The following is a 72,089-nucleotide window of genomic DNA, read 5'->3' on the forward strand; positions in this document are numbered from 1 at the left end:
GCAATGAAATGGTTTAGAAAAAAAATTTAGGTTTTATAGTAAAAAAAAGGAAAACAACGCTGTTTTAAAGAGTTGCTACTAGTCTTAAATCGATTCAACTGAACCGGTGGTGAACTGGTAAAACTATTAAACTACGTATTTGCTCGGTAATTGAACCAGTCTAAACCAAATTAAATTGGCCTGAATTGCTCGAACTGAACCAAACCTCTATTTTTGAATCGTTGGCAAGTTTGACCATCTATTTTTTGTAATTTTTTATTTTTAGTTTATTTTTTAATTTGGTTTATTTTATTTCTACCAAATCATTTATTATTATCATTTTTTTTATTATTCATGCATGTCTAAAATTTTGAATCTTGAAATAAATATTAATCTTATAGACATCCAATTGGGTCCAGGCCCAGACCAATTGAGCCTGGCCCAAATGGGTAAGCCCAATCCAATTTTTATCTTCTGTTTTTTTTTTTTTTTGTATTTTATTATTTATTATTATTATTATTATGTATTAATATATGTATATCTTTATTTATTTATTTATTTATTTTCTGTTAATATTTTATGTATTTTATTTATATAGTTATATATTTATTATTATATTATAATTTATTTATTATTATTTTTTTCTTGTATTTTTTAAAATTTATCTTATTGTATTTCTAATTATCTGTTAATAATTTTTTTTCTTTCTCTTTCTCTTTCTCTTTCCATTTATCTGATTTGTTGTTATCTGATTATTATATTATTATTATTATTTTTTTTTATGGCTGTGATTGAAAGTTGAAGAATCCCATTGTGAATGAGAATTCAATCAGAAGAGTCCAGATTGGATTCAAAGATTGAATTCCCGTCCAAGGAGGAATTAGGATTGATCAGGAACTCCTAATCAATCCCTATAAAAGGGACTTCCTGGAACAGATGCAAGACACAAAAAAACAGTGAGCAAAGCTACTGATTTGAGAGAAAAAGGAGGCGTATAGGAAGCTAAGAAAATGTTTAGGAGTGTTCTGGGAGCTAGCAAAAATTTTTTGAAGATTTTTGGCGATTTTTTTCTGAGAATTTCTGGAAAATTCCATATTCCAGTTAAATTTTCCGACGAAGTTTGAATTTTTCGACAAAAATTCCGGCCAACCTTGAAGTTTCCGGTGACCTACCCAGTTTTCAGCGAAAAATCTCAGAAACCGGTGATTTTCCGACCTATTTCCGACGAACTTTCGATGAAATTTTTTAGATTTCGGTGACATTTTCCAGAATTCGACGAACATTCAACCGGAGTTCTTCAGCTTTTAGAGAGAAGGGAGAGAAAAAGGAAAGAAGAGAGAGAGATGAGAGGAGCTTTCTGTCAAAAAACAGAGGGAAGGACCTTATATACCCTCCCAAAACGACGTCGTTTTGGCCTTAAGTGACCTAGAGGATCCGTGCGTTTTATCGAGATTCAACTCGACCCGAGCGTTGACCCGCTTCTTGACCCGCGCGTGTCTGCCCTCTTCCGAGCCTAGCAGAGCCGAGCTTCCAAGCCGCTCCCCCGAGCCGTTTCTCTTCCTTGAGCCGAGCCGAGCCAAGCCGATAGCCGAGCCGTTCTAATTTTTTTTTTTTTGAATTTATTTATTTATTTTTATTTATTTATTTATTTATTAGATTAGATTTATTTAATATTTTTTATCTTTATCTTATTTTCATTTTTGTTTTACTTTTCTTTATTTTTTTATCTTTATTTATTTTCACTTTTATTTTGTTCTATTTTCTTTAAATAATTTTCCAAAAATATTTTTGGAGAAAAGTTGAAAGTATCAATTTTCCTTAAAAATAAATTTTCAAAAGAGGATTTTTGAGAAAAAGTTGAAAGTATCAATTTTCCTTGGAAATCAAAGTTTCAAAAAAAAATATTTTTGAGAAAAAGTTGAAAGTATCAATTTTCCTTAAAAATAAATTTTCAAAAAAATATTTTTGGGGAAAAGTTGAAAGTATCAATTTTCCTTGGAAATCAAAGTTTTCAAAAAAAATATATTTTTGAGGAAAAGTTGAAAGTATCAATTTTCCTTAAAAATAAATTTTCAAAAAAATATTTTTTGGGGAAAAGTGGAAAGTATCAATTTTCCTTGAAAATCAAAATATCTAAAAAATATTTTTAGGGAAAAGTTGAAAGTATCAATTTTCCTAAAAAATAAATTTTCAAAAAAAAAAAAGATTTTTGAGGAAAAGTTGAAAGTATCAATTTTCCTTAAAAATAAATTTCTAAAAAATATTTTTGGGGAAAAGTTAAATGTATCAATTTTTCCTACACAAGAACAATCATTCTTTCTTTCATTTTTATTTCTATTTTGATTTTGATTTTGATTTTTCTTTAACTAATCCGACGACGGAGCCTCTGTAAGTGAAACAGTAGTTTTTCTTGCATACTCCTGAGGTGAGGGAATTTTCTCAATTTTTTGCTAAAAGTATTAGAGTCAATTGAGAATAATTTCCAATATTTAACTACTTGGTAAAATTTTAAAGCTTTTGGATAACACAAATTTAAGCTGGTATCATCTTTTGATGGGCGTTGTGAGGGTGCTATAACCTTCCTCACACGTAACCGAACTCTCGAACCTTGTTCTAGTTAGCAGACCTGAACCTATTTTTTTAGGGACCTTTAAGCTTAGTTGTTCCCTGAAAGGACAGATTTTTTAGGTGGCCAATCACACCTAGATAAAAAAGATTGGTGGCGACTCCCTAAAGTCAATATCTAGCGATAGATCCCCGAATCTAGAGTTATGACAGCTTGGCGACTTCACTAGGGACTTTGAGAGTCAGGCCAGCAAATAATTTGTGCTATCCAAAAGCCTAATAAAATTGAACCTTTTTGTATATATGTGTTATTATTCATTCATGTTTATTTACTTTGTTAATTATGTCATTCATGTGCATGTGCATAACATGAGCTCTACACCCGAGCTCCGTCCCTCTAGGAGGGAGTAAAGTACCTATTGCTTTCGTGAGGTCTAATGCCTCCGTAGTGGCTAGCGAAATACTCTCACTCAAATTGAACATTTTTCGCTTGTAGCTTATAATAGGCGAGGATTAAGGTGCCTTACTAGTCTGTGATGGACAAGGATGTAAGGAACAATTTGAGGACCTTTAGACTTTGACCCTTAAAATCGCATATAGTGAACTTTAAGAGTGCCTAACCTATAGATAGAGCCATCACTTTTCCCTTTTAGAATTAACCAAAAGCATAGGATTCATCCTTTTTACTTTGTGTGATATTTAAATTTACTTAGTCATTTATTCTTTTTCTGGGTATACTAACCTTTTTTTTTTTTTTGCATTGGTTCATGTGCATATCATAAAGTTGCATAAAGAACATTTGCCTAAAAAATGATCTTCAACCAATTTTTTTCATGGACACCAATGAACGTTTAGTCTATTCTTCATCAATATTAGCACCTTGTGAGACACCTAATGAAGTAAGGGCCCTGTCAGAAAAGACTCAACTGAAGATGGAAGATTGTTTGCCAATTGGGTATGAGTCTACTCTGTCTCAAGAAACATCTATCCTCCTCAAACAAAATAATTTAAAAGATTTGATTGATATTTGGAAAAAGATGAGTCCGTCAAGACAAGAGCAATTTTGTCAAAAACATGGGCATATAGCACACCTTCAACAGTGGTTGTTGATGATCAACTAATCAGAGCTGCATCACAATTCTGTGATCCTGCATACAAATGTTTCATCTTTAACGAAGTTGATATGACTTCCACCATAGAAGAATATTCGATCTTGGTAGGTTTGCATCTCAAGACTCCTGACAAGATATATGTCAAAAAGCATAAGTCAAAATTTTGTAAAAGTCTGGCTCAACTCATGGGGATAGACAAAGAAGTTGTGGATTCTCATACAAAGAAGAAACAAGAACAGGTTTGCCTACCTTGAAAGTTTTTTCATGAGTTTCTGATGCAACACGTCAATAAAGAATGGGGGTTAGACATATTTGCCTTGGCTATATACGGACTGGTAATTTTTCCAAAGGTTTTGGGACATATTGAGATAGCTGTGGTTGATTTCTTTGAAAGTGTGATTAATGGCTGTAATCTTTCAACGGTAATATTAACAGAGACTATTAGATCTTTGAGTTATTGTCATCGAAATGGAGGGCGCTTCATAGGATGCATATAGTTATTGTACGTGTGGATGAAAAGCCATTTTGAACAAGAAAATGGTGCTTTCTCGAAGATTTACATCCGTAATCATTTTTCGATCAAAGAATTCTACGAAAGTGGGTGGTCAAAGTGAAAGTCTAAACAAGAATGGATAACTTTCTTACAAAAGTTGGAAGGTGCCAGGGTGAGATGGTTAGCCCCATGGATGAATCGTGAGCCTATGTTATACCAGTGTGGGGATAGTACAATGGTTTCGCTTCTGGGTTTATGGGGAGTGACGAATTATGCACCACTCCTAGTGAGGAGGCAATTGAGAGGAGAACAATTTATTCCTATGACTTATGGGTTTTATCAGTTAGATTTCTCTTACAGTGAGCCTAAAGCATTTCAGAGGATGAATGAGATGATTAAAGCATGAAAAAATACCCAAAGAGTGAGTCCTGGACCATTCACTAAAAAAGTCACCCCAGGGTATTTGGTTTGGAGAATGAAGAGAAGATAAGAAAAAGTATTCACTTACGAAATCTCTCAACCACCAACCGAAGAAAAACTTGAAGAGACACCATCAGAGTTAGAGATGGCAACAAAAGAATTTGAGTTTGAAAAGATCAAGTTAAAGAAAGAGATTCAGGAACTTCAAGAAAAAAAAGCCCAATGGAAAAGTAGAGCTGAAAGTTATGAAGTTAAAGTTCACAAGATTGCTAGAGAACGTGATACAGCTACTAAAGATCTAGCAAAGTTACACTAAGAGCATAAGAGGTTATGTGTGAGAGAAAGAGCCAAAAGGATAACCATTGTCGAGCTGACTGAGAAAAATACAAGATTGAAACAAGAGTATGCCGAGTTGGAAGAAGAAAGTACTAAAGCACAGGTAAAAATTAACATGCTAAACAGTTATTTGAGCAGGTTAAGTCAAAGATTGGATGAACAAGGAGACCACATCACTGCATTGGTTAGAGAACATAAAGAATTATCATACCAAGTCTGGTATGGTAAAAGGGAGAACTTAGGAAGGCAGAAATACATTGAGCATTTAACAACCCAAATTCATAAAGGGGTATATAAGGCAAGAGAGATGGTGAAAAAGGCAGAAGCATTAAGACAAGTAATGGCCCCAGTAGGAGAACATGGACAGCGTCTGTTGAACTTCATAGAAGAAGCCAAGGCCTAGTATGAACAGATCAAACAATTTTATAGCTATAATTCTAGGATGATAAACTCAATGTAGATCAAAGTTTTTTGGAATAAATGAAATTTTTTAGTTGAATACCATTTGAAGATAAATGTTCTTTGCATACATACATTTTTCATTCATTACATTCTCATTCATTAAACTTAAACCATGTGATAATCATGTAAATTTACTAATTCTAAGATATGGTACTCAAGGTTCCATGATAGCTCCATCTAGCGAAAACCCTGCCCATCGATTCAACACAAGATCCAGAGTAAGACAAATAGAACAGAAAAATTCCCTTAGATTTGAAAAGATAAAAAAAGCACAGGAGAAGATTGAAAGTGAGCTAAGCAAGATTTTGGAGGCTCTCAATAACATGAATAAAGGAAAAAGAGTTGAAGAAAGTACAAGCTAGCAAATTCCCCCATTACAAGAAGTGGCTGACCCTTTGTACCCTCCAGGTTTTGGTCCACCTCAAACCCATTCTGCTCAAGAGGTCCCGCCACAACACTTCGCATATCCAACATATCCTGGAATGCCATCAGCTTTCAACTTAGGGCAGTATAATAGCTATATAAATCCTGTCTTCATTGAAAAGGCAGCAGAACCAATTCTTGATCTAGATGATTTTAAAAAAAGAAGAAGAAAAAGATGAGAGTGAAAGCTGAAGAAAGTTCCAAGATTAGCATGCTAGAGCAAAGGTTAAGGGCTGTGGAAGGATTTAGTTTTTATGGGTCAGTTGATGCTGCTGGGCTCTGCCTAGTTCCTGATGTGGTTATCCCTCATAAGTTCAAAGTATCAAAATTTGAAAAATATAACGGTACAGAATGCCCCAAAACCCACATCACCATGTATTGCAGGAAGATGGTAGCTTATGCACATGATGAAAAACTCTTGATGCATGTTTTCCAGGATAGTCTTACTGGCTTTGCGGCCAGATGGTATGTTCAGCTGGACAGGACTCGTATTCACTCTTGGAGCGATATGGCACATGATTTTATCAGTCAATATCGACATATCATCGATTTGGCCCTTGATCATTTGTCTTTACATAATTTGGAGAAAAAGTCAAACGAATCTTTTAAAGAGTATGCCCAGAGGTAGAGGGATGTTACTTTTCAGGTACAACCTCTTCTGATCGAGAAAGAAACTACAGTGCTGTTTGTTAGCACTTTAAAATCTCCCTATTATGAAAAGATGATAGGGAATGTAACAAAAAATTTTACTGACATGGTAATCTCAAGAGAAATCATTAAAAGCACCATCAAGAATGGCAAGCTAGAAGGAAATGAAACATCTAGCAAAAGAGTTCCGAAGAAAAAAGAAACTGAAGCTCAGGCTGTGAGCTTTGATAGACAGCAACTTAGGGGTTATTCACCCTACCCGCCACCAGAATATTAGCCATATCGCCCTGTTGTAAATAACACTTCCTTTCACCCATACCAACCATTTACACAACCACCATACCCTCAAACCTATCAAACCTCTCATAGACCCCAAAATACCATGTACAGTCCTAACATTCAACCTACCTCAAGACCATAAAATCGCCCAACTAACCCTATTGTTGGCTCGTAGGAGCAACGAACCACTCGTGAGAAACCTGTTTTTGACCCTATTCCCATGACCTATTCAGAATTATATAAGGAGCTCTACAACAGTCATTTGATTACTCCGAGTAAATTGAAACCTCTCAAGCCACCTTACCCTAAGTGATATGATCCCACCGTCCACTGTGACTACCATTATGGGATTGCTGGTCACTCAACCGAAAATTGCACTACCCTGAAACACAAAGTGCAACGGTTGATTAAGGATGGGATGATCTGCTTTGATACTGGAGGGATGGCTGCACCAAATGTTAGTGGCAATCCTTTACCGAATCATAATGTGAATGCTATAGGTGAAGAACAGGAACGTCATGTGAAGAAGAAAGTGACAGATATTAAGATACCTTTCAGTCAGCTATTCGATGTTTTATGAAAAATAGACATGATACAACTGGTAAGTTCACACAGCTATCATGGAACATATATAGCTGGTACTAGTTATAAGTATCATAGTGGGGTAATGGGCCATTCCATTGAGACTTGTGAGCAATTTCACCAAGAGGTGCAAAAACTCTTGGATTCATATCAGATGGAGGTCTATGAAAAAAAAAAGACTTGAAAAATGCTGAGGTGTGCATGACTGATAGGCCTGAAAAGTTGTTTCCTAAACTAGTGACAATTTAGTATGGGACCAAACCAAAGTCAGTCATAGACAAACTCCTCCCTAGGCCAGTAATGTTTAAAGTCCCAGCTATTTTTTCATATAAAAATGATAAAGCTATACCTTAGAGATATGGCTGTGACACTATAGTTTAGAGATAGAATGAAGAGGTCTCCAAAGTCGATGCTTCCAACATTACTGGTGTAGGAGGCATTACTCGAAGTGGGAGATGTTACACCTCAGAAATGCTAGAGAAGGCTAGAAGAGAGAAGGCTAAAAAAAGAGAAAGATGAAATAATCCAGAGATAGAGCCTGAAGAAGATCAGCCAAAGCCAGTATCAAAAAGGGAGGTTTGTGAATTCTTGAAGCTGGTAAAACATAACGAATATTCAATTGTGGAACAATTGAATAAAATGCCAGCTCGAATCTCATTGTTATCACTGTTGTTGAACTCAAAACCACATCGAAATGCCCTGCTAAAAGTGTTAAATCAGGCATATGTGACGCATAACGTATCTGTTGAATATATGAATCACCTGGCTAGAAATCTAGTTATGCCAAATCACATTTCATTCAGTGATGATGAGATCCCTTTGGAGGGAAAAAGAAATGCCAAGGCTCTGCATATCACAGTCAAGTGCAAGAGCCATATCATAGCCAAAGTCCTTATCGATAATGGTTCTGCCATCAATGTCATGCCTATGTCAACTTTGGCAAGGTTACCCATTGATTATTCTCATATGAAAGATAGTCAGATGATTGTGAGAGCCTTTGATGGGATCAAAAAAGAAGTCCTGGGGGATATTGAGATGCCCTTACAAATTAGGCCATGCACTTTCAATATAAAATTTCAAGTGATGGATATCTCTCCATCTTACAGCTGTCTGTTAGGAAGGCCATGGATTCACATGGCAGGAGCTGTGCCCTCTACTTTGCATCAGAAGATCAAGTTCAATGCAGAAGGTCAATTAGTAGCGGTAGTTGGGGAAAAAGATATGCTAGTGACCCAACCATTGAACACTCCATATGTAGAGGCTGTCGAAGAAGCATTGGAATGCTCCTATTGATCTTTTGAGTTGGTCAATTCTGTAGGAGAAGGATCTCAAAGTCAGTCTTTTTCAAAGATAGTGGTGAGCCAAGTCATCAACAAAGGCTGGTGTCCAGGACTTGGGCTAGGCAAAAATTTACAGGGAATTAAAGAACCTCCGACAATAGTGGACAATAGTGACAGGGTAGGCCTAGGTTATGAGATGGCAGAGTGAGAAGTCAAAAGAAGGCCATCAAGAAAGATAGCAAGACTGATGTTTATCCCACACTTGTATGAAACCTTCAGACCTGGAGGATTCATGTACCCAAATGTAAGAAAAAAATGTGGAAGACGATTTTGCCCAGTTAGCCATTAATGCTATTGAAGATGAAGTAGGGGTTAATCAAGAGGAGTGGGTTCGCCTTTGTCCGCCAGATTTTGAGCTCAATAATTGGAGTGCCATCGAGATGCCTTTGACTTTTGATTTAGATGCAATGTAATTGTAACATCCCAATAGCCATTGCCCAAGGCATTGGGGTGATCTTTTTTTTTTTTCGGGCCATTCATCATTTATTATTTTTAATAAAAATTAGGAAGTATGCATTTTCATTCATTTCTTCTTGTGTCTTCATTATTTCCATCTCTCCAAGCACATCTTGCCAACATATCCCATTTCATTCAATTGTAGGTCTTTAAATAAACATGAAGATAATCATGATAACAATCGAGAGGTTAGCTTTAAGAATTCAATTAACACGATGAACTTGACAATGAACAAAATTCTGAAGAATATGTTATGCTTCCAGACATAATGAGGATGATTGAACAATAGAATAAGCCAATTGAGCCTCATCAGGAGGTAGTGGACTTAGTGAATCTGGGAAATGAAGAGAATAAGAAAGATATCAGAATGGGCACTTCACTTTCATTAAAAAATAGGCAACGATTGGTAGACCTACTTCGAGAATTTGTAGATATATTTGCTTGGTTTTACGAAGATATGCCAGGGCTAAGCATAGAGATAGTGGAGCATAGATTACCCCTAAAGCAGAATGTAAGCCAGTTCAACAGAAACTGAGACAGATGAAGCAGAAATACTGCTAAAGATTAAAGAAAATGTGAAGAAACAATTTGATGCAGGTTTTCTACAAGTGGCTAAGTATCCAGAATGGGTAGCCAATATAGTCACAATTCTTAAGAAAGATGGAAAGGTACGAATATGTGTAGACTATCGAGACTTGAATAAGGCCAGCCCAAAGGATAACTTTTCTTTGCCTCATATTGACACACTGGTAGATAACACGGCTAAGCATTCGATTTTCTCCTTTATGAATGGTTTCTCAGGGTATAATCAGATAACAATGGCTACAGAGGATATGGAAAAGATTACTTTTGTGACCATATGAGGAACCTTCTGCTATAAAGTCATGCCTTTTGGGTTGAAAAATACTGGGGCAACATATCAAAGAGCCATGGTAACACTCTTCCATGACATGATGCACAAAGAGATTGAGGTGTATGTAGATGATATGATTGCAAAGTCTTGTGAGAATAAAGATCATGTCACCAGCCTCAGAAAGTTATTTGAGAGGTTGAGAAAGTTTCAGCTCAAATTAAATCCAGCCAAATGCACCTTTGGGGTAAAGTCAAGATAGTTGCTAGGCTTTGTGGTCAGTAAAAGAGGAATTGAAGTCGATCCCGATAAGATACAGGTCATCTAGAATTTGTCACCTCTCAGCACACCAAAAGAAGTTTAAGGTTTTCTGGGGAGATTGAACTACATTTCTTGGTTCATCTCTTAACTTACTTACAAATGTGATCCCATATTTAAGCTCCTCCGTAAAGATAATCCTGGAAAATGGAATGAAGAATGTCAAGAGACATTTGATAAAATTAAGCAATATTTATCGAACCCTCTAGTATTGGTGCCACTTGTTCTAGGGAAATCTTTAATCTTATACTTAACCGTATGTGAAAATTTAATGAGATGTGTGTTGGGCAGCAAGATGAGGCTAGCCGAAAGGAGAGAGCTATTTACTATCTGAGTAAAAAGTTCACGGAATATAAATCCAGGTATTCTTCATTAGAGAAAATGTGTTGTGCATTAGCGTGGACTGCCAAAAGACTCAGACAGTATATGCTCTATCATACTACGTGGCTCATAGCAAAACTAGATCCAATTAAGTATATCTTCGAGAAACCTTCTTTGTCTGGAAGAATTTCTAGATGGCAAGTAATGCTCTCGAAATATGATATTATATATGTGAGCCAAAAAGCAATAAAAGAGGGCGCTATAGCAGAATTTCTTACAGATCGTGCTACTGAAGACTATGAGCCGATGAAGCTGGAATTCTCTGACAAAGACTTAATACTATTTCCCAACCAGAGGAAGGGGAGCATGTAGAAAATGTTAGAGAATGTACTTTGATGGAGCTGCTAATGCCTTGGGGCATGGAATTGGAGTAATTTTGATTTCTCCTGAAGAACAATATTGTCCTGTAACAGTGAGGTTAAATTTCAATTGCATAAACAACATCGTTGAATATGAGGCATGTGTCATGGGCCTGCAAGCTATTATAGATAGAAGAGTGAAAGTACTGAAAGTGTTTGGAGACTCAGCTCTAGTTATATATCAGTTGAAAGGAGAATGGGAGACGAGAGATTCAAAACTCATTCCGTATCATAAGTATATTCTAGAGTTGACGAAACAATTTGAAGATATCCAGTTTGATCACTTACCTCAAGAAGAGAATTTGATTGCTGACGCATTGGCTACTCTGGCTGCGATGGTTTGAATTAATGATAATACCGACATTCAGCCCATCAAGTTAGATGTTAAAGATATACCAACTTATTGTTCTAATATAGAGGGAGAAGAAGATGGAAAGCCTTGGTATATTGACATCTTACAGTATGTCAAGGATCAGCTGTATCCAGTTCAAGCAACAAAAAATAATAAAAGGGTCATCCAAAGATTGGCTATGAGCTTTTTCCTAGATGAGGATGTCCTTTACAAAAGAAGCAAGGATCAAGTATTATTGAGGTGTGTAAATGAGACTGAAGTGAAAAAAATCATTAAAGAGGTGCATGATAGAATATGTGAGGCACATACTAGTGGACATATGATGACAAGACAGATCATGAGAGTGGGATATTACTGGTTGACTATGGAGAATAATTGCATTGATTATGTTTGTAAATATCATAAATGCCAGATATATGCTGATAAGATTCATGCTTCGCCGTTTGCTTTACATGTTATGGCACCACCATGGCCATTTTCAATGTGGGGCATGGATGTCATTGGTCCAATCACCTCAAAGGCTTCTAACCGGCACAGATTCATTTTCGTGATGATAGATTACTTCACAAAATGGATAGAAGCAGTATCATATGCGAACGTAACACGCTCTGTGGTTTACAAGTTCATAAAAAAAAAGATCATCTGTCGATATGAACTTCCAGAGAGAATTATTTCAGACAATACCAAGAATCTAAATAGTAAGATGATGCAAGAAATATGTGCTCAATACAATATCAAGCATCATAACTTGGCACCATACCGTCCGAAAATGAATGGGGCAGTTGAGGCAGCCAATAAGAACATAAAAAAGATTTTGGAGAGGATGACCGAGACTTACAAAGATTGGCATGAGAAGTTGCCATTTGCATTGCATGCATATCGAACGTCAGTTCGCACCTCCACTGGGGTAACCCCATTTTCTTTGGTTTATGGTATGGAAGCTGTACTACCAGTGGAAGTAAAGATCCCCTCTTTGAGAGTTTTAAAAGAAGTTGAGTTAGAAGAAGCCGAATGAATTCATGAACGTTATGAGCAGTTAAATTTCATAGAAGAAAAGAGATTGACTGCACTGTGCCATGGTCAACTGTATCAAAAAAGAATGATGAGGGCTCATGATAAGAAGATTCAACCCCATTGTTTTCGAGAAGGAGAGTTGGTTTTGAAAAGAATTCTCTCAATCCAGCATGATAGTAGAAGAAAATGGACTCCGAATTGGAAAGGGTCGTATGTGGTGAAACGAGCTTTTTCGGGTGAAGCGTTGATACTGACTGAGATGGATGGAAATGATTTACCCCATCCTATAAATTCTGATGCTGTGAAAAAGTACTATGCTTGAAAAAAAAATAAAAATAAAAAATAAAAAACAAAAAGAGAAAAAAAATAAAAAATAAAAAATAAAAAACAAAAAATAAAAAATAAAAAAATGAAAAAGTGATTGAAAAAAGAGGACTCAAGGCGAAAATCCAAAAAGGATAGTTTGAGTCATAGGGGGTTTTGTCTAAGTTGAAAACCTAAAAAGGCGACTTAGATAAAGAGAATACAGCATCGAATTTGAAAGTCTATTGATATGGAGGTTAGCAAATTCGGAAGAGTTTCAAGTTATTAAATACATCAGAGGGTTGAGTTTTTAAAAAAAATTTTGAGATGTGTTATCATGATTATCTGATTGTTCATTTTAGGCTTTGTCCCCATACCTATCCTTGTAATTTTTTCTTGGCCAAAGTTTGCCAACATTTTGCTAATAAGAAATGTTTTATTTCATTCTTTGTGCCTTTTCTTGATAACTGTTTCCCAACCGTTCATATTCTTTTCTTCTCAATACCTCACCATGAAAGAAATGTGCAAATGCATTCTCACTTTTTGAGTTTGAAATAATGATTGATGAATGAATAATAACATAAAAAGATCTTTACATTACATTGAATAAGTCAAAAGTGAAAAAAGCAGAATCGAGATGTTCAGCTCCTGATTAGGACATTGAATTTGGGAAGAGATCTTTTGTTACAGGAAGAATATGAGTGGAAGAAATAATTAAGAGCTACACTGGTTCGATCTTAGAAGAGTAGTGCAATTGGATCTTTGAAGAATCAAAGGGCTTGACACCCAAGAAAGGAAAAAGAGCTTGAGAAACTTGAGTACCATACATTGAATAGGAATTATTTGGCCAATATTTGCATAGCATGCATTGAAATTCATATGCATTTGCATAGCATACACTACTTTCAGGAAAGTATAATGTATAAATTTAAAAAGCAAAGGTGTTCCAACATCCCACATGGAGAAGATAGATATGAAGATATTTTGCAAAATTGTAAAAGAAAAAGCTTGTTAGGTAAGTCCCTAATCCTTGAAATAGGATGTCTTCTGGTGTCAGGGTTGATTTATAAGACCTTTGGGCATAATCTCCTGAAATTCCTTCAAACACAACTTTCAACTCCTTTGGACATGATTGTCAACGAGCAATTTACTTCCCAAAGTCGTGGTGCCTCTGTTTAGAGGAGCAATTTATTTTTTAAAGTTCTGTTGCCTCTGTTTAGAGGAGCAATTTACTTTTCGAAGTCGTGTTGCCTCTGTTTAGAGGAGCAATTTATTTTCCAAAGTCGTGGTGCCTTTGTTTAGAGGAGCAATTTATTTTTCATAGTTCCGTTGCCTCTGTTTAGAGGAGCAATTTACTTTCCAAAGTCATGGTGCCTCTGTTTAGAGGAGCAATTTATGTTTCTCAAAGTCGTTGAGCCTCTGTTTAGAGGAACTTTGGTAAAAAAAAACAAAAAAACAAAAAAACAAAAAAAAACAAAAAAAACACAAAAAAATAAAAAAAAAACAAAAAAATGACAATGTTGAGTTGAGTCTTGATTGGGTGTCTACGTCTTTACGCAATTTCTATTTCACAAAAAATGTGCAAAGAGGGGCAGCTGTAGACACCCAATTGGGTCCAGGCCCAGACCAATTGGGCTTGGCCCAAATCAGTAAGCCCAATCCAATTTTTATCTTGTGTTATTATTTTTTTTTCTTTTTCTTTTTTTGTATTTTATGTATTTTATTATTTATTATTATTATTATTATGTATTAATATATGTATATCTTTATTTATTTATTTATTTATTTCTGTTAATATTTATATGTATTTTATTTATATAGTTACATATTTATTATTATATTATAATTTATTTATTATTTTTTTTTCTTGTATTTTTTTTATTTATCTTATTGTATTTCTAATTATCTGTTAATAATTTTTTTTCTTTCTCTTTCTCTTTCCGTTTATCTGATTTGTTGTTATCTGATTATTATATTATTATTATTATTATTTATTTTCTTTTTTTGATGGCTGTGATTGAAAGTTGAAGAATTCCATTGTGAATGGGAATTCAATCAAAAGAGTTCAGATTGGATTCAAAGATTGAATTCTTGTCCAAAGAGGAATTGGGATTGATCAGGAGCTATAAAAGGGACCTCCTAGAACAGAAGCAAGACACAAAAAAAACAGTGAGTAAAGCTACTGATTTAAGAGAAAAAGAGGCGTATAGGAAGCTAAGAAAAGGTTTAGGAGTGTTCTGGGAGCTAGCAAAAATTTTTTGAAGATTTTTGGTGATTTTTTTCTGGGAATTTATGGAAAATTCTAGATTCCGGTTGAATTTTCCGGTGAAGTTTGAATTTTTTGGCAAAAATTCCTGCCAACCTTGAAGTTTTCGGTGACCAGACCAGTTTCCGACGAAGAATCCCAGAAATCGGTGATCTTCTGGCCTACTTTCGATGAACTTTCGATAAAATTTTCCAGATTCTGATGATATTTTTCAGAATCCGACGAACATTCAACCGGAGTTCTTCAGCTTTTAGAGAGAAGAGAGAGAAAAAAAAAAGAAGAGAGAGAGAGGGGAGGAGCTTTCTGTCGAAAAACAGAGGGAAAGACCTTATATACCCTCCCAAAATGACGTCGTTTTGGCCTTAAGTGACCCAAAGGATCCGCGCGTTTTGTCGAGATCCGACCCAACCCGATCGTCGACCCGCTTCCTGACCCACGCGTGTCTGCCCCCTTTCGAGCCGAGCCAAGCCAATAGTCGAGCCGCTCCAGGTTTTTTTTTTTTAATTTTTTTATTTATTTGTTTTATTTATTTATTTATTTATATTTATTTATTTATTAGATTAGATTTATTTAATAATTTTTATCTTTATCTTATTTTCATTTTTGTTTTACTTTTCTTTAATTTTTTTTATCTTTATTTATTTTCACTTTTATTTTGTTCTATTTTTTTTAAATAATTTTCAAAAAAATATTTTTGGGAAAAAGTTGAAAGTATCAATTTTCTTTAAAAATAAATTTTCAAAAAAGGATTTTTGAGGAAAAGTTGAAAGTATCAATTTTCCTTGGAAATCAAAGTTTAAAAAATATATATTTTTGAGAAAAAGTTGAAAGTATTAATTTTCCTTAAAAATAAATTTTCAAAAAAATATTTTTGGGGAAAAGTTGAAAGTATCAATTTTCCTTAAAAATAAATTTTCAAAAAAGGATTTTTGAGGAAAAGTTGAAAAGTTGAAAGTATCAATTTTCCTTGGAAATCAAAGTTTTCAAAAAAAAATATTTTTGAGGAAAAGTTGAAAGTATCAATTTTCCTTAAAAATAAATTTTCAAAAAAATATTTTTTGGGGAAAAGTGGAAAGTATCAATTTTCCTTGAAAATCAAAATTTCTGAAAAATATTTTTAGGGAAAAGTTGAAAGTATCAATTTTCCTTAAAAATAAATTTGCAAAAAATATTTTTGGGGAAAAATTGAAAGTATCAATTTTCCCTACACAAGAACAATCATTCTTTCCTTCCTTTTTATTTTTATTTTGATTTTGATTTTGATTTTTCTTTAACTAATCCGACGATGGAGCCTCTGCAAGTGAAACAATAGTTTTTCTTGCATACTCCTGAGGTGAGGGAATTTTCTCAATTTTTTGCTAAAAGTATTAGAGTCAATTGAGAATAATTTCCAATAATTAACTACTTGATAAAATTTTAAAGCTTTTGGATAACACAAATTTAAGCTGGTACTATCTTTTGATGGCCGTTGTGAGGGTGCTATAACCTTCCTCACACGTAACCGAACTCCCGAACCCTGTTCTGGTTAGCAGACCTGAACCTATTTTTTTAGGGACCCTTAAGCTTAGGTGTTCCCTGAAAGGACAAATTCTTTAGGTGGCTAATCACACCTAGATAAAAAAGATTGGTGGCGACTCTCTAAAGTCAATATCTAGCGATAGATCCCCGGATCTAAACGTTATGACAAATCTTGTTAACAAAATGAACAATAAAAAATTTCATAATGAATATATATATATATTTATATATAAAGGTAATGTTTTCCAATGATGGAATTCTAAAGAAGTTTGAGTAGTGATTCTAAAAAAATTCCTAAATGAGAAAATTTTTCTATGTTATCATTTAAGTATTGAGATATTTAGGATAATTTTCAATAAAAAATCCTCATTTACTTTTCCTTATTAAAAGTAAAATGAAATAAACTTTTATATAATGTAATAGTGTTACAAATTAATCCATGTGCATCACATTTCATTTATTCATCATATTATAAAAATAAATAAAATCTCCAAGGATAAAATCTTCAAGAAGTTTGAGTAGTGATTATTTAGTAATTTTTAGGTAAAAGAATTTATCTAAAATGCCGCCAATGTACTAGAGAATTTAGAATAATTTTTGATGAAGATTTCTCATCTTTCTTTAATAAATAAAATAAAAAATAAATTTTTAGAAAATATTATTTGGATTAAATTATAGACGTTATACTTTACTATATGCATGGTAAAATCTTGAAGATAAATATAAACCGTTGATGATGATATTATTAAGAAATTCGAGTAATAATTCTTAAGAAATCTTTAGGTGAAAAACTCGTCTTAATATTGCCAAAGTATTAGAATATTTTTAAGAATTTTTTCAATATGCAAGGTTTGTATTTATTTTTCAAGAAAACAACTAAAAAAATATGTTTTTTATTAAAATAAATAAAATAAAGAAAATTAATTTTTAAATACCAAAATTAAGATTTTTTTGTTAAAATTAAAAGATAACACATAATTAATTGATACTTTTTTTAACAGGCGTTATGGGGTTACTAATCTTTTCTCATGCGTAATTGATTTTTGAACTCAAACTATTTTCACAGACCAAAAAATTATATTTTTAATAAATTTTAATTAATTTTAAGATTTTATTAAAAAAATAAGTTTTAATATATTATCAATCGCAGCTAACCAAAAACGATTGATAGCGATTTTTCCTTTTATTTTTTTAAAATTTGTTAAGCGAGTCCCAAAATCATTATTGGATCTTAGATTTCAAGTTAGAAGGGGCCATATAAATATAAAATTTGTAACTTGAAAATTTTTTTTTAGCTTATAATATGATATTATTTTGTCAAAAGTTATGAAAACATATGTGAAATATATAACATTTCATATTGTAATCATAAACAACATATATAAAATTTCAAATATTGAAACAAAAAATATAACTATTAAAAATAAAGGAAGCTAAAATATTTTTATTTAAAATAGAACAATAATATGTAACTAGTTAAAAATTTCAAAAACTTATATGTAGATGGTACATTCAACAAGCTCTTAAATAAATTGTAGTTTTAATTTTGACTTTTAGCCGTAGTTCTCGTTATGTATAAATCATTTTTACTTGCAAATTTCATAAATTTTACTTAAAAATTTATATACCTTGTCATTTATTTAGTATTAAAGTGTTTATCCTATTTAACTAATTACACTATAATAAATAAATTATTTTATAAAAAAAATTATACTTTACAATATATTCAATTATATTAAATTTTTTGTTTTAGTGAAAATGTTTAAATTTTTATTAAACTTGAAAAATAAATAATACTGTTAAGGTTTTAAAAAAAGTAATAAGTTAAAAATTTACAAATAAAAATTAAAATAATTATATTATCTTGAGGAGGCTATGCATTTATTTTGAGAAATATATTTAAAAAAATTAATTGATAAGGTCATATAGTTAAAGTACTTTTAAAATTCGTGGGGGGCCATGGCCCCTCATTCCCCTCTGTGACACCACCACTGGTTACGACAATTATTATATGTATATTTTTAATATTTTATTTTTATTTTTATAATATACTTTATAAATCTTGTCAAGTTTTGGCAATGTTCAATGCAATTTTTTTTTTGTTGGTTATAGTATTATTACGTGGCAATCATTAATTAAGTAGCTAAAACCGTGACGCATTTCTAATTATTTTATCATTTTTTAATAGACTAAAATTGGGACCACAAACAAAAGATTAGAATTGGGAATCAGAAATGCTCAACTATCGATCAACGTATTATATTAAAAAAATGAGAGAGAATCGTATCCACAATACTATCCATCAAAAAAAAATTTAAAATATTAAAATGTCAACAACCCAGATTCGATCTAACGTTAAGTTATCGTTTTTAAAAAATGTTGAAGTTATAAAATTGAAGTCACCCAAAAGTTAAACAAAATTAATACTGAAAAAGACTAAAAGAAATAATAAATGTGATTGGCGTGATTGAGCTTGAGAAAATGCAGAGATTGGGATGCAAAAGAAGCCATAAATTATAATGGGTTTATTTGTTTACGTCAAGCGATAACAGCCGTGTCATTGTTTTCTTCATACAATATCGATTTATTAAAATAAGTTAGGCTAATGGTTAGACGTTGATGACTTTTTTTATTCAATGCGAAATTAATATATCTTACCTATTTCATGCTTGACCTGACATTTTTTTCTTATTTGATCTTGTGACATTTTTCATACAATTGTCATCTTGCCTACTCCTATTTAATAATGTCCTCATCATGATTGTCACTTTGCCTATTCTCATTTGAAGGATTTGGCGTAGTTTGCTACCTTGGCTATTCCATTTTCGTGACATATTCATCAAGGCTGCTATCTTATTTACTCCAATTTTGAGGATTTGCCATGGTCAAATTTTGTTATCATGCCTACTTTGACATTTATTTATATGGCAAGCGCCATCCTACCTACCTTTTTTTTTTTTTTGGAGGTTTTAGTATAGTGCAACTTCAATACTTATTACATGACTATTAATATCTCTACAAACTTGACTTATTGTAAGTGTGCAACGTCAACGCTTATAAACTCATCGACTTTTTTTTTCCTATTCAATGCAAGAGTGAAACACTTTGTTTACTTTCTTAAAACCATGACAAATGCATGCCATACACATTGGGGTTGGAACAGCGTTTCAAGTAGTTGGTTTTTGAATATGGTTTAGTATTCTAAATGAAGACAAGTTTTCCACGAAAATTATTCCAAACATCAAAAGTTATGATCAACGTGCGATCAGTATTGCCATTGAGGACAAGTTTTCCAACGGAAATTATTCTAAGCATCAAAAGTCATGGTCAACGCGTGATCCGCATTGCCATCGAAGGCAAGTTTTCCAACGAAATATAACAACGTGTGATCAATTTTTCCCTTGGCAACTTAAAAGAAGAAATGTAGGGTAATCTACATGAATAGATAGGTTATACCCTACACGTTTAGTAATGACTTTCTCAAGTTTAAACTGAACAAGCGGTGTATTCCTCGTCCACATGATTAAGCTTACTTTGACTTTGAACCTCAATTATAAAAAAAAAAAAAAAAGACAAAACAAACAAAATGATCAAGTGTATAATTTTGAAAGGAGAGTCATTTGACTTGAGAGTAAGGGGATACATGGGTGCACACATAAGCCATGACCATTGAGTCTCATAAACAACTTGAGAGAGAGGGAAAAAGGATAACTGGTGCAACTACTCTAATTTTCTTTCAACTAGCAATAATCAAAGAGCCACCTACTTCATTAAATTAAGTGATTAATAAGATTAAGATATCTTTTATATATATATATATATATAAGATCACAAGATTTACTGTTTTAATAACTTAACTTGATGAAGCATTATTTAGATCAGATAATTTGTGTATTTGTATGGTGTATATTTACAATAAAAAATTATCTTGTTATAATTCATGTCAACAAACAAAATGCAATTTTTTTTATTTTGCTAAATCCATATATCATTTTTGTCAATTGTCAATTTTAAACCATATTTTTTTTAAATATTTTTTCTTTTCATTTGTATATCCTGTTATTATATTTTGTTTAAAATTACAAAGTCTAGCATTAACTTTTAGCTAATGTAATTCATAGTAAAATAATGACTTTTAAGGGCAAGCCACTACGATTTTCACTTTTACTCGGATTTTATCTGCCATGTTCTTTTAAGCATGAGCTCCTAGCAAGCTAGTGTAATTTTTAGCAAAATAATGATTTTTAGGAGCGCGCGATTGCTATTTTCACTTTTACACATTTTTTTTTCTATCTTATTCTTCTTTAGATCCAATTTACTGATCTCTTTTCCTTACTTTATACGACATAAAACGCTTACAATTTCTTTTTTTTTTTTTCTTGTACTTCGTGACCTTTATGTTGCTTCTCTTAATTGTTTGGACTAATTTTTTTTAATTGAAATTATCAAATTTTAAATTGTAATTATTAAAATTAAAAATTCAGCATTCTACCATTAAAACCACGCATTTGTTGGTATCTCACATTCATTTTTCATTTCTTTTTTAGTTTTTTATCATGTTGTAGACTCACTACATAAAAATAGAGATTTAGTGACTATTTTTTAGTGGTGTTTTTAAATAAATGCTACAAGATTTTGTATTTTTATAAGGTTAGCGGTATTTTTTTATAACACATCACTAAATTCTTATATAGCAATGTTTGGATTTAAAAACATCACTAAAAATATATTCTCATGGCATTTGTTAAGCTAAACGCCGCTATATACTTTGACTTTTATAAATTTTGTGGAGTTTATAACGTAAACGCCGCTAAATATAAATCTACAAACTAAAAAATACTTAGGGGGCGTTTGGTTCGAGAGAATCTACACATTTTTCTCCAGAATCTTATTATTGGGTATTTGATTCCAACATTTGGTTCAGAGTAATCTAATTCCAAAGAAAATTGACAGATTTCTAACAATACCCTAAGTGCTAAAATTAAAAACTCACCTTTCCTTGTGGTATTCTAGGATTCTAGGGAAAAAAAGTAGCGTCATTTCTAAATTTGACCTGACTAAAAAATTATGAAATAGTCGTTATCATTTTAAAAAGCATGTCTGAAAATAAATACAAGTCAGTTGTAAGTATCTACTGATAAAAATTTAGTTTATATATGGTGTTTGGCATGAAAAATGTCTTGAATAATCCCTTAAAATTGAATGAGATTATTCAAGGTGTTTCTAGCAGAAAACACCTTGAATAGTTCCCTCTAATTTTTTATTAGAAATTATTAAGGCATTTTTGCCTAGAAAATGCCTTGAATAATCCTTCACAAAAAATTGAATGGGGTTATTCAAGGCGTTTCTGATCAAAAACAGCTTGAATAATCCCCTTCAATTTTTATGAGGAGATTATTCAAAGCATTTGTGGTAAAAAATGCTTTAAATAATCTCTTACTAAAAACATTGGAGTAGTTTTGTCGATTAGAGCATATAGCTATTAACAATAAGTTCATAGTTTGATCCCTCCTTTTAGTATTTTGAGGGTTTTACAATAGATTATTTAAGGCATTTTTGGATAAAAAAGGCTTAAAAAAACCCTCAAAACTTTAGAAAAAATGATTAAACCTATGACCTTATGGTTAATAGCTGTATACTCTAATCTACTAAGCTATTCCAGTGTTTTTAGTAAAGGATTATTCAAGGTGTTTTTGGCAAAAAACACCCAAAAACACCTTGAATAATCCTCAATAAAAAATTGTAAGGAATTATTCAAGGTGTTTTTGGGTGTTTTTTGCCATAAAAAATTGTAAGGAATTATTCAAGGTATTTTTAGATTTTTCAAGGCGTTTTTGGTAAAAAATGCCTTGAATAATCCCCTTTAATTTTTACAAAAGGATTATTTAAGGTATTTTTTGGCTAAAAATATTGGAACAGCTCAGTCAATTGAAGTATACAATTATTAACTATAAGATTGTAAGTTTGATCACTTCTTCTAATGTTTTGAGGGTTTTACAAAGGATTATTTAAGGTATTTTTTGGACAAAAAATGCCTTAAAAAACTTTTAAAATGCTAGAAGGGGGGATCAAACCTATGACCTTATGATTAATAGCAGTATGCTTTAACCAATTTAGCTACTTTAATGTTTTTAGCAATGGATTATTCAAGGTATTTTTGGTCAAAAACACCATAAATAATCCTCAATAAAAAATTAGAGGGGATTATTCAAAGCATTTTTGGCAATCCCCTTATAAAAATTGATAGGGATTATTCCAAAACCGCCTTGAATAATCCCCTCATAAAAATTGAAAGGGATTATTCATGATATTTTTTTATTAGAAATGCCTTGAAGAACCCCATTCAATTTTTTGTAAAGGATTATTCAAGGCATTTCTAGCCAAAAACACCTTGAATAATCCAAAAAAAATGGCAGGAGATTATTCAAAAAGATTATAATAATTATTCATGATTTAATATATGTGAATTCCCCCCAATCAAATGAATGAATCTAAACACGAGATACTCTAAAAATGAAAAAAAACCCTAGGTATCGCACTTTTTCAAGAATCACACTTTTCTTTGGAATATATGATTTCATGAACCAAATACCCCCTTATTGTTTTGTTTCTAAATAGTGGCATTTTTAAATTAAACACTGCTAAGGGTAAGAAAGTTAGTGGTGATTATATAAGAAAATGCTATTAAATTTCCCTTAAATTTCAAACCCACAAAACCCCATTTCTGTTTTTCTTTCCCCTACTCATTTTTTTCATTTTTGCTCATTTTGGGTCACTTTCTTCTCATTTTTTGCCTAAGTTTCAATCATTTTATGGTCAATTTTCATCTTCTTTCTTTTCATTTTTGCAAATTTCAAATTAGCTTTTTTATATTTTGGGTCAAATCCCTAAACTTCTTGTCTAATTTGTTAAGTCAAATCCCTAAACTTCCTATCTAATTTGTTACGTTTTTGCCATAATTCAAGCTCCATTGGTAAGCTTCATTTCAACATTAGCAATTTTCAGTGTTTGGCCGTTCTTTTTCTTTTCTTTACCAATTTATTTTGTTATTGCAGTTCTGAATTTGATTTTGTTTGGTTGGTAAGAAAAATTCAAGATAGAATAGAAAGTGAAAGAAGTAGGGTTTTCTTCGAAAAACTTGAAATTGAACGTTGAATTTTGTTATGAAAACAAATGAAATTTTAGGTTTAGTTTTTTTTTTCAACAAAATATTTTTGAAATTACTAAAAAATTGTTTCTTGTTAACATTAATTTATTGATTTATTCAAGATATCCTTAGGAAACCATTTTAAAACAGTCTATTATGTTTTAAATGTATTTTGAGTATTAGATAGGCTTTTATGGGACCTTTTTTTGGATCCGTATCACTTTCTTATCAATTACAATGTACAAATATTTTTAGCTCGATTTTGCTTCTTTTATTATTTTCTTTTTATCATTATTTGCTGGTAATTTAATGAGATTGTTATTGAGTTATGTAAATTAGAACATGTGTCAGATATTTACTTGGACTTATGGATCCTAGACTAGTAAATGTTCATATAAAGGATGTTGTTGAGTGCTTTTAAGATTTATCTCTCGTTAAAGGACAAAGGGGTGTTTATGTTGTTTACAGTTTTACAGGTTTTGTGCATTGTTTGTTTGTCATTGCTGTCGTTTCTCGATAAAAGCTTGTTCTTTTACTAAAGTTATTGATATAGGATTTTTTTTTCCTTGTGTAACTAGTGCTGCTGATTGCCAAACTAGCAATCATGTTTACAAATAGACATGTGTAGAGACTAGCATGCATATGCATGTTTAGTGGTGTGTGTGTGCTTATCTTCTTGATTTCATGTTAATGATACATGTTACCATATTCAATTAGATTGTTTAGTATTTTCTTTCAATTTTCAAACCATTCTAATATCTGCTATTTTTCATCTAATGTATGTCATATACCTGAACTTTACATCTTCAATTTAAAAGGAAATAGGTAAAACTTTGAAGGATTCTTGTAAAGTAATTTGCATTTCTACTTACGGAGTGGAAGGGATGGCGAAAAAAGATTAGGAAGAGACATTTTTGCATTTCAAAATGTTGGTATGCTTCATATTAAAAAATGTAAGTATGCTATTGATGTGGGACGGATAGTTAAGAGTCATTTGATAAATTGATTTTGAAGCATAGAAAGTATGATGGGATATGTATATTGCATTTTTTCAAAAAATGGATAATGGATAATGTATAAAGATAATGTATTTTAGATTTATTGTCAAAGGTAATAAAATATTACAACCATTTTACCTTTATTGGCGCTAATTGTTGGTTTCTCTTAATTAATTTTAGTGAAAATGCTTTTATTATTTATTTGGAGTTGCAGGTGCCTTACTTGACCATACAATCTTATGTCTCTTGTAAGGATGTAATAACGTTTTGAGCAAATGGAAGCAGAAAAATAACATGAGCGTGCTAGAATTGAATAGGAGTGTGCTAAAATTGAAGAAGAACATGTTCGAATGGACCAAAAGCATGCAAGATTTCAGCAATTATATGATCGATTTGACACTTTTATGAATTTTGTACAACAACAATTTTCAAGAACTAATCTAGGTGGTCCACCAACTCAGGTATTATATTTAGTAACTATTTATATTTTTTAATATAAAAAAAAACTTATTATTAAGTGTTAAAACTTGTATTACTTTATTCAATAAGTTCTTGAGCATGCTAGAGACCAAGGTGGAAAAAATCTTTTATCAAATGATAGTGTTCCAAATCTATGCAATCATCAATTTTATACATTTTAAATTTTTGGTTAATGTACTAAAATAATTTAAATATTATTGTATGTATTAAACTTTGTGTTCCATCCATATTGCAACAAATTATGTATATATAATATTAAGTTTATAAATTTAACTTCGTCTTTATTTATTTTAATATTTTTTATTTAATGATAATAATCAATATTAAAAAAATTTTTTTAAAAATTAAATTTTTTAATTTAGAGACGTTTGTGCCTAAACATACTGCTAAATGCCAAAATGTAGCAACGTTTTTTACAATAAATACCGCTAAATTAACAACATTTTATACTATAAATGCCGTTAAATTTAGCATTTAGCAACATTTTAAAAAACAAATTAGTGGCATTTTCTATTAAAAATGCTGCTAAATTTAGTGGCATTTTTAAGAACAAATGTCGCTAAATTTAGTGGCGTTTGTTCTTAAAAACACTACTAAATTAATGGCATTTTTCTAAAAATGCCGTTATTTTTTTCGATGCAGATATACATGACACTTTTGACAAACACTGCTAATTTTTTAACAGCGTTTATAAATGCTACTAAACATGAAAAAAAAAAAACCACAAAAATCTAATCCCCTATAGTGACTAGATCACTCTTATCGTAGTGTTTATTTACAAATGTAAGCTACATGGCTTATTTTAGTACTTTTCATTTGCTTACGCTTTATTTAGATGGCCGGTTAGTCATCCAAATGAAGATTTAGTCTTCAATTGGTTTAAAACCAATACTATTTTTTACTTATCTTTTTATATATCATGTCCTTGAAATATCATTGATGATGGCATTTTAAATAACTTTTATCCACTTATATCTTCTTAATTTTTCATTTTCACCTATTTATTGTTTTAATAAGTATTCATCCTAATTGTTTGCATCTCGTCCAATCCCATCTAAGATTATTAATTAAATGATGATAGTAGGTTTGACTAGTTTTCGTTTGACTAGTTAAATGTATGCCTTTTTTCAATTCTCTTTATTTTTTTCGAGTACTCATGAGATATAAACTTTTATCTTATCTTTCACATTTTAATGATTTAATTTAGAGGTTTTTTTTATATTTTAGTTTGGTTAAAATAAAATGCATATTATATTTGTTTGGTTAAAATAAAAATCCATATTATGATTGTTTTGTCATTTTATCTTGTAGTTCGAAAATGAAATAATGCTTTTTCCAATCAACATATTTGAACTACATGAAGCAGGATACTTAGAATTTTAAGAAGTCTTCAATTTTATCAAACTTTAATTTTTTTTATCAATAATTGTATTAGTTCTTGTGCTATTGTGTAAATTATGTATAATAAGATGTAAAATGTTATGTATGATTCAATTTTCTATTTATTATTTATCAATGAAATAGAAAATCATATTTATTTTATTTGAAATATTTTGTTTTTAAGTATTCTTGTGGTAACAGAAATTGTGTAGGGATCAACTCAAATCTCATAAAAGATTTGGATAAAAATATATTTGAGATGGGATTGGCTAGATATTACTTAATGGATTGCAAAATAAGAATTCTAAAAGCAAATGGATTTTTGATAAACAAGCTAGTATGTTTATAAATAGGTGGAGTAGATATGAAAAAAAAAATGTGAGAAAGCTATGAAGCTTTATTGGATAGTCACCCTATAAGACTATAAGAAATTAAGATGGTTTTTATGGCCTGTATATTTGAATGGACCAGAGAAGAATGAGAGGGTTCACTTAGATATGGTAAGCCATATGGATATGTATTTGTTAGGGTTGATAATATTTCATAGGATTAGTGGAGAATGAGAGGATCCATGAGTATTGTTTAGGATTAAATGTTTGATTTAATATGTTTATAATTCTCTATAACTAGTGAATCTTTTTTATTATCTATACACGTAGGCCAATTGGACTGAATCACGTTAAATTGCTAAAAAGGTTTCTTATGGGTATGTATGTCTGAGTGGACTAGAAAATAATTATAGGGTTTACATAAATATGGTAAGCCATACTGATATATGTTTGTTTGAGTTGAGAATACTCTATAGGATAGAGGAGAATGAGAGGGTCTATGAGTATTGATTACAAGTGTTGATTGATATTATTGTATGTTTATAATTCTCTACAGGTAATGACTTTTTTTCTTATCTATGGACATAGGCCGGTTGAGCTGAACTATGTTAAATTGCTATCTCTTATGTGATTGATTAATTGTTTGATTAAGCTTCTGCTTGCTTGGATGTATAAGTGATTGGTTTTTTTTTTTTATCTAAAGATTGAAATCAAAACTGTTATTATCCTAATAATTGGTATTATAGTGAAAGTTCAAGATGTGAAAAAAGGCAAACTCAGAGAATCTCGATTCAATAGAGGAATTCGAGTTCATATGTTGAGAGATCGGTTTGTGTGATGTATGAAGAAACAAGATAATATTATTATAAGACTTTCATTATAGATGGAGCCAAGCATATCTAGCATAAAAATTGATGATTGATAGAATTTAACTTAAGGTGGAGATTGTTTGGATTGACTCAGGTCCTATAAAAGATATGGATATAAATTTATTCAAGATAGGATTGACTAGATATTACTTTATGGATAAGAAGATTTGTAATGGAAGAATTTTAAGATGAAAAAGATTCTTGATAGGCAAGTTAGCATATTTATAAATAGTGAGAATCTTTATAAGGTCAGGAATGAAAAAATACGTAAGAAAGTTATAGGATTTTTTTAGATAAGCATCTTATAAGACTAGATAAGATTGAGAAGATCCTTATAGATGTTATATTTGAGTGGGCTAGAGGACATTAAGAGGGTCTATATAGATATATTAATCCATATGAGTATATATTAGTTTGGATTGAGAATACTTCATAAGACTAGAAGAGAATGAAAGGGTTCATGGTATTGATTGTGAGAATTGATTGATATTATTGTGTGTTTGTAATTCTCTATAATTAGTGCATCTTTTTTCTCTTTTGTAGACATATGCTGATTAGGTTGAGCTACGTTAAATTACCGTCTATTGTGTGATTGATTAATTATTTAATTATGCTTTCACTTATTTGGATGTTTAATTGATTGAGAGTTTTTTAGTCTAATAACTGAAATTAAAGTTGTTGTAATCCTAACAAATTGGACAAACATTATGATGAACATAATTAGTTGTGATGAAATTTGTGCAGAATTTTTAATTGGGGATAATTTTGTAAAGGATTAAATAAATTATAATCTAAAATATTGAAATAATTATTTGTGGCAGAAAATTATGATAGAATTAGCAATAAGAATTTCACTTGTTGGAGTTGACAAAGAATTGCGATTGAAAAAAGCGTCACTAATTTGTGATGGAAATGAACAAAATTATGATATTATTATCAAAGGAGTATGGATAACACAAAAATTCCATCACAATTCTCTCACTGTTACTTGTTTGTGACAGATTGGGCTTTTTGTGACGAATTTTTCTATCTCAGCGACTGCAATTTCATGTAGCGATTTCGCATAAAAGTAAAAAGATGCATCTTGTTATTAATTGTGAAGGTTATTTTTTTTATTCTTCAAAATCATTATTTTTTTTATATCCAAATATACTTTAACATGTTAGCTTCACATAAAATTAATTTTAATAAAATCTTAATAAAAAATTTTAAAAATAATATTGATAAGAGTTTTTACATAATATAATATTCCTGTTAAAAATGATAACAGTTCAAATAAATTTGGTTCAGTTTTTTAAATAATGTATAATATTATTAAATTTTAAAATTCAATTCAAATCCGAAACGATAATTTTTTGAAACCGATCTGATTTAAATTAAATTTTACCATTTTATTTGGTTTGATTTTTTTATACAATTGTCATCTTGTCTACTCCTATTTAATAATGTCCTCATCATGATTGTCACTTTGCCTATTCTCTTGCGAAGGATTTGGCGTAGTTTGCTACCTTGTCTATTCCATTTTCGTGACATATTCATCAAGGCTGCTATCTTATTTACTCCATTTTTGAGGATTTGCCATGGTCAAATTTTGTTATCATGCCTACTTTGACATTTATTTATGTGGCAAGCGCCATCCTACCTACCTTTTTTTTTTTTTGGAGGTTTTAGTATAGTGCAACTTCAATACTTACGGACCTTGTGTTTGATCTGACATTTTTCCATATCTAATCTTGTGATGTTATAGTCACGAATATCATCTTGTCTAATCTCCTTTCGTGACGTCTTCATCACGATTGTCACTTTATCTACTCCCTTTTAAAGGATTTGGCATGGTTAGACTTTGATATTATGTCTATCTCGGCACTTATTTACCTGGTTAGATTGGCTCCTCCTGCCTACCCCTGTTGGGGCACTTGACATGGAGTTGGATTTATTAAAGATTAATTCTGATACCATTTATCACATGATTATTAATATCTCTACAAACTTGACTTATTGTAAGTGTGCAACGTCAACGCTTATAAACTCGTCGACTTTTTTTTTTTTTGTTTCTATTCAATGCAAGATTGAAACACTTTGTTTGCTTTCTTAAAACCATGACAAATGCATGCCATACACATTGGGGTTGGAACAGCGTTTCAAGTAGTTGGTTTTTGAATATGGTTTAGCTTTCTAAATGAAGACAAGTTTTCTACGAAAATTATTCCATACATCAAAAGTCATGATCAACGTGCGATCAACATTGCCATTGAGGACAAGTTTTCCAACGAAATATAACAACGTGTGATCAATTTTTCCCTTGGCAACTTAAAGAAGAAATGTAGGGTAATCTGCATGAATAGATAGGTTATACCCTAAACGTTTAGTAATGACTTTCTCAAGTTTAAACTGAAAAAGCAGTGTATTCCTCGTCCACATGATTAACCTTACTTTGACTTTGAACCTCAATTACAAAAAAAAAAAAAAAAGACAAAACAAACAAAATGATCAAGTATATAATTTTGAAAGGAGAGTCATTTGACTTGAGAGTAAGGGGATACATGGGTGCACACATAAGCCATGACCATTGAGTCTCATAAACAACTTGAGAGAGAGGGAAAAAGGATAACTGGTGCAACTACTCTAATTTTCTTTCAACTAGCAATAATCAAAGAGCCACCTACTTCATTAAATTAAGTGATTAATAAGATTAAGATATCTTTTATATATATATATATATAAGATCACAAGATTTACTGTTTTAATAACTTAACTTGATGAAGCATTATTTAGATTGGATAATTTGTGTATATTTACAATAAAAAATTATCTTGTTATAATTCATGTCAACAAACAAAATGCAATTTTTTTTATTTTGCTAAATCCATATATCATTTTTGTCAATTGTCAATTTTAAACCATATTTTTTTTAAATATTTTTTCTTTTCATTTGTATATCCTGTTATTATATTTTGTTTAAAATTACAAAGTCTAGCATTAACTTTTAGCTAATGTAATTCCTAGTAAAATAATGACTTTTAAGGGCAAGCTACTACGATTTTCACTTTTACACGGATTTTATCTGCCATGTTCTTTTAAGCATGAGCTCCCAGCAAGCTAGTGTAATTTTTAGTAAAATAATGATTTTTTGTTTTTGTATATTATTATAATATAATTTTTAATATATTTAAATAGATTTAGATATAAAATAATTATTTTATCTTATAAATGTTTAAAATATATAAAAAACTAATAAAAATATATAATTCAATTCGGTTCGATTTTTTCAAACTTTCAATTTTTGATTCGAAATCTGATCTCAGTTTAATATATACATTTAATATATGCACTTAATTTGAACAAAATAAAAAAAAAAAAAACTGAACACTACAATTTTAAAACGATTTTCAAATTTTCAATTTATTTTCTCACCCATAATTCCTTCTCCTTGTCCTCTCTCTCTCTCTCTCTCTCTCTCTCTCTCTATATATATATATATATATATATATATATATACATACATACATTTTAGATGTCCATAACTATAACTCTTTATCTTTTTTTTTTCCTTTTTAGGTGTTCAAAATAATTTCTTTTAACACCTAAAACTCTTACTTTTTTATATCCCATGTTAATTTATTGTAATTTTCTTTGGTTTTCCAGATTAAAAGTCATTAAACCTCAAAGTATTGTACAAAAAATTAAAATTCTATCATAAATTAAATATACTAAAATCAAAACATTTTTTTTTAACTTTTATAGAAAAATTTAAAAAATGAAACATATCACTCACCTTCAAAATATTTTGTAAAGTGCACACATAAAGTTCACACTTATAAATGATAGATTTTAGTACAATTTTTTTATTATAATTGAATAATTATAAGATTGTAATAAAAATATTAAAATTTACTCATTAATAATATGATAGCTTATGGTAATGATAGTGTATAGAGTTTATGCACCATTCTCGTTGGACTCATAATTCTAATTACTTGGGTTCAAATTCTAATAGCCTTAAGTATGTATAAAAGATATATGGTGTAATATTAAGAGTTAATATTTGATGCATTAATAGTATATAAATGTTATACATTATCAATCAATTATAAGGTGATGCCTTAGTAATGAAAAAAACTAAAAGTATTCAAATACTTAAAAGTAAGGGTTTATATTTGATGTACTGTTAGTATATAAATTTTATATACTGTCAGTGATCAGATGATATCACTTTATTAATAAATAAATTTTTAAAAAATATATTAATTTTTTATATATTTATTTTAAAGACTAATAGTTACTCATTAATAAAGTAGTATCATCTTATTTACTGATAATATATAATTTTTATATACTGATAATATATTTAATATAAACTGTAAAAATAAAGTCCAATAAATTTATTTAAGTTTAATTAATTACTAAAATTAATTATATTTAAAAAGCTGACTAGTTTTAGGTTTACTCATTAACGACGTATTACTTTTACACTATCAATGCATTAAATATTAACTCTAAAATTAAACTACTTAAATATTTGATAAAAATTTATATTTGATACATAATCAATACAGCATAATGAAGCATTGATACACCATAAATTCTCACATTATCGTTAACAATTTTAAAATTTTAGAATTTTTAAAAGTAAATATTTAATTATATTAAAACAAAATAATGGTGTGATGATTTATGATGTAATAATAATACATAAGACCTAAACACTAACCGTACATCTACTGTGGATCATTCTTAGTTGCTTTATATTCTTTATAAGTACAAGTACAATAAAAAAAACAGTACAGGCACAACCACGCGCCCCAATCACTTCCTCCGGCGCTTTTATAAAGGGCATCCTTGCTCACATAATTTTGCACCTCACGCCCACAATAAGTCCTTTCTACAGTCCTAACTGAGTTCTCAATCCTTTTTCGTTTATAATAGTACGTCTGCTTTGTTTTGTTTCATCTTATATTCGCTTATTATGTGGAAAAAACAGATTGAATGATAAGAAATATATTCATGCGAATTCTTCTCATAACCAGTTTTCCTTTTTCCTTCTGTGTTTTTTAACTGTCTAGACTACATGCATGTAGTGTTTTTCATTGCAGTTTAAATTTTCCAAGTCATGATAAACTTGTTTTAATCCTTTCCTCTGGCTTTCTTATTAGTTTGAATAACTGTAGATTTGTGAGCATGCATTCATGCATGCCTTGTCTCATTATTTGTTATCTAATATCTATCTCTTAAATTGAAGAAGCAAAACAAAAAAAAAAAAGAAAAAAAAATGTGGAAACTGAAGATAGCAGAAGATGGTCCATGGCTGAGGACAGTTAACAATCACATTGGAAGACAGCATTGGGAATTCGATCCAAACGCAGGAACTCCAGAAGAACGAGCCCAAGTGGAGAGGCTTCGTCTTGAATTTAACAAGAATCGATTTCGACTCAAACAAAGTTCTGATCTCTTCATGAGAATGCAGGTAACTAATGCTTCTTTCATCTAAACCTCTATTCTCTTTGGAATAACCAAGGCAACAAAGTAAAATGATTCTGGTTAACTTTATCATTCCTATACTTCTGTATTATTTGTTTTATTTTTATTTTTTATTTTTTTCGTTTATTAGACGGCACGGTCGGACATCAAAGGTTAGGTATAATTAGCATAGCTGTTTGTTTCTTTGATTTTCTTGTCAAAATAAAAAAATATTATCTAACTTCACGTGCATTTATTATCTAATTATAATCAGATACATACATACATACATATATATATATATGATAGAGTACATATAGTAGAAATGAAAATCAAATAAACAAACAAACCAAAGAAAATAAATATATAATTAAATAAACTCTGTACAACGTTAGACTCTAGTTTGGAACCTTAAAATTGTAAGGTTTCCTTCTGACCATTCAAACAAATTAAGGCTCTTTGACAAATTCAATTTTTGTGTTAGGGATACAAAATCGCTTTCATTTTGAATAGTCTTTCATTAGTTTGCTATAAATTCTTGTTCCAAAAATTAAAAATTTTATGCATTCTTGGGCTGACCATTGTGAGTTTAAGAGGGATGAAAAAAAAATTACTTTGGAAACTGGTTATATGCAAACAAGAATAACCAAGCTCTTCGAGTCATGACAACCTAAGATACCTTGAATAAGTGAAATTTCAATTTAAGGCCCCTGGCCGGTTTCCTTGTTGACCACAATCCACAAGTGTCTAAAACAGGCTCTGACCAGTTCGGTACATTTAAAATGTTTTTGAGTATAATTTTTTTTCTCAGCCAATAGTAGAATTTTATTAAATTGAAGAAGTCAATACATAAACAGAGGAAAAAGTTTTAAGTACAAAATAGAGTACTTAAAATTATTCACTTATAGCCAAGCATGAAGAAAAACAGAACAATCATCTGAATTTACGAAAGAGTTAGTCTCCCTTTAAATGTGAACATACTCCACCACCCCCAATAACTTCTGTTAGTCAACCTATCTCATCAAAGATCGTTCATTGTTTCCATGAAAGAAAGATGCAAGATATCCTTGAAAGACACAATCTGCTTCATCCAGTGTTTTTATTCCTCTCAGGTCCCACACTAGATTGTTCTTTGTTTGTCCTCACTGCACTTTTGATCGCAATGTCCAGCAACTTCTTCGATACTTCATTTTCCATTCAAAAACTATCACCTATAGAAAATTCCATTCCCTTTAATAGATATTTTACTAACTCGGCAACTATACATTCCTTGTCTACTGCCACAAAGAAAGGTCTAGGAATAAGTCCACAAACTCTTCCATTTGAATGAACTCATTTAAATCAGCAATGCCAATGCCATCAAAAGTGGACCGCCTCCTCTCATCTAAACACCTAACGGTAATAAAATCGCCAGCCACACACTTATTTCCTCCCATTTCATGTTTCAGCACAATCAGTTCCAAGGAGAACAGAATGTCTTTTTATGGAAGTTTGTCTTTGAAAAGTGTAGTATGTTGCAATTGAAATACCAAATCTTCGTTGGAAATTAAGCGTTCTCCTATGCACGACTGAATAAAAATTTGGGGATAATGGAGAGCATAATGATAGAAAATATATACAAATAGGCTAATTGTCATAAGAGCTGTCCACAAGGGAAATGGCATTATTTGCAATAGAGGATCCAGAGAGGCTGCAAATACCAGCACAAAATGCATTAGTTTGTAGTTATATTCTAAGAATTCCTGCTATTATTACCAAACAATATTTTTTTTCTCTGCATTCACTTCTTTTCTCACAACTTATCTCAATCCAAACACAATGGAAATTTGTTTTTTTCTTCAATTTATGCATGATTTAATTTTAAAGTTGATTATCAAAATTTACCATTCTACTATATATATTAGGAGTTTCAAATTTACTACTCTTATCTTTTTTGTGAACAAAACACTTTCTGCTTTTAGTGTTGGTTACAAATTAACCAGTAGCCTGAGATGTATAGAATAGAAAAAAAAAAAAAAAAAAAAAAAAAAAAAAGGGAAAAAATTTGAGAAAGAAAATAATTTTTGATATTTTTCTTTACAAAAACGATTTAAAATGTTTGTGCAAGTATTAAAAATGGTTTAAAATGTTTAAAAACTCTATTTGATGACATTTGGGTTTTAATATATTTATACCATTAATTTATCTTGTTGCCATCTTTAAAAAACCATTTAAAAAAAAAATTCTCCTGATCAATAAGAGCTAACGTAATCAATTTTTAATGCATATCCTATTTTCTTTCAAGTGCTGATAAAATTGCATTAAAAATAGGGTAGAGTAACTAGGTTTCGCCAAAGAATTAAAAGTAGCCTAGTGAATTTAGAGCTTCCTTTTTTTTTTTTTTTTGAAATTAAAAATTTAGAGTTTTTTGATATAATAAAATAGTAAATTTGACCATTATACTTAATTTTATTATAAGCAGCTATGAAGCAAATTAAGAATAAGATCCAGCATTTGATCCCCAATTCTCCCACAAGCACCAACAATAATAAGCTTGCTCAAACAATAATTTTTGTATTCTCTAAAAAAAAAAACGCAAGAATTTTAATAAAGCCCTTTGTCTTTCTTGACTGAAAAAACAAAGGCCCTTTATATCTTCACCTCCAATAACGGCAAGTTGGGAATCTCGGCATCAAAGTAATTCACCTATGACGACCTTTCTTCGGTACGATTTTTTTTCTTTTTAAAGATTCAGAAAAGAAAAGGAATAAATAATAAGATATGCAAATGCAGGCGTAGTGAAAGAATAATCAGAAGTAGATAAACGAGACGTAGTCATTTATGCTTTGGTCTCTTAAATAATATTTTTTGTTCTCTTTTGTTTGACTTTAGTGCTCAATATGAGAGTCGAATCTTTGACTATTACTGATGTGAGATCCTTTCCCCCAAAATTCAAATTAAGTGTATCAACAACAACGAAAAATATTTCATAGTGGACACGGTTTGATAATTTTTTATCAATAGATGACACTATTTGTGTAATATTATACCGATCCCAAAGAAAGAATGACATCCACTCCGTTAACTAAATTTTGTTATTGAGGAGAAAGAGCCCCTAATGTTAATAATCAAATATTGAATTAGAGATTTTTTTTTTCTTTTTTAAAATGTTTTTTCAAACGACAAATTATAAGGACAAATGGCTAAATCAATAAAGCAAATAATATCTCATGGTTGGTATAGCCCAATAAAGTAGATAAAAAGATTAAGAAAATTCATTAAACTAAATTTAATAATCATTTATATTTTTTTGTAATTAATTAAATTCTCAAATATCTACTTTATTAATTTAATTCTTATTAGAAGAAAATTGTTTAATTATTTTTTTCAATCGAATGCTTATTGAATAAAAATAAATGTTTAAGAGTTTAATTGAATGAAAATAAATATTTAAAGATTTAATTTATTCAAAATAGAGAATTCAAGACTTCATTAATTATAATAAAATATTAGAAATTTAATGATTATTAATTTTTTATTTTAGGATTTTTTTTATCCTTTTGTAGTAAAAGTAATATGAAAAAATAATTGTTAAATTAAACTTGCGGGTTTTCATGATCAGTTTGAAATTTTCACGCATTATTATTTCTCAAGCATACGCTGCATTGCATGTAAAATTTGTGAATTGTGTTTGCAGCTTACCAAAGAAAATCCATGCGGGCCACTTCCTCCACCGGTGCAAGTCGACGATAAACAAGTCGTGACAGAGGAAGCAATAACAATTACTCTGAGAAGGGCTATCATTTTCTATTCATCTCTTCAGGCCCATGATGGTCACTGGCCTGCTGAAACTGCTGGGCCTTTGTTTTTCCTTCCTCCTTTGGTATTTGCAGCTACTAGGACTCTAGCAGTTCTTTTAGTCCTTTTTGCTTTCACTAGTATTTGTTGTTTAATTTTGTGGTATGGAAAACATGTAGGTAATGGCTCTATATGTTACTGGGGACCTCAATGCAGTATTATCTCCTGAACATCAAAAGGAAATCATTCGCTATATCAATAATCATCAGGTACAGTATTCCGAATAATATGAAACTTATAAACCAATTGCTTATAGCATGGGAATAACCATGATTCTCAACTAGGTACAGTAAACACGCACATCCTTTTTTTTTCTTCGTCTTTTTCTTGAACAAAGTAATAAAAGAGCAGATCATGGACTTCATGTAGAGGTTGGGTGTTTTTGCATTGCAGAATGAAGATGGAGGTTGGGGACTACACATTGAAGGTCACAGCACAATGTTTGGAACAGCATTAAGCTATATTGCTTTGAGGCTGCTGGGAGAGGGGCCTGAAGACGGTGAGAACATGGCCGTGGCTAGAGGTAGAAAGTGGATACTTGACCATGGTGGTCTGGTTGGAATTCCATCTTGGGGAAAGTTCTGGGTCACGGTATGTTTGGCCATCATAACTCGTTAATCAGTCTATCAGAAATATTAATTCGACTTAAATTTCAACTGAAGTTTACCACGAAGTAATTTACAAGATTACAGGTTTCAAATGCATGATTAAATACTCTATTCAAAGGTATACATGCGTGGAATGCAGGTACTTGGAGTGTACGAGTGGGCTGGTTGCAATCCTTTGCCTCCAGAATTCTGGCTTCTACCTAAATTCTTACCTATCCATCCAGGTTTTCAAGTCACACTTATTTAATTCTTGATTTAATAACACCAGTATGCTATTGACCCGGGAAATGAAAAGCCATATTGATGAAACGCAGGCAAAATGTTATGCTACTGTCGATTAGTTTACATGCCAATGTCATACTTGTATGGGAAGAGGTTTGTTGGTCCAATCACTGGTTTGATTAAACAACTGAGGCAAGAGCTATACAATCAACCTTACCATGAAATAAACTGGAATACAGCTCGAAACACTGTTGCCAAGGTTCTTTACATTCAAGGAATATGATAACTTTTACTAAATGTTATTGATATCAATCCACAGATGTAGCTAAATGATAAACTCATCAAGGTTTTGTTTCAGGAGGACCTTTACTATCCACATCCTCTTGTTCAAGATCTAACATGGGGAATTCTCTACCATGTTGCCGAGCCATTATTAACGCGCTGGCCCTTCTCTATGCTAAGAGATAAGGCAGTAAAAGTTGCGATTCAACATGTACATTATGAAGACGAGAACAGCAGATACTTCTGCATTGGATGTGTAGAAAAGGTAGGAATGGAATCCAAGTAATGTTTTGCTTTCTCCTATCTTAATTAAACTACTTATAAGTGCCCACTTCAAATTCAGGTATTATGTCTAATAGCCTGTTGGGTTGAAGATCCTAACTCCAAAGCATATAAATATCACTTAGCAAGATTGCCAGATTACTATTGGATTGCAGAAGATGGCTTGAAAATGCAGGTTAGAGATCAATCCATGTTTTTTATTCAATGTGTGCATCAATCAGTCCAAGCAGGACGGATCTTGTTATTGACATTCTAGAAACTTGTGATATATGTTAAGAATCTTTTGTTGATTAAACGTTTCTTACTTGCAAGCAATTCAAAAGATACCTATGTTAAAACAATATTAATACCAGTTCGCTTTACATTACAATGTGTAGACTTTTGGTTGTCAAATGTGGGATGCAGCTTTTGCTATTCAGGCAATCATGTCAGGTAATCTAAGTGATGAATACGGCCCAACTCTTCGTAAGGCACATGACTTCGTAAAAGCTTCACAGGTTAACTCTTTAGTTGGCAATGTTAGTGACCATCTGAACCCTGAAATGTAGATTAATCAACTAAATGATGTTATCTTGAAAGGTACGAGAAAACCCTTCTGGCAACTTCTCGGCTATGTACAGACACATATCAAAAGGTGCGTGGACTTTCTCCACCCAAGATCATGGATGGCAAGTCTCTGATTGCACTGCAGAAGGGTTAAAGGTATAATACTCAAACTCCATCAGATACACTAGTAATTCCACGTTTTCTGGATTTTTTCAAAGATGAATTTATAAGTATTGGCAATTTCTTATCTTCTACAGTGTGCACTATTGTTTTCACAAATGTCAAATGACCTTGTTGGACAAAAAATGGAAACAGAGCGGTTCTATGATGCTGTCAATGTCATTCTTTCCCTACAAGTAAGAACCCACTGTTAAGGGCGTTTCACTTAAGATACAAATCATGAACAGAAAACTCGGAACATAGATAATGCCTTTCTTTGTTAGAATCCAGTCCTAATAATGCACATTTTTTAATCTCTAATACAGAGCAACAATGGTGGTTTCCCAGCCTGGGAGCCTCAAAGAGCATATAGTTGGCTGGAGGTAATTCATTAGACACCATTTACCCCGGCCCCTTCATTTTGCGCATCTTTGAAAATCATACCATATAGTAATAAATTTCTGACAAGAACTTTTCTTCTTTTAATAGAAGTTCAATCCTACTGAGTTCTTTGAAGACACCCTAATAGAAAGAGAGTAAGCATTCTCCAATGCAATTTTTTGGCCATAGTATTAGTATTTTACTCTAACATCCATACTTTCTTCATTCTAGGTATGTAGAATGTACTTCTTCAGCAATTCAAGCCCTTGCACTCTTTAGAAAACTGCATCCTAAGCATCGGAGGGTTGACATAGATCATTCCATTGCAAGGGGAGCTCAGTACATTGAAGAGATACAAAATCAAGATGGTTCATGGTAAAGTATATCTTATATTGTTGGTTTTATCTATAATCAATTATTTTGGAGTGCAGAATTATTTCTCTATTTTCATTTTTAGCTACAGATTAAATTGACTATTACACTGCATCAGTATCATTCAAAAGGGAACAATCATATATATGATAGTCTGATCACACAGGTATGGTTGCTGGGGAATTTGCTACACCTATGGTACATGGTTTGCCGTGGAAGGGCTGGCAGCCTGTGGCAGAAACTACCACAACAGTCGCGTTTTGCGCAAAGCTTGTGAATTTTTATTATCAAAACAGCTGCCAAATGGTGGATGGGGGGAGAGTTACCTTTCTAGCCAAAACAAGGCATGAACAATCTTTGCTCTTTTTTATATATAAAATCTTCAACAGAACAAAATGGGTGCCTAAATGAATACTATGATTTTTGTGATACATATATTGAACATATCATTATTGATTGATTAGCACATTACTTCTAGTTCTCACTTCTCACCTCATTTTTGTACATTTTTCATGGTAGCAGGTATATACCAATTTGCAAGGCAACCGTGCAAATTTGGTCCAGACAGCGTGGGCTTTGTTATCCCTCATTGATGCTGGACAGGTAAGTCTAAAGTTCCCTCTTCAGTTGGAATTTTAACCATTCAAACATTCATTATTCAATTTAAAATTAGGATGAAGTCTCTTCATCTCTTGCACACAACAAATTAAATGATTAGATCTGCAACCAGAATCTGTAATCTTACAATAGAGTTTTTCTTGCCGAATTCTCATACTTTCACTGGAAGCCCATGCACGAATCTATATCCTGAGTATTGTTCTGTTGCTTGTAGGGTGATGTTGATCCTACACCCATTCATCGTGGAATAAAAGTCCTGATTAATTCACAGATGGAAGATGGTGACTTCCCTCAACAGGTAATAATCCAGAAAGAAAAATCTCGTTATATAGCTATATTCTCTAGTCTCAAATACAAATGTCTAAGGAATAATGATTATTTTACTACAGGAAATTACAGGAGTATTTATGAGGAACTGTACGCTGAATTACTCCTCATTCCGAAACATCTTCCCCATTTGGGCGCTTGGAGAATATCGCAGGCGCATTCTATCTGCATAAATCCCTGCATCCTGAGCAATAGGATGATAATCCAAGATTATCAATAAAATTGAGGACAACTGGGCCACGCTGTTTGTTCCTCTGTTGCAAGTATGTCAATCACTATATATATATATATATATATATATATATATATAGGTTTTATTCTTCTCTTTTAAATTGTAAAATGTTTCATGTGAAGCAGTTTCTTGGAATAAGTCAAGTCTATCCCTCGGTGTGAAAAGTGTCCAAAATGTCTATAAACCATACTGTAATATAGATACGTAAAAATTATATGTGCCAGAGTGAGTATAAAGAAATATATGGTGTTGTTTGCAAAGTTTTCCTTTTGTGTGTATCAGTCTTCTGTTTTTTCTTTTCAGCACATTAAGCATTTTAAGTCTCAGTGGAATTCAGATTATGCCACAACTCAAAAGAAACGTAGAATCCCAAAACCAGAAGCATCATTCATCTTAAACAAAAAGTATTACATTTAGCACTTTCTTCCCTGTTTCAGAAGGTCTCAAAAGTCATTCACAGCTTTCCTTTATTTGTTTCAAACAGAGCCTAAACCTCTATACTATGCTTCTATATCACACATTCCAAGGTTTCATTCTCCCTCTTCTTTCTACTTTCGTCTATTGCTTCATATTTTATGGTGATGTAATCATTTGTCTCTTAAGTGCTACTGAAAATCAACAAGTTATAACTTCAAACTAAAAATTGAATGACTAATAGAATGCCAAAAAAAAAAAAAAAATGATAAATGATTATATCAAACTATGACACACAAATAATGGTTTATTAGTTTTAGTTAGATTGACTCAGTAAAAGAGAAACGGTAACATTTTACAGGTTTCTCACAATACAATATAACAGGACATGTTTGTCTGCAATATGGAGACTTCCGAAACTGCTGACACTTCTCTGATCGAATTCCGAGAACTCAAAGCTTTCAAGTGTATATTGAAATATTGCATGTTTTACTAGCATTTTCTTTTCTGAATGATGGTGGCTGAGTCAAATCAGTTTGAATAATACTCGGTCTCTCTTTCTTAACCCGACTTCTTTTCCATTACTTAATAACTACATTGAGAAAAGATGTGACGAGTGATACACAAGAGAGAGCACAAAAAACGAAGATTGAAAGATTGGCCTAACGTTACCGGGTATTCAATGATTGACCATAGGGTCTCCATCTTTCTTCCTGGTACTGCTCCAATTCGGGTGGTGCTTGAAAATCCACCGCCATCCGTTGAAACTTTTTCTACTCTTTTTGATTCCTCTTTCATTCACTGTAATCCTACATGAACCACCATTGCTAAAGGCCCCATCTCCAACCAAGGCATTCTGAATAGAACCACCAGATTCATGTGGCACGAAATCACCACCTCTCATGCTGCCAAAAAAAGAGCGCGGATCTGACAAAACACCCTTCTTCAGAGAAGGGATATCTCCTTTAGATTCTGATTGAAAGTCAAACTTTAAGTCAATGAAGCCTGAATCATCCCCGCCAGTAAAATAACTCTCTTTAAGAGAAAACACACGCCTGCTTGCGGTACTAAAACCAGTATCAAGATCCAAGAGACACCCACCCTTTCTCGTAGCCTTAATATCAGCAATATCAGACTCCACGAAAGTACTGTCTCTTCTATCACTGTCAAAAGACTCAAGACCACTTTTTCTTGGTTCTGCTTCGCTGAATCCACTTTTCCTTTCAGGATCGAAACAGAGACCACCATTTGCACTAGAACTCCTGGCAGCTGAAATAGAACTCCTAGCCCCTGAAAAGTTCATCAAGTCACCTCCATCTTCTGATCCAAAAACCCCACCTCCCCTGAAACTACAAAGAGACCTGGACCTAGACACACCCATGTAATCAACAACCCACATATCGCTTTTCTCATCAATTCCACCAACACTCTTCCCACAATTGTCTTTGTCTCTCTTCTTCCTAAACAACCTTCCGATTCTCCAAAATCCATTCTTTCTTTTGATCTCAACGCAGCTACTGTTACTTCTCTTGAGAAAGAAAACTTCTTCAGATTTGTCTTCACTACTATTGCTTTTGGACTTAGAACTTGGATTCAGAACATGATCCTTGTTTTCATTCTCTATCAAGAATGAGACCCGACCAACGCTGCCTACTTCAATAGTGCATGAAGTTCGAGGGTTGGAGGAGATCTCAGAGCAGGAGCAGGAAGATAGACGCTGTTCTCCACAATCTGAGCAAACCAACTTCACCAAACGATCCTTGAGACAATAAGCACATATTCCAACCGAAGATGATTGTGGATGTTTCTTACAGGGAAGATCTGATGAAGTGCTATAGTCTTTGAAAAAATCGTCGCTATATACTTCCACAGTTTTGCCTCTATCTTTCATGGCTTATAATTCCTTGAATTTACTATATGGGAACTCCAAACTTGGAAGATGGCTTATCAGAAAGTGTTACAAAGAATTCATAAAAACTGAAGCCACCAAAAACAAAACAGAGAAAGTGGGATTTTATGGGAAAAATAATAATAATAACATACTATAAGGATCAAATGCTAGCTTCAACAGGCTTACATACCAAGGCTGATAAACGAAGAAAAGAATCAAAATTTTGGGTCATTCAGTGAATGAAGAAAATCAAAAGTGAAAGTTGAAGTTGAAGAGAGATATAGAAAGAGTCCGGAAAGGTAAAGAGTCTAGGATTTTCATGTATGCAAGGTACAATGACAGTAAGGTACGTAGGTGGAATAGAAAGGCAAAGGCATTACAGAAAGCGTTACCTTTACGTTTTGTTTGCAAGAAAACAGTGACAAGCTGAAAAGCAGTGATGTAGAAAGCTGTATTTCCTGCAGGTATGATTGTGTAGGGAAAGTGAATGCAACACCAAAATTGAGTAAAGCAGTGAAACAGGTCAAATAGCAAAAGCTAGCTGCCTGCTTCCACAAATATTTCTGTTTCTGCATGCCAGTTGCACCCTCCACTGCCACTTCTATTTCACCCTGTGCTACATTACACAAATGCCCTTCAATCATATGGTCCAAACCCATCAATCTGCCATGTGTTTTTGTCAACCTTTTTCCCTAGATTTTCTTTACTTTCCCTCTTCAGTATTGACTTTTTCTCCTTGCTAAATACTAAATGTCACAATTTCTCTTATCAATTCCAACTGGGTATTATAGTGTATTTTCCTCATTTTCTTATGTTGTTGGATTCATGGGAGTTACCCGTTGTTTTCCTTTTAAATTGACCCATCAGATTTAATCAAACAAAGAGAAAGGAAAACAAAGCCATCAGGGTTGGTTTTCCTTTGAGCTAAACTTTTTTGTACATCAAATTTTGGAGAAAAATTTCACTTCGACTCCTAAGACAAGCTAGGCCAGATAATACTAACGGAAAATATTATGAAAATGACAATTTTACTAATTTAACCAGTCCTATCATCATGGGTTGTATTGTGCCAAACTCGAAATTATTTTTCATATTGAGATGAATTAAGTAAAATTTATTAATAATTTTTTAAAACTTTAATTTTTTTAAAAAAAATTATCTATTATTATTAAAAATAGCATGTATGAGATAAATAAAAGTAAAATGAAATAAAAAAAAAAAAAACATAATTTACATTATTGACAAAATGCTTATATCCACTTGAGGGATAATAGAATTTACTAAATAAAAATATTAAAATTATAATCCTAATATTTAAAAAATGCACACATAGACACATCAATATAAAATATATTATAAAACTCAATATTATTATTTTATTTTTTATTCTCGTCATATGATAATTCACTTATATAATGAGTTTTATCTTATATAATATGTTTTATCTTATGCATTTATTTTATATCTTTCATTTTATAGTAATTTAGTTAATTGAATTTGTATTTAATTGGAAATCTTAATTTATTTTTATCATTTTATTTTTACTAATCACTAGTTAAATGTAATTTATCTATCAATAATTTAAATATTTAATAAAAAAATTCATTTAATATAATTTTATGTTATAAATTACCAATAAAATATCAAAAGTAATTATAATTTAATCACAATATAAAAATAACATAAATACACTCAAAAGCTATGAGTCCACTAATAACATTATAAGTCAACATGGTGCGACTAATCTTGTGTGCAGTACCAAGGTAGCCTATGTATCACATATTGGCACTAACCTTTAACGGGTCGTGCCATATTGACCCATAAACTTGAAATCTTTAAGCTTAGCATAGCACATATATATGTATCGTACTTGGTCTAATCCAACTACTTAACAATGTATCGTGCCAAGCATGGCCTATACCATGTCGAATCGTGTCATGTCATGAGCCCTTAACCCATTTGACACCTCTAATCACTTGTTTCAAGACTCGAGAATCAATAACACTAGCTTCATCTTTTATTTTTAATTTTGATTTTGCACAAATCAAGTTTAAGAAATTGAGATGGATTTTAATTTTCATTGACTATATCTCTTTTCCTTAAATTACCCTTACTTTAACAAAATTGTAGATATAATTAAAAATAATAAAAAATATATGTCAAATGAAATGTTATTTTGAAACAACTAAAACTAAGCAAATAAGATACTGTATATTAATCGAAGAAGATATGAAGTAGGGTATAATCTAATTGACTTAAGCAATATAGCATAAAGAAACTCGATTGAACTGTATGGTTTTATACTTCAACTTGGCTTAAAAAATAATGAAGCTTTTTGATGCAATCTCCATAATCCAAACAAAACAGAGTATAGAACACATAATAGGTAGAAAAAGAATAGAAAAAAAAAAAAAGAAGAAGAACAGAAAAAGGATAGATAGAGAAATAAATTCTTTACTCAATTCCATGCATGACGTTACAATTGCCGCTCACCACTATGTAATCTCTTCTCCACCCAAGAAACTTTGAAAGCACTAATTTCCAAACTAACAAACTTGCAACAAGCATAACAGCATTAACAGCTACTACGGGCTTACATACTTAAAGCCTCTATGGACTCACTTAGGCCTAGAACATAAAATTCTTATTTAATAGACTACCATAACTTTAACACCTATATCAATACCCTCTTGTTGAACCTAAGTAGGATGGTTACCAACATGTTGTTTAAGTTGGGACACATGAAAAATGGGAAGAACAGTAGATCCTAGTGGTAGTTTCAGCATGTATGCCACCCACCAACCTTCTCTAGCACTTGAAAGGGCCCAAACTATCTGGCAACCAATTTAAGACAACTCTTATTGCTAACACATTGTTGCTTGTATAGTTATATTTTGAAATAAACCCAGTCATCCACCATGAATTATCTTTCTCACTCTTCCCTTTGTCAGCCATTGTCTTCATTCTTCCTTGAGCTCATTGCAAATAAAACTTAATCAACTTAATTGCAACTCTTCTAGCTTGAAAACTCTTCCAATATAGCAACCAATGACTTTCTTACCAGATAAGGAAGATGCATTAAAGGTGATTGCCCATATACGACTTCAAAAGGAGAAGTGTGAATAGTTAAGTGATATGTGGTGCTACACCATTATTTGGTAAAGGCCAACCATTGGTTCCATTCTTTAGGTCTCTCACCAGTCGTACATTTATTGGTTTATTGATTGTAAGGCTAACCATTAGCTCCATTCTTTAAGTCTCTCACCAATCACACATCTGTTGGTTTATTATGCCATAGATCACATATTAACACAATCATATATCACATTGATCATATAACGTAGTAGAATAATTAAACACAAAATCAAGAGTAACTACAAGATCATACTTGTGTTTTATATGTAATTTTAAAACTTTAAAACACGAATTTGTTTAAAATCATACCTAAACTCAAGATATCATAAACAAGAGTTGAATAGCTTTTGATTATGTCTAAAAATTGAAAAGCAGACAAAACTCTAGCCACATAATCATTTGGCCTCCAATGGCAACCCAACAACAATAACAATTGCCAAAACCTTCACAATGAGGGATTCTAAACCCGTGCTAGTAGGTGTTTCAAAATGAAACCAATCCTATCTTGGTTGTATGCCTAAAGGTTATAAGATGGAGAGGAAAAAGATAATTTTTCTTGTACAACAAAAGAAGTCATATGGCTATAGAACTTGTGTTTTTGCAATTCTCAATTGCAATAGACTCTTTTCAAATGTCATGGGAAGTGCAGCTAGGGCTTGAAAGATACCTATTTATAATTTCTTTTCAATTCTCATTTTTATTTTTAAAGATGTAACATTTACATCTCTTGCAATTTAGTCCTTATAGACTTAATTCCTTTATTTCAATTTCTTTTAATTAAGTCTAACTTAATTGATTAATTCCATTTTAATTTGATAATGTTACTTTGTATGGGAACACTTGAATGAGATGTCAAATGAAGTTTTCATAACGAATTATGTTCAGTAAACTTGTTCCATAACAAGCACCCACATGTTATCCTCAAGCATCCCCATACTTTAACTTATAAGATCGATTACTTACTTTATAAATAAAGTGGCTTAACATGTACTCGTTTCTAAGTATTGTTGATGCCTGTCTCAATAATACATTGACTAGGAATAATTTAAATTCATGGCTTTTAGGCATAAAGATCTCATAATTATAACGTTTTACAATTCTTTTGCAAAGCCATTCTATCCAATGGGTTTCATCTAATTAGTACCTTGATAACTCTTTATCCATATGTATATTGATGAAGGAAAACCTTTTAATCACTAAAACATAGTGATTAATGTAACATACATATATGTCCTTTGGCTAACTAATTGGCTATAAGGCACATACATTAACAACATCCCAAGTTGGTTTTTGAAAAGCAATTCACTACCTCAGTTTGTCTATTAGTTTGATGGCAATAGGCTGTGGAGAATTATAAGGAAGTTCTAAAAATTTTGTCTCTGTGAGAAGCTATATCGGTATACCACGTAACTTAAAGACATGATCCATGAAAATTTGAACCAGTGTCAAAGTAGTAAAGGGATGAGCAATGGTGAGAAAATGAACATACTTACTTAACTTGTAAACTACTATCAGTATAACATCTTTCTCTCTAGACTTTGGCAAACCTTCAATCAAGTCTGTAATGATGTTAATCCAAATTCTATTAGGAATTGTGAGAGGTTAAAGTAGCCCTGACTTGCAAAGTTATCATACTTATTTTGCTGGCAAGTAATACACTCTTTAACCATCATTCTAACACATTTCCTCAATCCTTTCTAGTATAGCACGTTAGAGATCCTGTCTATGGTGGCATGTGTCTTAGAGTGACCACCAATTGGACTGTTGTATTTTTACATGCTCGGGTTAACCACATTTTAAGATTTCTAAAATTGTTAAGTGATGTATTGTGGTCATTTTCTGCCTATGCCTTATTGCTACCAATTTGACTGATTAGATGTTTGACCACGTCTTTTGGCGAAGGTAGTTTATTTATGTCAAGATATTTTTGTGCTTCATTCTTAATGACAAGGTCTAGTAGGTCGGCTAAAGCTTGCTTTTGGTTTTTTATTTCCTCCAGCATTTGCTCATACACTACTATTCGATTATGGGTACATTGAGATCAAAAGAAGGTTACTTTAAAGTTAGCACCATTTCGATCATCTCCGATGAAAAAAGGAATTCTATCTATGGCAGAAAGAATAAAATTGAGCAATCCAATAAGAAACGGAGCAAAGAAAGTGGCTTAAAAAGAAAAGCCCCAGTTAGAGTCCAAAAGGATACAGCCAAAAGTATGATGTTACTGATAACCACTTGTTTCAAAAAAAAGAAAAACAAAATGCCAAAAAAGGTTCGATTCATCTTATGTGATGGAAATTTGTATTCTTCACAGTAGGTTCTAAACGCCATCTACTGTGGACTATTTAGATGTCTTTCATTATCAACAGGGGAACGACCCCTATTATTAAATACGAATGACCTTTTATCCTTTTGTCTAGGTCTACTTCAATGAGCCTCTCTAGTCATTGAGTGAAAAAGACCTCCAAGTAAAGGCGGCTGGGGAACCAACTGCCTAACAACATCTTTTTTCGGTAATTGACCATTTTTTTAAAGAAAGAAAAAAAAAAAGCCCTTATTCGGATTCGAACCGGCTAATATCATTTCTTAAGGCTTTGAAAGGGTGATTTTTATTTATATTTATATACAAAATTTTCAATGTCTAGTTTGCCATATGACACGCAAGCGATGAGGGCTAGCCTATATAGAGTCAAGCCGTAAGCACCCGACAACAACAAAAGAAAGGCCGATCACAGAACACAAACCCAATCCAACTGGAGAACCCATGCATTTAACTAAAAAAACCTTCCTAGTTCAAAGTCATGTAGGTGGGGTTTAGCGAAAAAAGCCCAAGAACTCCCTGTGTAGGCATACATCTCTGCACCAGATGTGACAAAAAGCACTTGTACACAACATAACAAAGCTTAACCTCCATCTCAATAAATGGTTTAATGTTAATAGTCTTCTTCTTAGCAGATAATCTAACTTCGTTGTCAGCTTGGATCGTAATGATGCTTCCTTTGTAACAGAACTTCAAACATTGACAATATGTAGAAGAGATTACCTTAGCTTGATGAGTCTCCCCAACAATATATTGAAAGTTGCCTTGATATCTAGGACATGGAACTCGATCATAAGGCTGAGTGGACTCATTTAAAGATCAAGGGTAAACTTGCCCTTTGCAGATCTTTTTGAAAGAGAGTATGCTCTTCTTGATGTAAACGATAGAGAAATGACAGATTTTTTCAAGCCAAGAGTTTGGACGGTTTAAAAAAAGGGCATTTTTTTAGAAAAGTTTGATCTCCAAAGAGGTTTTTTCAATTATTCATTGAAAGTAGGAGCTTTACTAGTTAAAGAGTTAGAATTCTAGGGGAAACGAATGCCAAGATGAAGGCTAGTCTTACGAATCAAACTCGAAAAGAATAGGATTTTTTTTCTTAGGACTTTGCCACCTATAACATAAATAGAAGAGGAAGCTTCTACCATTTTTCCTTCTTTTGAGTTTATATACTTTTGCTTAGTATGCTATTTATATGCTTGTTAATTTAGTTTAATTGATGTCACCAGCTCTAGCTTTAATTCAAGTTGATTGCCAACCACTTGTTTCCAATTCTTTCTTAGTTAACTCCCATTTCAATTGTATTTAGAGTCTTATCTTGGTTTGTCTTGCAACTCATTGATAATTTATTGTAATCTTGCATCTAACTTTCACGATTATTGAATCTTTTGCAACATAGTAGTGTTCACAATACACACAGCCATCAAATAAGAATTTTGCATGTCGAGGTGCCTAGATATCACATCTGCCACTTCATTTAATGATCCTTTCTCATAAGAAACTTTAAAGTCCTATCCCCTCATCTTTGTAACCCACATTTGTTGAGTAAGAGAAATGGCTTGCTTGTTCAAAAGAAACTTCAAGCTTTGATGATTTATTTTTATCTTAAAGTGTTTGCCAACCAAATAGGCATTCCACTTTTTAATAGCCATGAGCACAACAATCATCTTTTTTATCATAGATAAATAAAACTTCATGTCTAGATGCTAAAGTTTGCTAAAGTAAGCCAAGGGTCTCACATTTTAAGTCAAAACAACCCCATTCACAGACCAAATGCATTAATCTCTATTATAAATTTAGCTAAAAAATCTAGTAAGCCTAACACTTGTGTAGCAGTGATGATTATCTTCAACTGTTCCTAAGCTTGACTCCTACCTTCAATCCATTCTTAAGCGCCTTTCTTAAGTAATTCAATTAATAGTTTGGCAATGATTTTATATCATTTGATAAATCTCCTGTAATAGCTAGTGAGTCCCAAAAACCCCCTTAACTCTTTAATTAACTTGGGTAAAGGCCAATGTATAATATATTAAGCCTTGCTTTTATCCATAGTTATACCTTTTCCATTGATGACATGTCCCTAATAATCCACTTTCTTAACCCCAAATTGACATTTACTCTTTTTTCAAAAAAGCTAGTTTGTCTTTAATACCTCGAACACTTGTTTCAAACAGACCGAATGAGTTTACTAGTCATAAGAATACACTAGGATATCATTAAAAAAGACCAATACAAACTTTCTCAAGTATGGCTTAAAGAGTGTGTTCATCAGACCTTAGAAAGTAAAAGAGGTATTAGTGAGTCCCAATGGCATAACTAGGAATTCAAAACTTCCTTCATGTGTTTTAAATGTTGTTTTATGGATATCACCCTCATACATCTTAATTTAGTGCTAACCAATCCAACTCAGAAAACCATGAAGCATCCATTAGTTCATCCAATAACTCATCTACAAAAGGGATGGCAAATTTATCTTTAATTGTTAACTGATTAAGCTATCTATAGTTCACACATAACCTCCATAAGCTATCCCTTTTTTAACCATCACTTTAGATGATGCAATGGAATTATTACTATTCCTAATAATGCCATCCTTCAGCATGTCCTTCACTATCCTCTAAATTTTTTTTTCTATATAATAGGGTATCTATAGGGCTTCTTTTTGATAGTTTGTAACTTATCTTTTAAGGAAATTTTGTGGTCTTGCAACCTATAAGGTGGTAACCCTTTAGGCATGTCAAATAGAACTTGATACTCTTGTAAAAGTTTCTCCAATGCCATGCTTCGAATAAAACCTTAGTTCCCTTAATAACAGCAAAAAACAATTATGGTTATAACTAAGTTGTCATAACATAAACTTAAAGATAATGATTGGATCCCTTTAACAATGGAGATAGTATCTTAGAAGTATGTTTTTCACTCATGACTTGAATTAATCCAAGTTACAAGCCTTGTAACACACTTTCTGGAATCATAGTGAAATTGCATAGTTAATGCATTAAAATCCCTAATGTTATCAACCACTGTACCCCAAAAACCATATCACACCCTTTCACAGGTAATCCTATGAAATTAATAAAGAACTTAGCTCCTTGCATTGATCATGGAACTCCTGTATAGATGCCAGTTGTAGACAAGTTGGCCCATTAGCTATTGTCACAATCAGTTTGTAGCCCTGCCATACAAATAAGCTCGAGGTCTTACCAATAGAAGTGTCAACAAAGTTGTGTGTACTGCCTCAGGCCAATCACTGTATGTTTATTAATCAAATCATACACTTTCATAGTTTGATAGCCAGCAATACCAAGCATAGCATGAATTGAGAGGACATGTGAATTGTCCTCTACGTTTTCTACTACAACAATCCTAGTGTTGGCAATATAAGGATCATAAAAAGGCCATTCAAGTTTTGTATCAACATCAATATCATCTATCAACATTAAGTAAAGCTGAGATTTCATACACTTATGATCTAAGGAATATTTTTCTCCACACTAGTAACAAAATCCCTTTTTTCCTTCTCTCTTCCATTTTAGCAAGTGAGAGTTTTTTTTGTATGTCTCAATGTTTAAGGTTGATTATAAGTATTAGGTTTTGTGGCTTGATAACGTTGTTTATAGTTTTGGACAGGTAAGAGATTATGGTTAAGAGGAATTTTTAGTGTTGTAAGTAAATGCGGAAAGTTATAAGTTTTGTGGACAAGATTGCCTGTATTAAGTTAACTAGTGGGCTGGAAGATTGAAGGAGTCTTATTAAAGGTATAGTGAATAACGGATTCGATTTGTTGAGTTAAGTGAAGAGCTTGATTCAAGGTTTTTGGCTTAAAGAATTTAAGGGATTGAGCAATATCATGTTTTAGGTTGCTAACAAAAATATGAAAGCATAACTATCATAAAGTCGTAGTAAATTGAGAAGACTAATAAACCCATCATGATATTGTTCAATAATACTTGTTTTCTTCAATTCCACCAAATCAGCCATGGGGTCATCAAATTCTCCAAAGGTAAAACTTTCTTGCATGTTAGCTAGATTTAGCTATTTAAAACACAACATAATGACCCAACAAAAAAATTATATGAAGAAAAACATGAAAATGACACGGTTCAAAATTTTAGCAAAAATCATATATAAATTTAACAAAATCAAAAATATATATTTCATGTTTTCATATTGACATGAATTTTAACACGTAATTTTCGTGTAAAATATAACATGATTACATGAATTTTAATATTTTATACAATACGAATGCACGAATCGTTGGATCTAATCTCAACAATATACATGTTTTAGTTTAACTTATAGAAACCTCTTTGTGTTCGAACATGGTGCTGGTGCCATTTTAACTTTACCTTTAAGGCTTAGCAAGACGACCTTTACTCTAGAACTTTTTCACCCCCCAAAATATTGTTCAAACTTCATGAACTATCCCCTAAAGTTATCCCCACCAAACTTAGGACATTCTAATTTAAATGGCCAATATGGTTCACAGAGAGAATTCATTACCAATATTGAAAAGCTCCCAAGTGATGAGTCTTGGACTATTGCAGATGGATTACTATTCTTCTCTGCAGATCTATTTTCCTTTAAAGATACCAAACGATCCAAGAGTTTCCTAAACTCTTTCATCTCTACCTTAATACTTTCAAATCGAGTATCCATGTTCTTGCTCATTTGCTACATCCCGGCCTACAACGGATTCACCTCCTTTTGCAATCAAGTCAAAATACCTTCCATTATTTAAAGCACGAAAGAGTTCCGCTATCAATTTGATGTAGCTTAAATTTTCAGAATCCAAACAGAGCAAAGTATAGAGCACAAAATAAGATAGAAGAAGAGAAGAAGAAGAGAAAAAAGATAGAGAGAAATCAATTCTTCACTCTATTCTCATGCATGCCGTTACAATCACAGCCAACCACTATGTAATCTCCCTCCCTCCCAAAAAACTCAAAATGCATTGATTTTCAAAATAAGAAACTCGTAACAAGCCCTCTATGGACTCCCTTGGGCCTAGAACATAAAATTCTTATTTAAGGGACTATCGTAACTTTAAGACCTATATCACTATTCAAGCTCTATTTGATTAGGTTAAATTATTAATAATTTATATAAGAAGCTCAAATATTAATTTGCGTTCAACTATAAAATATAAACTTAAATTAACTTTTAAAATAAGTAAATAAGTATATATTTTAATTTATTTTTATATTTATTATATTAAAAATTAAAAAATTTGATAACATTTGCGAGCCACATTCCATCTAAATATAATAAAATTCAATTACGATTTAACTCGAGAACTTAAGTAACTTAAAACTGAACATGACATTGAATGAACCGAATTGAAGTTTTCATCAAGTTACCATGGAATGAATCCAAATAACTCAGGAGTCGCTGGACTTGTTTATGATTGTTAGATAGGTTAAAGGAATATTCAAACCAAAAACTATTGTCTACACAAATGATTTCGTTGATTTAACCAAAACTGTCGTTAGTTTTGAATAACTAGCTAACGAATGCATATATAGTACCGATCAATTGTCCACATTCATTTGCATTATAGCATGTTTCATGAGACACATCTAATATTATGTCATTTTTTTGAAAATCTTACAAATATGTTTTAAATTTGATAATTTGCTTACTTATATTATATAAAATATTAATAATTTAGATATTTATATTAAATTTTATATAAAAATTATGCATCACAGAATATATTCATTTGATTTTATTAAATTTATATATAATTTTTATTATAATTTTAAATTATATATTTGTATTTTATATAATTTTATCGTGTTTCATAATTTAAATGATAAGTACCACCGACAGATCGACCTGATGGTCTAGCGTGGAGGCCTAACTTGTTTGGCATTTACTTTTAAAACTATCTGTTGGGAGATGAACGGTTGTAATGTGCTTAGGTTACATCGGTAATCATGGTGATAAGATGTATAAATAGATCAATAAATAATAAAAATAAATGTGAAGTGAGGCAATAGGCATGCCCTATGCAATCTAAGGTCCAAAGGCCTCCAAAGTCTAAAAACTAGAATGATGTTGTTAGACTTTCGAAATGTCACGTTTCATCAGTTGCAGCCTACACGGGTCCTTTTTAACGTGTCGTGCTTAACCACCCGCACCATTGCCTATCTTTTTTTTCTTTTTTTTTCCTTTGAAGTATCTCGTTTAGTCATTTCATCACTCTTATCTATAAAAATGTGGGAAATGTAGCCACTCTTTAATTTTGGTGTCTAATGCAGCAGAGCTCCCCCTTTGTCCCTGGAATCAAATGCCTTTGAAGTTTCAAGCAATACCATTTAGATACGATTAAACCAGCTCAGCTCATGAATCAGGCGGAGTTAGATCCGGCTGGCCTTTTAAATATTTTGCTCAAAATTTGATTCTGCCAATTTTTTTTTGACCAAGGTCTGCCGGATTAATTTTTTTAAAAAAATTTAAATTTTAAAAATATTAAAATCTTAATACTTTGATATTTTTAGAAATAAAATAAATAAAATATATTTTTTATTAGTTAAATATAACTGAAACCTAGTTTAAAGCTAGTAACTAAGGCACAGAAAGTGAAATAAGACAAATTTTTAAAAAAAAAAAATCAATAACGGTGCTAATGAGCTATAAGTGCCTCCAAACCTTTTTTTTTTTTTTTAAACAATAGCTCCCAAACTTACTACAATCAGTTGAACTCTTTTTTTTAATAGGAGTAATCCCTTTCTTTTTAACTAAAAATAGGAATGATCATATGAACTCTTTAAGATTTTTTTTTTAATATAAAAAATATCACAACTTAAAAATTAAAAAATTACAGATATTGTTGAGGTAGGCTGCATCTGTTAACCATCAATTATACAAAGGTACAACTTTTTTACAAATATTACAAACTTTAATATAAGAAAGAAGGTCATTCTACGAAATAAGAAATAGACAAAGTGACTTCATTCAATATGGTTGCTTTTGGCCGAATAAAAAATATAAATGGGTAGAATTAGGTTTCTTATAATTCAAAATTTTTGATCAATTGATCTTGTATTTTTGTTTTGATGTGTTTTTCACTTGGTTTTCATAGAAAAAAGATTTACTCGAGTTTTTGAGACTTTAGTTTTATGAAAAAAAAAAAAAAGCAAGAAAATGCATAAAAATAGTTAAAAAGCGAACATACCCAAATAGGTTTAGAACTACTATAATCAGGTTAGGTCAATTTAGTTAGAGGATGAAGCATAAGACCTTCCATGCCAAACGATGCTATGCACAAAAAATAGTGCATGTGATATGCATAGGTTTATCTGGTGGTCGATTTTGCTTCGATTTCTTCCAACGTACTTGAAATTTTATTTTTTATTTTTTTCATTATTTTTTTGAAATTTTTGAATAGAATGAAATATTTATTATTTTCTATTAATGCATTATTCGAAAAAATACTATATGTTATGCACATGTTTTGGATTATTTTATTTTATAATAAAATATTTTAGTATGCTATGAGTCTAATGATAAAAAGGACTTATTATTTATGTACTCGCAAGTTGAATCTGTGTGCATAATTAATTTAGTGATTAAAATTAGTTTTAATGAATTTCAAAACCAAAGTTTAAATGCAATAGATATTGATTAAATGACCTAATAAGATACATATATGTTTACTATCTAAGCTAAAGTGGTTCATTGCATACATTATGATTTAAGTATATTGTATGCAAATTGAGAAATTTGGACAATTAATTAAATTTCTCAATTTGAAAAATTTTCATTAATTAGTGTATGTGCTCAGTTGCCAAAGTAGCTAATTTATTGAAATTAATGCAATATTTTAAAATCCAAAGGTTACGATGTAGTTATTAAGTCATCTTATACAATTGATTGCTTAAAAGGGATTAATGTGTAAGGTAATTTGTTTTAATACATAAAATATCATGGTTAAAAGTGTATCGATCTAGAAAATTTATATACCCAAAAGAGATAGGTTTTTTGAAAACTAAAATGTTCTCATATTAGTTTCATATGGAAAGTTCCTACTAGCATGTTATATTTTCTACCCAAAAGAGAGTTTGTAGTAATGCACCAAGATCTTTCACTTATTGTTAGCACATTATGAATCGTTGCTACATATTTTATATTATTGCCCATTAACTAATGTTGCATTTTTGTCTTAAATAGCGACTTTTACTCTCAATAACAATCAAGCCATTATTGAGGTTCATCATGAATCTAACTATAATAGATGGAATGAAGATTTGAATTTTGCTTTAATTATGAGTGAGATAACTATAGCCTTGCATTTTCAAAATCTTACTGCGATTATTAAAGCAATTATTGTTGAACAAAAAGACATTTTTGCTAAATGGGAAAGTGCAAATTGCATGTGTTTGTATGCCATTAAGAGGTTTGCTTCTGAACATCTTTTGAGTGGGTTGGATATCATTAAAATTGTTAAAGACCTTTACAATGCTATAGGCAATAGATACAAAAAAATCTAGTAAGTTTGATGTTGATCTTAAAAAATAAGTTGATGAGGTACCTATTTTAAGCATAACATCTATTAGGAAAGAAGACCATCATAATACAATGAAAGTAGAATCGACCCTAGGATTTAACATTTTTTTAAGAGTCTAATAGTAGTCCCATTGAAGGAAAATCTAAGCCTTATATTTCATTCCTGCCAATTCCCAATTTGAAGCAAATCAAATACATGATTTGGAATTGAATAAGTTGGAGAAGTCTGTTGTTAAGGGTTGTTTTGTTGAAAACTCACTTAAACCTTCAAAGACAACCCACGTTAAGTCCAAGGAAAATGAAGACACTTTACTGATTACACCCACTTTGATTATACCAACCATGGAGGAATCTTTAGATTTAGAGACTAACCCTATAATTTCTATGATTGTACCTCTCTCACTAGTACTGAAGCTAGTACCTACCATCGTAGTCCATCTATACTGAAGACATTGCTAGAGGTGGGAAATCTAGCCATAATAATTGAACACCATTGCCCTTAGAGCCTAATGTTGATAATGTGGTAAGTAGATAAACCATTAAATTGATGGATGCTAGTGTCAAGTATGGAGTAATCATGTAACCCATGGATCTGATCAAGCTTGATCAAAACTAACGCTGCTTAAGAGGTAACCTAAATTTTATATTAATTGTTAAGTTTATATTTATATGTTTTTTTAGGACAGCATGCTTTGATTTTGTTTGTTTTTGTTTTGTTAAGAATGAAAATGATTCAAAAAATGCCTAAAGAAGTTTACAAGGTTTAACTTAAAAAAAAAAAAAGGGACAAAGAAAGGGGAGTTTTCATTTTTTCCCTAAATTCCTAATTTGTTTCATATGAAAACATAATGTAATTCAACTGTGGATGAGGGAAATCTTTTGTTTTAAAAATGTTTTTCTCAAAAAGTTTTAAGTAGTCCCTAAAATCTTTGTTTTCAAACCAAATTGATATGCCTTCAATCATTATATTACAATGTTAGTTAAAGTTTTAATGATTATGTATGATCTTGAGACAAATATGAATGTGGTGAAAACATGGAATAAAATCTTAAGTAGGCCCTTTGTTGGATTGTTAATTTTCATGTCATGTGCATTTTAATCTTAATCTTTAACATGCATGAATCTTTATGAAAAGTAATGTGATTGTAAAATTGCATAAAGAATAAGGTCTAAGCATAATTTTAGAATTTACCTACTCACACTTGAGCTGAAATCTTGGTGGTACTTGACATAAAAAATGATTTAGGTATTTTTTGGACCGTTTAAGCCTTTTCAAACCCACAAATGAATAAATTATCCTTAGTACTTTTACTTTAAGCCTAATAATCCTTTTTCTTGTTTATTTACCCACATTAAATAAGCCCAAGCATTTTCTTATGAAATATCTCTCTTGTTCTTACCCAACCCATATTGCTTATGTACGTTAAGGATAAGAAAAGAGAACAAGTCAAATTAAAGAAGTAAAAGTTACAAAAAAAAATAGAAAGAAGTAAAAAAAAAAAAAAAGCAAAATAAAAACAAATGGCAAGATGGATATCCTCAATAAAAATGCCTCAAGCTTTGTAAAAGTTCTCAATGTCCAAGTTTATGTGAACAAAGAGTTCTAAGCCTAAAACTTTTCTTTTTCCTACCTTAACCCAAGCTTTACATTACAACCCAATAAAGACTTATTGATTTTGAGTTAACTATATACGTTTACATTAGTGGAGAGGGAATGAGAAAAGTAAACTTATAAAGTACGCTTTATCTTTAATTCAATATGTGATGGAATAATTTACATACATTTTTGCTTAGGTTGCATGCATAGATTAGATATAGATTAATTTCACATATATAAAAGTTGCATGAAAATGAAAGTTTACTTATGATTATGTTTTAAGTCTAACTATGTTCACAACTATCTCAACATTATGTCGTAGTACATGGTTGATAACTTGTGAAATTTTGGTTATAACCGCATTTATGTGATGTTGGCATTAAAAACTTAAAGATTTTGCTTGAAGACAAACAAAAAGTTAAGTGTGAGGGTGTAATGATCTCATAATTTATAGTCATTAGTCATTTAAGAGTTGAAATTTCAAAAATTTTCATGAATTTATCTTAATAGTGATATAAATTTGTGATTTTCAAGTTTTCATGAAGAAACAAATCACTTTGAACATAAAAACTAAATTCCATGCAAACTATGTAAAAGTGATAAGAAAAAGCCATACATGAACCATGCACTCCATGTAAAGTTGGTAAGATACATTTGGCCAAGACTTAGCATAGTCCATTAATAGCCCATTTAGTCATGCATGCAAAGATGAGTGATCCACACAAAAGATGGTAGCCATATCCAGCCCAACATGAAGTCAAGATCAAGAAGCCAAAATCAAAATGCCCATAGTATCTAAAGTCATACTCGATCAAAGCTAGAAATGGAATGCAAAGACTTTTTTAAATTTAAAAGAATCCTAAGATGAGTAAAGAAATAAAGAGATTTAATTTTAAATATAGATTGGTTGAATCTCCCTCTTGAAATTCAAATCATGTTGACTTAGGTAAATGTGGCATAAATGGATTAAAAGTAAGACCCATATTCGACTATACATGAGAAAATTCATTCATGAAGGTTTCCTAATCAATGAGACTCTAGTTAAATTCAAGATCACCTTTCAATTTAAAAGTGTTTTAGTTTGAACAATGCTATCTAAGTTCATCCCTTCTTGGCCAAATCTTGTACCATAAATTGGCCATGCATTTCACTTGTAAATCATCCATTTATTCATTCATCTTTCTTTAGTTTAGGTTGTCTTTAGTTTTCTTAGTTTGTTTTTTTCATTTACATTTGGCCAAGGTGATAGCTTAGCCTATATTATTATTTTTTCAACTCTATTGCAATACAAAGTCTATTTTATGTTTATGCAAGCTATCTTTCTTTAGTTCACTCAAAGTAAATTATTTTTCTTATTTCATTCTTTCTCAATCAATCTCAAGCAATCTAGTTTTCTTTAAAAAGCTTTCATGTTTTATTACTCTTATTGTACTCAATCTTGTTTTTGCCTACTTACAATTCTATTGAATGTATTCGATTTTTACTTGTTAATCTTACAATCACTATTTCTTTTTTAAGCATAATTTTTCCAAGTTTTTTTGTTTCAATTTAATGCTTTCAGTTCCATTAAGTTTCAAGTTTATTCTATATTGCATATCTATTTTCTTTTTCTTTATTCCATTCGACCTATACCATTGTTAACAAGATTCTTATTTCGATTAGTTAGGTTTTTCAACCTTTACATTACCAAGCTACTTTGTGTTCATTCCAATCTATAACAATTTTGGCTACTTAGATATAGAGTTCAGAGGCATCACATCAGTACTTAGCTTGGAACCATTATATAGACCTTGAGGGAATAACAAACCATATTCTCATTCTTATTACATGGTAGCGACTTGTGCATTTGCAACCTCACAAAAAAAAGCAATTAGTTTTCAAGTCAATCCCTTACACCTTTTTTGTTTACTTTTATGTCCATTTTAAGGTTTTAGGCTTACTTTTCATGTTTCACAAGTGCATTTTTTTTCCTAGCATTTAGTCCATTAGGTTTTCACTTTAGTCCATTTTTAGGTCTAATTTAAGATATTTCATTTAGTTTTTCCAATTACATTAGGTCTTAGGTCATTTTCTCAGCGTTTCAATTCATTAATTTTAGTTTCATGACATTTAAATGTTTTGATTTATCTTGCATTTTTCTGGTTACGTGGTTTAGCTTTTTCATTTAGTGTCTACTAGGATTTTAGTCTTATTTTGAGTCTATTTGAGGTTGTATCAGCCAATTTTAGTGTTTGCACTCAATTTGGTCACATTTCCATTTGGCCAAGTAGTTTAGGTTGCATTTGCACTTCATTTAGATGTTTTAGCATTTTGCCTTAGTTTGGATTGTCCAACCCCTTTTTCATATTATTTTTATTTAGATTAGCTTAGATTTAGCTTTTGTTGCATGCATAAGTATTTAGATTATGCATTTTTAGAGTTTACTTTTTGTATACTAGGTGGTCGATAAAATGCCCTAATGAACATATGCATAAATTCTACTTGGTTTTGTGGGTAAATTTTTTAAGTAGTCTTTAAATTTCATTTTTAGATCATTATTTTATGCATTCCCATGTCATTTTCATCTTTAATTTTTGTTTTATACATTTCATGCATTTTAGGGTAGGTTAGGATTTTAATTAGGTTAATTTTCAATTAAAAATGCTAACTTTCTTTTTTGGATTTTGTTAGGTTATTTTTTGTTTTAATTTGCTACTCCAAGTTCTATTTCCATTCCTCTTCTCTTTAATTTCTATTTTTATTTATGCTTTTAAATTTGCTTATTTAATTGTAGGATTTACATCTTTCGATTTTTAGTAACCTGCTATTTTAGGTAAATGCCATTTTTAGTAACTTTCTATTTAGGACTTTGCTTTCCATAATTTTTAGTTAATTTAGGTTTAATTATCTAGTAATTTTATTAGATTAAGATTAATTAGATATATTGAAAATCTTTTGTAGGACTAAATATACTTGAAATGTTGAAATTAGTATTTACCTTTGGGCTTATAACTCTCAATCCTTAAGGTGATAATATTTAGAATATTTTCAATCTTTATTACTTTTGTGACTTACATACTTACAGTACTCTCGAAGGATTAGTAAGAAATTTTTGGTGCCGTTGCTGAAAACTATAAGTGTAGTTTAATGCTAATACTAATACCAAGCATACCTAGGTGTAGTTCAAATTATTTCTTTTTTGAGCTTTTGTACATATCTTTTTAGCTTTTAGTTTATTTTCAATGAATTGGGGTAACTTATCAAGTTTGTCTAAGCCTAGGTTTTGGAGTGATTATATCGTATCTCATGTTGATAGATTTTAAACATCGAATATTGAAACCAATGGTCATATGAGAGTCTAGTGTTTATGAGTGCTACTAATGAGTGTGAATTAGATAACATTAAAGCCTTGACCTTTTAGATAGCAACTCTAGCTAATAAAATAGATATTATTGGAGCTTAGTGTAATGGACCTAAAAAAGAGTCCTGAATCTCACATCGAGTATAATAAGAGGGTCACTAGGGTATATAAGGGTTCACATCACCTCTGCCTTGTGAGACGTCTTTTGTAGGATAAAATCGTGAGGCCAGGGGGGTCAGAGCGGATAATATCTCATAAGAGTGTGAATCATGGAAGGAAGGCTGATCTGAAACTTCGGATGAGTGGATGCCCGGGTCTCGAAGCCGCGCGAATTTGAAGCTTAAGTCTCGACCCGTGACAAGTGATATCAAAGTCAGCCCTAAACCGTTCGATCCACGCCAAGCACCTCGATGGAAGTAAGTAGGGTGGCCAGCCTCCATGACGAAGGCGTCACGAGGTTAGGTGGAAAAAAATATCACGGACCTAAGGAAGAGTCTTGAATCCCACATTGAACATAATAGCAGGGTCACTGGGGTATATAAGGGTTCACACCACTTCTGGCTTGTGAGGTGTCTTTTGTAGGATAAAATCATAAAGTTAGGGGGACCAGAACGGACAATACCTCACAAGAGTGTGAACTATAGCAGGAAAGTTGATCTGAGACATCGGATGAGTGGATGTCCGGATCTCGAAGTCACGCGGGTTCGGAGCTTAAGTCTCGACCCGTGACATTAGTATGACCTTAGTTTTGTTCATCCATTCTTGAGCCCAATTCAGTGTTGTAATATTTGTGATAGAGGTCACTTTAGTGATAGGTGTTTAATTAGCATTGAACTTGTTTAGTTTGTGGGCTACCCAGATAATTGACAAATTGAATTTTGTACAAACACCTACATTCAGGGTCAAAAAATCATCATAGCCCCTCATGGGATATGAGCTAAAAGCAGTCATTTAATTCTCTACCTATGTATTTCTCGACTTATCCAGCTAAACTTCTCCCTCTTTACAGTAAAAGAAACTTTTCTATTTATAGTAGTTTTCTAGGGTTTTTTTATGGCCAAATGGTCTTACATTATAGAGCCAAATCAACAATAGAACTAGCAACTCATTATAGTAGCAAACTTTGGCAGTATACAACAATGTTCCAACAAGAAAACAACTGGCTTTCTTTTTTCTTCATACAAAAAAATGTGCAACTTCTTTGACTCTCTTAAGTCAACCAATCCCCATACATTTAATAGCCAGCTTAGCAGCTTTTCCTTAAAGAGATGTCAGGTTGCAACCATTTCATGACACCCATGCATTTTGGTAGCACATTACATTGGTGACTCATTTTGTCATTTCTTAAGCCTTTAGGGAATGACATGTGTGTATGATGTTTTCTTCGTGCAGCAACCAAAGCCAAATGAATAACTTATTTGTTCCTTCAAGCAAATTAGGCTAACTTACTTGATTTATCTAACTCAATTGTAAATGCCATTTCCTCTCAGCAACATGTTGTGCACTAATTTCAAGGGAAAGTTATTGTTTGCAACAAATCAACAACAACAAATCTTTTTCACTTATCATACAACAAAGGTGGGATTTTTTGCTCTTCCTTTAACATTGCATTATATGGCCAACTCATAATATACCTCTTTTAGTCATGTTAATTTTCAACTGTAATAAGAAAGTCTTTATTGGCAGCCAGGATGCTCTTTTAATCATTTTGGTAGCAATTAATGGCAGGTTAGCAACTCTCATCACTATGCAATCCATTTAAGTCTTAGCAACATCTTTCATGGATACTACACTCATGCAACACTTTGGCATGGCATCCATCACATTCTTTACATGCTTTTTTCTTCTAACTCATAGTCATGCTACATGGAGGTAACTCAATTTTGTAGCCTCCTTATATCATACATACCATTATATTGTGTAAGTATCTTAGCCTTTAATCTTTTAATTTACTTACACAATAGACAATGAAAACAGATTGAGTTACATTTGCTAGGGATCAAGCAAAATTAGTCAAGTAAGTGACATAATTAATCAATGATAATTCTATAAATATAAAACTATCAGAAGACCACACGGGGCTTTAAATAATTTTTAGATATAGATCCATCAACTTTTGATTTATTAAAAGTCTTTTCTTTAAGCATTATAACTGTAAAATATAACATATATGGTTGATAACTAAATTAGATTAAACAAAATATAACATATATCAATAATAATGTAAACATATTTAACAATATATTTAAGAACATATGTCAACAACAATATAAATTAACATATAAAAGAATGTTTTATAATAGCATATTGTGTTGTATGTCAAAAAATGTAACAAGTAATACAATTAAGTACATATAAATTTCTATATATATCGAATGTTATCTTAATTATCTTTTTTGTCAAAATTTTCCTTATATTCATCATCTTCTTATCAGTCTTCATTTTTTTCTTCTTTTCCCCCATAATCATCATTTTTAAATTCTTTTTTTTCTTTCATTTTCATTTTTGCTTGTTCTTCTTCATCCAGCTGTTATCGTACATTAACCTTTTCATAATTACCATGAACAAAAATTTTTGAATTATCAAGTTCCTCTAAACATGTAACAACTTTCATATTAGACACTCCTTTTTCTTGATTATTAGAGTTAAATCTACTCATAGCCTTTGTTTTAAACATAGCTCACCAATCTTATCTAGCTTTTTTTTTAGATGGATAGGCACTATAATACATCTGTTGAGTTCACTTAGCTAACACAATTAGTTCACTACTTGCAAGTACTGAATTGTATTTAACTTCAATAAGGCTGTGATGGAAATTTACATGAACACTTTTTTTTGTATCGAACTAGTGACATTTAAAAAATACAAGCTTAACACTAATCCCAAAATATTCAAACTCGATGATATTTACCAAGATGCCATAAAAGTCACATTCGAAATCATTCTAACAACTTCTTTTCATGCATGCACCGTAATTCATTATTTTTCAAGTTTGTCCATAATCTAATGTATAAAGGATCCTTGATAACACCTTGTCATATGTCATATTCAATGGAAGAGCTTAATGATACAATGATTGGTTTCATTAGCATATTCTTAAACCTAAAAGAATTTACATAATAAATCAATTTATTTCTTTTATAGAAATGTAGTGTAACAATTAATAGTTTTAAGTTGAACCTTAAACATACAAATTGTTTAAACCATTTCTTAAATCCGTTTCATGTACTTTCTTCAATTCTTCATCATTTATTAGTGATGCATTATATTTTACAATCTCATCAAATATCCTATCATTTAAGTATAAGGTTAGATCAATGATAATGTTTAACCCAAATATTATCATAATGCTAATATTAGCATGCATCCCTTACTCAATAAATGGGAGCATCTCATTGCAATTCATTAAAACATATATTTCCATTGTATTATGCTTAGCTTCGCCTAGTTATTGAGCATGATTTGTTGGTGGACCAAAGTATTTTATGAGATATCTAAAAATTGAAATATGTCTCATAAGATCCACCTCTCCTTCATCATCATTACATGGCACTCTATTGAACCTTATTTGTACATTGGGTTGAAAATACAAGACGTAAAATGATACAATTTCTCCATAATATATGCCTCACATATTGACCTTTCAACACAAGTTGGATTTTTTACTTTTTTTCTTGAGATAATGTAAAAACCTAATCATCATAAGAGAAATAAAAGTGAAATACAACAATTGAATTTAGAGTTAATTATCTTAAATAATATTTTTTTTATAAAATTTACTATCTCTTAAATAGATACATCTATCGATACTATAGTGGTTCACCAACTTTTGCCTCATATGATAAGTGTATTGGTAGATGCTTCATACATTTAAAGAATTTGGAGGAAAAATCTTTTTTGATTTGCAAATTGTTTCCATAATATCACCTTGCAATAATAACATTTGATTTATATGTAATTTAGTTGAGCATAAATTTTTAAAGAAATGAGAGAACTCGATTATTACATCCCAAATTGAGTTTGGCAACAAGTTATGAAAAACAATTGAAAGTAATCAATGTATAAAAATATACCAATCATGACTTTTCATCCTAAGACACTTGCCTTTATTAACATTTATACACTGAGCTATGTTCATGCAAACCCATTAGGAGTTCTCAACTATTTCATGATAACTCTATGAAATAGAGTTATTTTCATTACTTAAATGAGCTATTTTTTCTTTGATTTTGGTAAATTGATCGTTTTTTTACTCTTAATATGCTTAATTTACCCTTTTGTAGGAAATCTTAAAGAAAAATCAAATCTTGAAGTTTCTTAATCAATCTTGGATGATTCTTGGTACATTTGAAGTAATCTTAGACTGTTCTTGATGTGTTTTTGTTGATTCTTAGAATATTAAAGTTAGATTGATGAATTTTTGCAAGATTTGCTTTGCCAAACCCATTGGAGTTAAAATTGATGAATCATGTTGAAAATTTTAGAAAATTATGCAAGAATTGTGTGAGGGATGTTTGGCAATGATTAGGGATACAAGTGTAATTTCAAGTTAAATACAAGTCGATAGTAGCTAATGTAGAGTAAATGCATTGGATTACTAATGGATGACATTGTAGTAAGTCTTATCTCATAGCTAAAAGAAAAAACTTGGAGGCTTATGTGACATAATAACTTAAAAGTTTTATCCATACTTCAAAAAGTCTGAATCATCTTTTGTAATCCTAGTTCAAGAAGGTTTTCTTACTTTGAGTCGATTTTCTTACTTTGACTTGAAAATCCTACTTTGATTTGGAATTCCTACCTTGATTAGGAAAAGTATTTGGTTATCCTATTTAATGTTGGTTTCTCTAAAGTTGACTAGGAAATCCTAGTTTGAATGATTATTCTTACCAATGATAGGATTTGTATGAAAATATAAGAGCACTATAAAAAAAAAGTAGTACATAAAGAGAACATAACTCAAAAGTTTACATCTTTCTTCTCCAAGAACTTTTCAACTAGAAGCATAAGTCCAAAATCTAAGAGATTGATTTGAGACTTACTAATTTCAAGATTTAAGCCCAATTCAAGAAAGGTCTAAGAATTGTGAAAGCTTAATCCAAGTTGGAGTTCTTATTTAAGAAGGTTGCCAAGGGTTTAAAATTAATTACAAACTATTCTTTTCTTTTGAAGAAAGCCCTAGCCAATATCTACCTATTCTTCTAACATTATGATTCTTTATATTCTTATTCTATAAATAACTAGTTTAGGCATTAGAAAAAATCATAATTGGGATGACAACCCAATCTTTAATTTTCTAGCTTTCTTCTTGTTTTCTAGGTTTTTATTATTCTGAAGCTTTTCTTTATTACAATTTATGATTGGGTAAGTTTCTTTTCAGTTTTCAAGGCAATTTAAGTTTCATTTTTAAAGTTTAAGTTTGTATTCTTTCTTTTTTAATTTAATTAAGTTTAAATTTATGCATTTTACTGTTGTTTCTCTTTAATTTGATGTTTGCATGTTTTAATTAATCAATTTTAGTTTGGTTTCCATGTTAATGCTTTGGTATTGATATAATTTGTTGTTACCTAAGTTAGTTAAGATTAATTTGGTTAGATTGCATGTTCATAGGTTTAGTTGACTTTTGGTTAAGGTTTAATTAAGTTAATTTGTTTAAATTGCATGCTGCTTAGGTTGTTTAGATTAGTTTTGGTTTTAATTTAATTCAAAGCATATAAAATTTATATTTAGGATGCTGTTAAAGTGTTTTTACATTATTATATGTTTAGTTTACTCTTTCATGATTAGGTTTTTATTATACATAATTGCTTACATTCAATTTAAGTAATCTTGCATACTTAGGATTTAATTTCAACTTCTTGCATAATTTAATTTTTGGCTAGATTAATTTAAGTTAGTTGCATTTTAATTCATAAGTTACTTGCTAGTTGTATTAGTTTAGATTTAATTTCATCTTAATTTATTGTTTTTGCATGATTTTAAGTCTAATTGCATATTTAAGTTTTGCTTTTATTAGTTTGCATAACAATTCATCCTTATTTTGAATTCTCTAAATATAAAATAAAGTGAGACAATTTTAATACTTGATTCACTCTATTTACAATCCTTGTGCGAACAATATTCTACTTACTTTTATATTACTTGTTTTGACCCAAACACAAATAATATTTTGATCATTTTTACTCAAAGTGTATGATGTTTTAGGCTTGAATGTTTTACTATTGCTTTCAACCAATTCTAATTCTCTTCATCTACAATAGATTTGATAACTCTATGAATATAGTTGTTTAGACTTGTTTTCAATGCTTAACTGAGTTAATAAGATGCTTTTTACTCTTAATGTGCTTAATTTGATGATGTGTAGGTAATTTTGAAATAAAAAGGAAATCTTGCCAAATCTTGGAGATTTCTTTACAAATTCTACTTTAACTTGAAAGGATCAACTTGCCATTAGTTTTCCTACTTGAAAAAGGTTTTCCCACTTGAAAATGGTTTTTCCAATTTTACATGAATTTCTAGTTTGACTATGATATCCCACTTTGACTTAGAGGTCCTACCTTAACTAAGAGATCCACTTGGTGAAAATAACTTGGGGAAGGTTTTTCTAGGTTGATTTAGCATTCCTACCTAGGGTAGGATTGCATAAGGTAAAAGAGTATATAAAGGTATAGGCTACACATTAAAAAAGATGTGTGAAGCTTAAGTTGTAAGATAAGCTTAAGATTATGTCCAAGGTATGTCTAACCTAATAGATGGTCCAAATAGAGCCTAAAATACTATAAGATCATGTTTGGTAGGTTGTTAACAAGAATGGGTAACCTAAAGCTTTTTTATTCAATAAGTCCTAATCCTAGTCCAATAAATGATTTAGAGATACAAAGGCTAATCTTAATTGAAGATTGAAGGATATTAAGTGTTTATAAGTAATTGCAATATATTATTTTCTCTTGAAAAAGCCCTAATCGCACATTATTCTTCAATTTTAAGAGAAAAAAAGTTCAAGAAGAGTTTAAGAAGAGTTAAGTAGTTGAAAACTTTAAGACTTTAAGTTGCTTAAAGACTTAACTGTATGAGATTTTTTGCCAAAATAAGGTTGCAAACAGCTCAAAATTTGAACTTTAAGAGCTACTTGAGAGAGTTTAAGGTTGGCTGAGTTATAAAGAGATCATATCAAAGCCAACTACCCCTCTCACTTATCTTGTTATAGATTTAATATAAAAAACCCACTGAATATCAACTTAATCAATTTCACAAACAAGTGAAAAAGTAAATGGAGTTAATTTGTTTGGAGCTAAAAATCGATTGAATCCTTAAATTTCATTACAAGATTTGAAAAGATCTTAAGAAAATACATAAAAAAATGTAAATTGGCAACAAGTTTCACTAAGAAAATATAGAAAAAAAAATGTTTGAGAGCTAGGAAAGTTTAAGAACGTGGAAAGAAAATGTAGAGAAAACAAATGAAAATATAAACCTAGCTGAAGTACCTTCTAAGGCCGGCCCTTTCCTTTATTTATAAGCAAAAGGAAGGGACCCTATGTGCTAATTAGAGCATCATTCTTCCTTCTAGCGCATGCCTGGATCGTTAGCATGTTCACCTTTTTCCTATTGATGCTGTTATTTGTACACGTTTGGGTTCTATGGTGCACCATGTCTGGGTTCTATTCAATGGCTTGGCTTTCCAATAACTTTGTACTTTCATTCATTTACGTGCATTGGCTTCAACCAAGTTAACTCATTAGCCAATCATCTAATCTAAAAATGCCATATTAGTTTTTCAATTTGACACATTCCAACCTTGTTTAAGCAGCTTTGTAGTTGCTTGATCCTTCATACACATCCACGTACGTTTACATTTTTTTCACTTTTAAATTTTTTTTTATAAAAAATTTTCAACACTTAATGAGTATTTTTGTCACAAAATTTACTAAAAAAAAATCTAAGAAAATAAAACTAAAAAATATTCAAGCAAGAAAAGTTAAAAAAAAAAAAACCCTTAAGTACCAATGTGAGCAACTGACACTAATGAAGGTCATTAACACCAAAATCCATCATATTATGTTCTAAATTCTTCATTTTCTTTAATTGCACCTACAAATAAGACAATTTTGATTTTATGAGTATTTTTGCTAAGAAATGCTAAATAACAAGCTAAAATATGAGTCCAATTAGACTGAAATTAAGCACGAAAAAACTAAAATTTAAGTGCAATCAAACACTTAAAATAACAAAAATGTAAAAAATAAAACATAACAAAATTAAGATAATACCCTAAATTGTTAAGAAAAAAAAAAGATGATTTACCAATAAAATTTTAAGGTCAAAGTGTAGAGAGAAGATAAAGGAAGAATTTTAGGGTTGAAGGAATCGGAGAACTGATAGTAGGTGGCTTAAAATCGATCAAAAATAAGAAGTTTAGCTTGGTTTAGTTTAGAGGTGCTTTTAGCTTGAAACGAAAGGTTCAAGCGTGGATCAGGTATGGTTGACGGTTAGCTTGCTTTCGGCTATTGGCTCACTAGGTGGCAAAAGAGAAGCAGAAGATTTAGACAATGGGTTAAGGTGGTCGCAAGAGAGGGAAGGAGAAGAGAGAAGAAGAAAAAAGAAAAAAAAAGGAAAATGATGAGGGAACCTGAAAGTTTTAAATATTGAGGCTTTAGCGATAGAATTATGTCACTAAAACCTAGTTTTTAGTTTTAGCGAGAAAACATTTTTGTCACTAAAGCCTAAACATTTCAATCGCTAAAGCCTAAACATTTCAGTCGCTAAAGCCTAAACATTTCAGTCGCTAAAGCCTTATAAAAACTAGAGGTGGCAAAGTTGATCCAAGCTCGAAAATTTGCTCGAACTAATTTGTGACTGAACCCAGATCAATCCAAATTTATCAAATAACGTCAAATGATGAAATTTGGAAAATTTGAATCCCAAAAGCTTGAAATCGATACAATTTGAATCTTTCATAATTTGAATCTACAATGATTTAAACTCGAGATCAATCTTATATAAAAATCATACAAACCAAATTATAAACTAAAAAAGCCAAAACTATAATTATATGATTTTTAATAAATAAAAAATAAATATTTTTCTTAACTAAAAATTTTAAATTTTAAAATTGTTGTTATTGATAATTATTAAATAATTATATCAATAATAATCAAAAAAATTAATATTAAATTTTTAATTTTGGTTATAAAATAAATTCAATTTGAAACACATTAAATATTAATATCTAATGATTTCTAGCACTAGCATCTCATTATATTTGCAATAATTATAAATATAAAACAAACAAATAATATCATTAATTTTAATTTTAATTTAATTATAAAATAATCATTTACAATATCTTATTAATTCATTATACTTATTCCATATAATTAAATTTTAATTTTAATATATTGATGATTCAAAATATAAAAAAATTATGTCATAATTTTAATATTTGATTTAATTTGATATTTTGAAAAACATTAATACCATTATTAACAAAAAGTTAACTTTAAATTATATTTTTAATGTTTCAAACATATTATATTAAAATACTAATTTTACTTGAAAATAAAAAAATTATCTTATAAATTAAAATATATTATTTTAAAATTGAAATATAAAGATTAAATAATTAAATAATTAAATTAAACAATACAATATCCAAACAAATATGATAAAATAAAAGATGTTATTCAATTCCTAAAATCAAATAACCAATGTTTTTAAAATTTTAAAAATAATACATCATCATCAAGATCAAGTCACCTTAATATCCAAAATATGACTTTGCTAATTACAATCAAAGCAACACAATTATTGTTAATAAAAAATTTCAAACTTTTTTTGTCAACAGAAAAATTTATTATAAATTAAAATATCAACATACATTATAATAAGAAACTCTTAATTCT

The 72,089-nt window shown here is 30.9% G+C and overlaps 2 protein-coding genes across 4 annotated transcripts; one reads left to right on the plus strand and one right to left on the minus strand.

Moving 5' to 3' along the window:
* Window positions 1–32,528: 32,528 nt before the first annotated feature.
* Window positions 32,529–40,949, plus strand: LOC111284967 (lupeol synthase-like). 3 transcript variants are annotated; one of them, XM_089762197.1, is made up of 19 exons: window positions 32,529–32,584; window positions 32,902–33,123; window positions 36,793–36,978; window positions 37,073–37,162; window positions 37,347–37,544; window positions 37,701–37,785; window positions 37,876–38,042; window positions 38,142–38,330; window positions 38,409–38,522; window positions 38,725–38,844; window positions 38,927–39,049; window positions 39,151–39,249; window positions 39,379–39,435; window positions 39,542–39,588; window positions 39,665–39,808; window positions 39,972–40,149; window positions 40,328–40,408; window positions 40,638–40,721; window positions 40,813–40,949. In XM_089762197.1, exons 2-19 carry the CDS (start codon window positions 32,929–32,931, stop codon window positions 40,921–40,923), a joined length of 2,268 nt encoding a protein of 755 aa, XP_089618323.1. In that variant the 5' UTR covers window positions 32,529–32,584; window positions 32,902–32,928; the 3' UTR covers window positions 40,924–40,949. The 3 variants fall into 3 exon arrangements, with proteins under 3 accessions (XP_089618323.1, XP_022729859.1, XP_089618324.1); XM_089762198.1 differs by having other exon boundaries at window positions 32,537–32,584; window positions 32,899–33,123; XM_022874124.2 differs by having other exon boundaries at window positions 32,529–33,123.
* LOC111285712 (uncharacterized) lies at window positions 40,795–43,864 on the minus strand. Its single transcript, XM_022875285.2, has 2 exons — window positions 42,069–43,864; window positions 40,795–40,934 (listed from the first exon to the last, which is right to left on the minus strand). The coding sequence occupies exon 1, from the start codon at window positions 43,285–43,287 to the stop codon at window positions 42,076–42,078; it is 1,212 nt and encodes a 403-aa protein (XP_022731020.2). The 5' UTR covers window positions 43,288–43,864; the 3' UTR covers window positions 40,795–40,934; window positions 42,069–42,075.
* Between the last annotated feature and the right edge of the window lie 28,225 nt (window positions 43,865–72,089).

This window comes from Durio zibethinus, chromosome 6 (assembly GCF_047325235.1).
Source record: "Durio zibethinus cultivar Kanyao isolate XHJ-2024 chromosome 6, ASM4732523v1, whole genome shotgun sequence".
Classification (NCBI taxonomy): Eukaryota; Viridiplantae; Streptophyta; class Magnoliopsida; order Malvales; family Malvaceae; genus Durio; species Durio zibethinus.

Bases quoted from the DNA above. Each gene is read 5' to 3' on its own strand.
- LOC111285712 (XM_022875285.2), bottom strand. From the start codon at position 43,287: ATGAAAGATAGAGGCAAAACTGTGGAAGTATATAGCGACGATTTTTTC.
- LOC111284967 (XM_022874124.2), top strand. From the start codon at position 32,929: ATGTGGAAACTGAAGATAGCAGAAGATGGTCCATGGCTGAGGACAGTT. The intron at 38,331-38,408 runs GTAGGAATGGAA...CTTCAAATTCAG, and splicing joins GCATTGGATGTGTAGAAAAG to GTATTATGTCTAATAGCCTG. The intron at 39,589-39,664 runs GTAAGCATTCTC...TCTTCATTCTAG, and splicing joins GACACCCTAATAGAAAGAGA to GTATGTAGAATGTACTTCTT.